Source organism: Fundulus heteroclitus, chromosome 13 (genome assembly GCF_011125445.2).
Source record: "Fundulus heteroclitus isolate FHET01 chromosome 13, MU-UCD_Fhet_4.1, whole genome shotgun sequence".
In the NCBI taxonomy this organism is placed as follows: domain Eukaryota; kingdom Metazoa; phylum Chordata; class Actinopteri; order Cyprinodontiformes; family Fundulidae; genus Fundulus; species Fundulus heteroclitus.
In genome coordinates this window covers 22,494,038-22,554,964 of record NC_046373.1, presented here as the reverse complement: position 1 = coordinate 22,554,964, position 60,927 = coordinate 22,494,038, and the positions used below count along the sequence as shown (strand labels likewise).

Genomic DNA, 60,927 nt, shown 5'->3' with positions numbered 1-60,927 from the left:
GCCAGTGTGGGAGTTAAACCCAGAACCTCCAGGACACAAGCGCAATGATCTAACCACTAGGTCACCACTTAGGTCCTATTAAAGGAGACTTCCAGGAAATTGGTGAGAAAAAAACACTTTACATATCTAGAAGACTCCTTCTTAATCTGAGAGTGCTGTCCTTGTAGTTGGAGCACATTCTTCACATTATTAGAGGAAAACAAAATCAATCTTTGTTTCCAGAGAGTTGTAGCTCTCTAGGGCCGTCCATTCCTTCAGCTCTCATACCAATCACTATATTGAATTATTTAGAAATTGTTCCTATTAAAAAGTGTAATTCTTGGTATCCTCCTAAAAAAGGCAACTGGTTGTTCACCAGGTGGGGCAGCCTTAGACATAACTGCTGTATCTGATTTGTGTTTGGACCGTTAAGCGTCAACAACATTTGCATCATTTAATCCTTCCAAAAGTTAGACACCATCCCTAAATCTGTAAATTTCATGAAACTGGTTTCCTTATACAGGTACTTTTTTTTAACCAGTTGGTTTATAAACTGAATTTTCTTTGGGATGTAATCAGAGGTGGGAAGTAACTGGTTACATTTACTCAGTTACATTAACTTTAGTAGTTATTTTTAGCTAAATATACTTTTAGGAGTAGTTTTACTACACTGTACTTTTTACTTTTACTCAAGTCATAGTAGGGATAGGGTTAGGGTAATGTTGTTCCATAATCTAAGACTCACAAGATTAATAAAAGAACTACACAGAATGAAAGAAATAATTTATTCTGTATCAAATGTTAAGACTTCCGTCTCTAATTTTCCATTCAAATACCCCCCCCCCCCCCCCAACACCTTTAGAGCTACAAAACCTTTCTCTTGTAAGACCTGTGGAAAAAATATTTAATCAGAAAGGTAATTTAAAAATTCACATGAAAATTCACACAGACAAGGAGCTTTTCACATGTAAGACTTGTGGAAAAAGTTACAGTCAAAAAAGTAGCTTGGTTCATCACATGAAAACTCAAAACAGCAAGAAGCCTTTCTTGTGCTATACATGTGGAAAATGTTTCAGTCACAAAGGTGTTTTAAGAGTTCACATGACAGCTCACACAGGTGAGAAACCTTTCTGTTGTATTAGCTGTGGTAAAAGATTCACCTCTAAAAGTAATTTAACCAGAACCCACTCAAGTAAGATAAAGTAATATGAACCTGGTTAAATTCTCCAGCATAAGTGTGCTGGGAAACTATTCGTTAAATCTATCCATTTTGAGGGAATACCAACTTTACCAACTTATCGCTGCAATATTAGAGGGGCTGGTACCTATCTCTCCGTTGGTCTTTAGATAAAAATGTGCAGGACATTATTAAAAGCTCCAGTTCAAACACGTTTTGACATAATGCAAAGGGCCCCCTAAAATACCTTGAAAAACATAATATTCTTCTGTCAACTTTAACTTCCCATTTCTTCTTCAAGTGAGAAATGTCTTCACAGCCTCCTAATCAGTGTTAGATGGGTGTAATGAAGAGGTCTAATCTCACTAATATATTATGTCCACCACAGATGGGTTGAAGCTGTTCCACTTATAACCAGGTCAGCAGCAGAAGTTGGAAGGCATCTGTGCTCATTAATCTGCAGACATGGATGTCCAAAGTGTAAACTCCAGGCAGAGAATTTGTAAATAGGCTAAGTGGGTGGAAAATGTATTACTTTTTTACCTTTTTAACACACAGCTGATTTCAATCATTGTTATTGACTACCCAGTGGTAAACCAGAAAATGTATCAGCTGCTTGGATAGAAGTGTCATTGCTGCCCGTCATCCCCAGACAAACGGTTTGAATAAAAAGTCCAATGCCAACATCAAACTAAGTTTTGTTGTTTGATTCTTTTATTAATATATTTTCTATTTCTCTTTCTCAACCATTCAATGTATCGTTTTTTTCTGTTTGTAATGCCCTAAATAAATTAGTCAATGATGAACAGAACAACAGGGATTTGTTTTTTGAAACCACTCTTTTTCCCCTGAGGTCAAAACTACAGATCACAGCAAAATGCTCCCCATTCCTTCTGATCTATGGCAGAGAAGCAGCAGAGTGGTTAATTCATACTCTGGGTGACTTTAGGTGTAAAACACCAGCTACATGGTTTATCAGTGTGCTCAACTTTTACTATACTGTACAAGAAACCAAATGGTAATCAATTTCCTGTGCTATTTCAACCTTTCTGGGTCATTCAGTCCCTTTTTAAAGACATTCAACGTTGCTCTATTCAGCTTTTAATTTTAGCTCACCAACATAATCCTTCTTTAGGAAAACATCATCTGGATTTTTTTTACTGAGAAAACTAAAACTATCAAGATTACTCTAAAAGAAAACAGAAGAGCCAAGAGGTCCCAGAAGAAGTACGGGAATGTTGTGTACGCCACCAAAGGGGAAGTTCTTCTAAACCTGAAGAAACAAGGAAGAGAATGAGGGAAAGATGGCAAAAACAATGGGAAGAAGAGAGAAAATGCTGATGCTTTTTAAAGTGGAGAACAGGTGAAATGAGGGTTGTTCAAAGGAACAGAAGGTATATGTTGCATTCAATTTGCCTCAAAAATCAAACATAGGAGCTGGGAATGGGGTAAACCCGAGAAAACAGCGTTCCAGTTAAAAAAGTCTGATTCCAAAATAAAAACATAAAAACAAAGGGTTAAAATTCCAATATGGCGATGGCCAGAAAAGCTGTTTTTTTTTCTAGCACCTCTTTAAAAGGTTCTTTAAAGTTGTACTTTCCACATCAAAATACCACTTTTAATTTGCTTGGTTCAGAGTTGCAGCTGCAACATGTAACATTCATTTTAGACGCACTGTTACTGCGGTGTTTTGTAAAATAAATAGCTTTTATCACAGCTTACTGCTGTTGATGCAGGCAGCAGCCATGTTGGATCTGACTGTTCATTTGAAGCCATTACTCTATAGTTTGTTTAGAGTTATTTATTGTATTTTATTTATTGTATATGGGCAGAAACTGCTGGAGCTGCTAACCACCAATTTGTTTTATTGTCTCTTATTAGGCATGTTTTACTTTTTGATACAAAGTAACAATTCAGTTGCCAATTGTATAAAAGTCTTTGAATGTTAAATGTGTGTGTATTCTTTTCCTTTACCACAATATATGTATTTGTTGTTATTTATGTTAAATAAAAGACTAGTTGTGTAAATTATTGATGTAAATTTAAGTTATTTATGTGCTGCTACATGAGCACAGTCAGCTCTTCCTCTTTTTCTGTTGCTGTCTGTTACTGTGGGGCAGAAGTTACTGGAGCTGCTAAAAACGAACAAACAGGGGTTACACATATAGTAGTTGTTGCTACTATTGTAAACATGTATAATATAAACTCTTTAAACTTGCAAGATTGATTTTAGAATGTAAATTTTATGTAGATTATGTGATATATATTTTTAATAATTAAATTTATAACAACTATGACATTGATGATGTCTCATTTTAGTAGGGCTGTGCATAAAAATCGATACAAAGATTAACATAGATTATATATAAAAACGATTTAATATCGATATTCTGGCTTTCATTATTGATATACCTCCCAACCCCTAGGGGGCGTTATTACAGCGCGCCATTACTGTTCACAGCGAGGAAGTACAAGCGCCTTCGTCCCTAAAAATCAGACGTTTGGGCACATTTTTGGTTTCTGTAATACGTTAAATGCATTGAACCAAATGCACTTTATTTTCCTTTTAATAAATCAGTGTTCAATAAATTGAACATAAATATAATATTTGGCTGGTATTGTTGATTGAATGACTTTGAGAATTAATTTGAAATGAATAAATATCGATATTGGAGTCAAATCAAATGAAGCTAAGCTATATTGAGAATCGTATTGTATCGTGAGCTATGTATCGAAAATCTTATTGACTCGGGTCATCCTGGATGATACCCAGCCATACATTTCAGTGTGAATTAATGCTGTTTTTATTTCCAGCCCTTAGATCTTTATATTCTTCCCTTGCTTTTAGTCTTTTTTATTTTATTATGTGGTTTTATATGGCTGGGTTTCTCAGACAAGGGGCTGGAGATGGAAATTAGCCCTAACTACAATCTTTCATATTTTCTTTAAGTACATGAATATGCATTATTCCTTTTATAAATAAAAATAATTAAAATCCTTCTCATTTTCATACATGTTTTACTTCATGATTATATGGAGTGATGTGATATGTGATTATATTTCTCTTATGTTTTTGTTCACATAGTTAAAACAAGTGTCTTTGTACTTGTATTTTGCAGGAAAAAAAGGTTCCAGACCTCAGTCAGGGTTTGCAAGGTTAGTTCTTTGCAGAGCTTGCCCTAAAGTAGGAGAAGAAATTCACACAACATGATGCTGCCACCGTTGTGCGGACAGCTGGGATGCTTCCAGCAAATGTAAGGATGGTAATCATTATTTGTCTGCATTTCTGGTTCTCTAGTTTCTTTTTTCTCCTTACAAAGTTTTGAGAAGTTCTTCATCTCTTCAAATCATAATTGCAGTTAAATAATTTCTTTCTCTAGTTTGCCCTTGATCCACAACAAGATAATCCTGTTATAGTCGACTGATCCTGTATTTGTTGTCTCTTTCTTTTTCTCAGTTCGGGCCCATTCCATCTAGATTAGTAGACAACGGAGCAAACGAGAGCGAGCAGGAAAAAGCGACATTAATTTCTGTTGGGAACATCAGCACTGAAGTCAATACTGGAGTAAACATTCTAGAAGAGTTAGCTACGGTAGAACTGAGAAGAAACTGAGACAAATGGAAGAAGAGAACACTGCTTTGATCTAATCCTTGTGCTTCTTGGTTGTTGTTGTTACCTGTCCTGGTACAAATTTTTACTTCAGTCAGTGTTCAGCCTGACATCAGTGCCGATGTTTATCACAGGGCTATGCTTATGCTTGACGTTTGAGTTGATTGAAGGGACACAGAGTTACACTCAGTGTTGCCAGATTTCAATGTTTCCAGCCCAAACACAACGTAAAACCCACCCAACTAAAAAGAAGAATCTCAACCTCTCTTGGATTCATGTTAAAATCGTAAAACTATTAAATATAATACTGAAAATGCCATCAGAGCACAACTGCACAGAAGAAAAGGGAGAAAACGTTGCACATACAGGCTCTCCACCAAATGTGCAATCAGGCAACCAAATAACACAAGATCACTTTAACAATCACGTTGTCATAGAACACCAAAACTGTTTTTTTTTATCAGTAGCCTCCTAACATAAGTGGAAAATGTAACTTAATATGAAATTAATTTCTCTTACAGATTATAGAGACCAATCTTAAAATGTCAATTTCCCACACAGCCATGAAACATTTTTAAGTTGATCAGTAGAACTCAATCCCATTTGTTTATAACGTTGATCAATACAATTTCATAGCGACACTTGATTAACCAGAGACTATTTATTGATGATGCAAGTTTGACAGATTCTACTAATTTCAAAAATACATTAACTTGTAAAATGAGTTCAAGGAAATGGAGTTTTATTCAAATCAGGAAATGTTTAGTTTTCTGCCTAACAATGACAACAATTTGAAATATTCTGGTATTCATTCATTCTAAAAACTTGACAAATGTGCAAACCCACCCATACGCAATTTTTTTTTTCATCTCAGTGTGTTCAAAAGAAGCCCAATTGGTTTTAAACCCATCCAATCTGGCGACACTGACTACAGTATCGGCTTCTTTCAGTTTTTTTAGATTTTTTTTTTTTCTCAGCACTGTCACAGAGCCACTGTTCAGCTTCAAGCATATAACATGTTTTTAAAAGTGTGCCCCCCTAAAAAAATGGAACACCCCCCTTAATTTGTTTCTGCAGCCGGGTCTGGACCTACATCCAGGTTTAATGACAGGGTGGTTTGTACCTTCTGAAGCATGACCATGTTTTCCTCCATTTTGTATTTCTGCTAACATAATTTCTTACTATGTTTTAAAATTAGTGATAGGAAAAGACTACAATGAATAATGTATCACTTTGCCCCCCAAAAAATAACAATCTTTAATCTGTTTTTAAACATACTTGTCATTGAGCCTGCATTTCTGTATTAAATATTTGTATTAGACTGATGCAATATTCTAATCATAAATGTTGTGTTTTTATCATCTGTAAGTGGAAAGCTATAAAACAGAAATAAAGACTTAAAACAGCAGTCTGTGTGTAATTAGTATATAATGTGTTTCACTTAGGGAATTGGGTGACTGAAATAAATTGACTTTTTAATAATATTCAAATTTTTTGAGTATGAAAAAAAAAGAAGACGGGATTCGATTCAGTGGGGATAAAAAAAAAATCAAAGTTAGTTTCTTCAGTAGAACCACAATGAAACAACAGGAAATCAAAACTCAACACAGATAGACACGTTATTCGTCCAGTTCAAGGAAATTATAAGGTCACAAAGAAAAAATAAAATATTGCAAATCTGTTGACAAGATGGTTAACTTAAATGAGATAGAACTTAAATTATTAAACAGCAACTGAAGGACCGGTGGCAAAAGCAATCAGAGGATGAGAGGAAAGGAAGATAGTTTTATAAAATTTAATTCAAAATTGGAGATATGAGGAGTGCATAAAATACAAAGAAAGAGGAAGCTATTACTTCAAGACTTAGATTAGGACATACTAGATTAATCTATATTGAACTATGTAGATGTGACTTGTAGACAAAAGGAATAAGCGGAAGATATTGTGGTGCACTAGTGGCAGAATGAGGAAGAGACCATTGAATCTCAGCAAGGTTAAAGTTCAGTTCAGTAGATATCTTGTAAAATGATTCATGAGTGTTGGTGGAAATCCCGAGGGGGGGGGGGGGGGGGGGGGTTGTCCGGTCCTTCCCAATCATAGAAAAGTATCCTCTCAAATAAAACATTATTGGAATCTGTATATTTACACAAAATGAAAATCAAAAGTACAATGAAAGAGATCACTATTCATCTTGTAAAAAAAATATAAGGATTTATTTTTAGCTCCCCCCAGTCCAATGTACAGCGCTGCTGAACGACAACAGTGGGAAACCAGGCCAAGAGGAGCTACCTGGGTCTGTACATGCAACTGACCTCCAGTAAGTATCTACTTAAAACAAAAGACATGTCACACATTTCATTTACTTCCAATCCTCAATAGAATAAAACATTGTATTGGGGAGTCGGACTGCATGTTGTTCACCGTTAGAGCTGCCATCTGAACTGTGGGAGGGGTGAGCAATGTCGGTAACATGGAGAGGAGAAGCAAAAGCAGATAGTAAAAGAAACAGTGCAACACATAAAAGGCAAAGAAAAGAGGAAAAAAAATAAGTCAAAACAGATTTGGACTTTGGCTGAATAACTTGATCAGATATTTGCCTGTTCTGATTCAGATGTTAATAATTAACCACTGTTGGCCTGCGGTTTCTCTTGGGCTTTTTGTTAGACACAGACATACTTTACTGTCAATTAACTGCACATCCGCTGTGTACATTTGAGTGAAATTTCCTTGCAAGGCTCTGAGAAGAAAAAGTACGGTAAAAAAAGAGCACAAAAGAGATACATTATTTGTCATTTGGCAGGACCTTTTGAGACCTCTCTTGTTTACTGCCCCCCTTTAAAAACGAAAGGTAATTTTCGACCTTACCAGATATTTTGATACCAAGTAACAACAGACTTAATTAAAAGAATATGGATCCACTATATTTGTATAACTACATTGTTTAAAAAAACAAAAATCGCCATTCCAACTCACCCTCCTCACCACGTGGTGGCGGTAAGGCCCCCCAATAGCTGTTTGCCTACAACCAATAAACCGAAGAAGAAGAAGAAGCAGCAGGAAGACGAGGCGAAGAAGAAAAGCTTTAGCTTTTCCGTTAGAAGGTAGTTGTTTTTGGTATTTTTATTTTATATTTTGGTATTTAAACTGAATGTGTGAATGTTTCCAGTGAAAACATCTTCGGTCCAGCCCCAGAGAGAGATTAGCACCGAGCAGGAAACTCCTGCTGAAGAAACATTCACTGATTTCAACGAAATCCTCGTCAAGGAAGAGATGGATTTCAGCCGGATACCTCTGATAATCTTACACCGAATAGGTATGAAACACCAGCGGTACTGACGTTTTACTGATGAAACTAGATAAGAAAAGTTGGGTCGGCATCTGATTTAAAGAGCTGTTTCACCAAACGTTATGTTTATTAACTTTTAAAAAAAAAAATTACAGATCTCTATTAGAACAAGAAACTACGGAAGCCCATTTCTGCCACACTGATGAAAAAACAACTTGTATCTCATAATTATGACTTAGCTATCTCATTATTATAATTATGACTTAGCTAAAATAACAAAGTAGCTATCTGATCTCATAATAATGTGTATAACATTATTATGAGGTACTAACCGAGTTAGTATCTCATAATTATGAGGTAGTATGTCATATTATGAGTTAGTATATCATAATAACACTCCATGACGTTTTCATGAGGAGGGTAATACAAGTTTGACTTGATAGACAGAACTGGATGTTATTTTCCAGGATCGTTAACTTTCTGATACACCAGCCAAAATATTAAATTATTTTACGCACATATACCTGACTTAAAGCACATTTTTATAATATTATATTATGTTGGATGCAAACAGAGAGGAAGTAACAAACAACCTGACTGTACTGTTAGTCACCCTCTCAACTAGCCTGTCGATCACTTTCTGTGCGGTAATGAGGGCCTTGTTATCACCTGCTCTTGTAAGTGATATTCCCTCATAGCTGTCTGCACTTGTGGCTTTTGTCATGGGCCCCTGTCTGATGAGTAACAGCAACATACTTTCTTCCTCTCCTGCCGATGTAACCTTTTTAAAGGGAAAATTCTAAAAGTACATAAAAATAAACATGCCTGGTTTTATGCTTCTCAAGTAAAGCTCGTGTTGAGGTCAAGGCACAGTGGGCTTCTGCAATAGTGTTGACCTCTGACCTCTGCAGACAGGTAGACAGACAGCTCAGATGTGTGAGAGTGTCATGCAGGAAGCCACAAAAGTGGACGATAACAGCTTCCCTAACAGTAGAGTAGTATTTCCTGGCTTTGGTCTGCTGAACAGATCAAAGCAAGACCCTGTCTACTTTTAAGACTAGGCTTAAAACTTTCCATTTTGACAAAGCTCTTAGTTAGAGTGGCTTATGTTACCCTGAGCTACCTCTATAGTTATTCTGCTATAGACTTTGGCTACTGGAGGACATCAGGGTCTATTTCTCTTACTCTTAGTTCTTCTACTGTTCTCCAAATTGCATTTTGTTGTTATTTCAACTTTTACCTTTTTTTCCTCTGTAATTTTTTTCATAGTAGGTACACCTGGTCTGGTGTTCTGTTAGCTGTGAAATCATCCTGGGAAGACAGATCACCCGTTATTACCATCTAATGTAGAAAAGTTTCCTGGATCAATGTGTGCTTCTGTGCTTTTGTGTCTCTGCTCTGTCTTCTCTAAACTCCAGTCGGTCGAGACAGATGAGCGTTCACACTGAATCTGGTTCTGCTGGAGGTTTTTCCTCCCTGTTAAAGGGGAGTTTTCCTCTCCACTGTCGCTTCATGCATGCTCAGTATGAGGGATTGCTGCAAAATCATCAACAATGCATACGACTCTCCCTGTGGCTCTACGCTCTTTCAATCTGCTGGGTTTCCTTAGAGAGGAATTTTTTTGACCAATCTGTATAATTTGAATGAATTTGACTTTGTAAAGTGCCTTGAGATGACATGAATTGGCGCTATATAAATTAAATAGAATTGAATTGGACACCTCGGCTATTTTGAACATCAGAAGATTGAATCTAAAATACAATGAAAAGAAATACATAAACACCTGTCAATAATTATGATACATGTTATGAGTTGTAACATATTTATTGGACATCAAATATCAATGATTACTGAGTACTACTTAACAATTTCGAACCACTACCTGCTCAAGGTGTAGGACGAGCCCCTGGTAACCTTGGCCCAGGGCACACAACAGGTGTCCTACCCATCGGGTCCAACCAGTCCTCATGGGCACCAATGAGCCCGGAAGCTTTTATTCAGATTTGCCCTGTTAAGTGGACTTGTGAGATTAAAAAACTGTAGAGCCCACTAAGCAGGTCCTCTACTTTCTGGAACATCACATTTGACTGCATTACATTAGAAAAGCTCAGTTCAAAGCAGTGTGCGATGCATTAGATGCCAAAGAAATAGGTCTTGTCAACCTTTCAGCTTGCTGACGACATCTTTTTTCGATCCAGTCATCACTGAAGCTCCATCAGTGCATAGAGCGATCAACTTGCTGCTCTAGTCATCACTCATTTCATCCATGATGGCACATATGGGTTTGCTTATGTGTGATGCATATGCCTTCTCCACCGACTTGATGCCTACAAACGTTGATTTATTTTTGCCCTGGTGAATGAATCTGACATCAACTAACTCCTCCTCCTTTACAGAAATGTCTGTGGAGCCATCTGTGGTAATGGAGAGAAATGTTGTGTTTTTAAGAATCTCTTTGTTTTTTTTCCCCCTCCACTTCTGCTATATAGTTCATAAACACTTTGGCCTGCTTTTCATTCCTGTACGTTGATCCCACAGCAATGCCTTTTTGTTCAACCAAACTGCAGAAAAAAAACAAACGTCTAACTAATTAAAAATATATAAAATCATTTTATCCAATTCAACTGGTAGCTTGGCATTTCTATTGAAAATTATACTTTGTATTGTATAGTTACCATATTAACCTGAATAAGATGAGTCTGATTAAGAACATCTTGCTTTTCACATTATTTTTTATAAAACAAAACACCCTATATTCAGGTCAGACTGGTAATATGCCACCTCTCTGAATGTTATTAAATATAATATTTGAAAAGTCAAGTTTTATGTATGGTGTGAAACAGTATTTTCCTTTTGGCACTTGTTTGCTCTGACATGTCCATTAGCGTAGTCACTGAGGGTGTTGTGGTAGAGGCTCAGATTGAACATGGGCCACTGACACAGACTATGTGGCATTTACTCTGTTCTTGTTAACGTATGGTCTCCAGCTTCATTGTTTTATTACTCAACACAAACAAGTTATTTCTGTTCTTAACTTTAGCATACTGGCGACACATGGAACAGCTCATTAGCATAGCCTCGTAATTATAGTGCAGCCAGTTTCTTACGATGACGCCATCTCCAAACCGCCACTTTCCACTAAACTTTCTGGTCGGGGCTGTAGGTCCGGCTTGTTTATCCTCCAGATCATGGTGCTTTCTTTTGGACTGACTCCTGCTAAATATGTCCACATAATCACGCTACGTAATTAGCCTGAGCTAAACATTAGTTAACCCATCTACGGCAACTCTAAGAGCCTCGTATCAGAACATCACGGATAAATTAATTTTCCGTTCATAAATAGAAACAGGGACGCAGCATCAAGATAAGAACCAATCAATCTGTCGATTTATTTATAATGTTGTTTGTACTTAAGACTCTGGAGGCTAAGAAGAGCATTGCTATTACTATTATCACAGTATTAATACGTTTACTCACGTCAATCAACTCTGCAGTCACATCTGAGCCTAGGCTACTTTTTCTTCCGCTTCAGTGAACACCAGCGTTCATACTGTATTCCCACAGCCATTCCAGTCTTTCCCCTCTCGGAATCATGTATTTATTTTTTTTTCCCATTTTTACCCCCGGGATCTTGACCCTTTCTTCATTGTTTCCACAGTTTGCTGGGAGATGCTAATAACAGTTAGCTACTTCCTGGTTTAACCCCTGCTGCACATGTGCAGTGTTGTACCTTCGTTTTTATTATAAACACGAAGGGCTTTATTTACTAACAAATTGAGCCAAAACAAAGCTGAAAACTGCAAAATAATAACTAATACAGCAGCAGGGTGTGATAATCTCATAAAAACTTTGTATGCAACCAGAGTGAGTTACCAACATATAAATAAAACAAGTCAAATAACGTGGCTATGCACCTTTAATCCTGTCCGGTGTCGTGTCTCAGTCAGAACATCTCTTACAAATGGTGTGTAGTATTTATAGGTTATTTTCCCCTATTTCCAGACAAAATGGCAGTATTTTGGTTATTAAATACATGCTTCAAACTTCAGTTTCATACTCTTTTGACTACATTTAATGCATACATGTCTTCACATCAATTACAAGAATACTGTGCAAAAACCGATGTTGTAAGTAGCATATAACCGCTTTAAATATCACCCAGACAGGTTTTCACTTTTAATTAAATTTTTGTATTGGAGATTAAAATATGAGCACATATAAACTGTACACTGTTGTGGAAGACTCATATGATATCCTCTATTTATTGTAAAACAAAACAACCCAACGTAAACATTGCTCATATCACGTCACTCACTTTAGTTTTGTCTTTTTGTCCAGATCTCCGACAATATCGTGTGTGTAAAGAGGAGGGGGTTCACACCGAGCTCAGCAACCAGGAGGGGAACTCCACTTTAGATCAAGAGGAACCAGAACCTCTGCACATAAAACAGGAGGAAGAGGAACCAGAACCTCTGCAGATAAAACTGGAGCAAGAGGAACCAGAACCTCTGCAGATAAAACTGGAGCATGAGGAACCAGAATTTCTGCACATAAAACAGGAGCCAGAAGAACTAGAACATCAACATTTAGAAGAGGGAATGAATCAATTTTGCAATCATCAGGAAGAAGAGCATCTTGTACTGAAACAGGAGACAGATGACATTTTGGTGGATTCCTCTAATGTGCAAAAAAGCTACAATGAAACCGAACCGAACAGAAGCCACCTCATCTCTCAGTCCTCCCCAGAAGTTGAGAACTGGGATGAGGGGAGGAATTTTGAAGACCCAAGCAAAAACCGGGAGGAAGAGCAGAAACAAAGTGAGATATACCAGAAAAGCAAACAACAGAAAGGCACCACTAACAGTTCGAAACAAAATTCACTGAAGAAAATTCACCCAGACCACAGTTTATATTCTTGTAATATTTGTGATAAAAGCTTTTCTCAAAACTGTCACTTGACTAGACACATGAGAACGCACACGGGTGAAAAGACTTTCACGTGTACAATCTGTGGGAAAAGTTACCCTAACAGAGGTGGTTTAAGTTATCACATGAGAACTCACACTGGTAGAAAACCTTTCACGTGTATCATTTGTGGAAAAGGTTTCTGTCAAAAATCCTATTTAAATATTCACATGAGCACCCACTCAGGCAGGAAGCCTTTCTCGTGTGCAACATGTGAAAAAAGTTTTTATGAAAAAAGTACCTTGGCGCGTCACGTTAAAATTCATACAGGTATATTCTCATGTGTTGCATGTGGAAAAAGTTTCACTAACAAAACTGCTTTAACCGTTCATATAAGAACTCACACTGGCGAGAGGCCTTTCTCATGCGTGACCTGTGGAAAAGGCTTCAGTCAAAAAGGCCACTTAGATTATCACATGAAGTGTCACACAGATGAGAAACCTTTCACGTGTGTGACCTGTGGAAAAAGTTTCGGTCATAAAAGCCATTTAAAAATTCACATGCGAACTCACACAGACGTCAAAGCTTTCTCATGTAGAACCTGTGGAAAGAGTTACGGTGATAGAAGTAGTTTAACTTATCACATTAGAACGCACACGGGTGAAGGACTTTTCGCCTGTGTGACCTGTGACAAACGTTTCGGAAGAAGATCACAGCTAACGCGTCACATGAGAACCCACACCGGTGAGAAGCCTTTCTCATGTGTGACCTGTGGAAAAAGTTTCCCGCTAAAACATAGTTTAACGTATCACATGAAAACGCATACAGGTGAGAAGCCCTTCTCATGTATGACCTGCGGTAAAAGTTTCAGTGAAAAAATTAGTTTAACTCACCACATGATAACTCACACTGGGGAAAAGCCTTTCTCGTGTGTGACCTGTGGAAAAGGCTATGTTCTGAAATCTCATTTAATATATCACATGAGGACGCACACGGGTGAGAAACCTTTCCCTTGCACCACCTGCGAAAAAAGGTTCACCCATAAAAGCAGTTTAGCTGTTCACATGAGGAGTCACAGAGGTGAGAAGCCTTTGTCGTGCATGACATGTGGGAAGAGGTTCACTATAAAAAGTAGTTTAAATGTTCACATGAGAATTCACACAGGTGAGAAGCCTTTCTCGTGCATGTTTTGTGAAGAAACCTTTAGGGTGAAATCTTATTTAATATCTCACATGAGAATTCACACAGGTGAGGTGATATAATGTTAGCATCAATATGCTCTGTAACCTGTTCAGAAGGTAAAGTAGTTGCAACTGGATGCCATCTTTAAATGTCGCAGCTTGTTTGAAAAACATTTAAAATAAGAGTTACTGCTTATGTACTTAATAAATTTATGTTATTCTGGCAGTTAAAATTCCCATTTAAAAGAGATCATTTTAAATAGAGGTTTTCATAAGTTTTATTTAAATGTTTTTAGTAGATGTTTCTTTTTTTCCAAGTGAGATCAGTAGTGTCCTAAATAAACTATGTTAAATGTTTGCTGATTTATACTACAGTGTCTTTTATAACTTTCCTTTTCTGTGCATTTACCATTAGTTTAACTTATGCTTTTCAATTAATTAATGATTTTGGTCATTGGCAGAGGTGGGTAGAGTAGCCAACAATTGTATTCAAGTAAGAGCAGCACTCCTTCAACGTAATTTACTCAGGTACAGGTAAAACGTTGTCATCCAAGAAATTACTCAAGATCAAAAATTATCCAATAGGAAGGCTACTCAAGTACTGAGTATAACTAATAATAACTGATGATTTAATGTTTTAAAAGAATGTAATCAGAGAGACAAAAATTTAAGGTTAGATGCAAATTCTGTAATTGTAAAGACACAAGATGCACTAAAGACAAAAACTATTTTCTAAATATCTTTTTTCAACATTGAACTTGAAAGCAACACGTACAGCTGGTAATGTATATACAGCATGTTAGAACAGTGCAAAGTACTTCCAATGACAATAGCTGTTGTTTACTGTATGTTCATTTGACCTAAATATTGCTCAGTGAGCTCAGCAAAAAGAAACTAACATTAAATAACAACGCTTGTGTACAAATATGAAGTCTCACTTTGACATAAAGTCTAGGTTTTGATCTCTCAGGTGCATTTTTGGTTTAAAACAAGTCAGTTCTTTATTCATGAAGTTACTCACAGTTGGTAGGGCAGCCAGAAACTTTACTCAATTAAGAGTAGCGATACTTGAGTAATAATATGACTCAAGCAAAAGTAAAAAGTACAGTGCAGTAATACTACTAAAAGTACATTTAGCTCAAAATTTTACTCCAAGTAAATGTAACTGAGTAAACATAACTAGTTACTATCCACCTCTGGTCATTGGATAGATGATAGAGGTGAATTTATGGACTGGCTACAAAAAATGGCTGTTGGGATTAATGAAGTTTTCTCAGTTTGAATCTAAATCTAATTTATTAATACTTTCTCTCTTAGTTTCTGATTCAGGAAGGAAATACTGTTGTTTATATGATGGCTACAACACAGACAAGGTTTACCAAACTATTTATGATACCTCATATGTATTTGTATGATATATTGTTTAACATTTTTAACTTTATTCTTGTTAAAACTACTCTAAATTGCAAAGTTTGTTTTACCTATGAATATTATATCAGTTACACAGACATTTTTTAAGAAGATTTAGTTTTACAGTATTTGAAAATGTAATTGAAATGTTGGTTATAAAAATTACTAAGAATAAAACTTTGTATTTATAATTGTTCTACATTAAAGTCCTTTTGCCATAATTTCCTTTTTCTTCACTTTGCCTCCAGATTGTGAACGACTTAAAAGGTTGTATGCAAACACCCCCTGTCTGACTCTTTGGTATCACCTGGTATCACCTGATTATTTCTCTCTGCCAGAAGGGTTTGCTCTGAAATAGTTTTTTTTGTTCCAATTCTCACTAAATAAAGATTCTTGATTCTAAATATTCTCTATGTTCTCAGTTTTCAACTGTATTGACTGTTATTCTGTAATGACAAACTGTTATGCCAATCGGAGGTAACTAAAATGTTTGTTCCTTCATTGTGTAACTTTGCCAAAATCATGTCGCACTCTATCATTTTTTTGTGGACCCCTTCCTGATCTGACTAGTGATAACATGTTTAGCCACATGCAGTCATTCCCCCACTACCCTCGTATCAAATTTGGTCTCTCCCAGTTGTGGCCTACAGAATATTCTTAAAATCGGCGTTCCTACTGAAAAGAAGGACTGCCCTTTGGTGGCCCATATCTGGTTTGCCTTGGACACGCTGGCAGACCTGTGCTGGTCCAGAACAGTTTCAGCACTGGTACCAGGTGTCAGCCTGATACTGGAATATAGCCATTTGATAACCAAAAAAAAAGAAAGAAACCTAAAGCTGTAATCTATATTAAAAATCCAACAACTGAGATGCACTTATAGAAACATTTAATTTGAATTGAATAATAGTATAACATAGCAACAAAAAATTGTTGCTATTGACAGTACTCAAGAATCTCAAACAGCTGATATCAGAAATGCCACAATAGTGCAAATACTTTGATTTAAAAATAAAGTATAACAGCAAAAATATAAATTGCAGCTAGCATATACAAGGACCTTAACCAGTATGGCCTGCATTTAAAAGGCCATAATGATAAAGTTATACGTGGCTTAATTGTGAATAGAAGAAATATAACAGAGAAAATTGCTGCTGTTGACAGATTTTCAGAACAACAGACAGTAGGTTGAAATGTAGTGAAATGTAGTGAAAACACTGCAGTACCTGCAGCGTAAATCCAGAGATTAAAGCACCAAGTCAAAGTGACCATGTGATGGAGTCTCAAAACTAACTTGCTAATCACAACTTCTTTGATCTGCAAGTCCTAGAAGCATTTCTTCTCTCACATGTAGATCTTCTTGGCCAGAGATGTAAAAGGTGCCGCCATACCTCTCTTCACACAGTCCTTAACTTCACTAGCCTCGTGAGACCATCCTGATCTCGCGAGCTTTCAAGGTTTCACTCGCAGATCAGTCTGGATACTCTCCGTTAAAGAAAATTTGGAGCCGTTCACCAAACGAACGTCCAATCAGCGTTGGCTTTGAGGCGGGTTGAGGTGTGACGCAACGAGAAGCGCGACAGTTCAGTCTAAAGAACATGGCGGCTTCAGCCGATGAAACTAGCGTTAGCGTGGCTATCGAGCAAGTTTTATCGGAATTACAGAGTATTTCTTTGCTGAGCTAACGAGCCTTTACCTGCAGCAGCAAGAGTAGCTTGGCTTGTGGTTGTGTTTTCGTCGTCGCTCTGTTACGAGCGACGACGAATCTGATTGGTTCATTTGGCCCGTCTATCACCAACATAGGCCAATCAGCTAACCAGTATTTTCGCCCCTTCCCAAAGTTACTTCAACGGAAGGTTTCCAGATGGATATGCGGAGCAAATCTATCTGGCGGAGTCAGGTAATAACTTCACTCCCACCTTTAAGAACAAGTGTGTTTTACTGTGAATGGATATTTCTTTGTTAGTTGATAAGCAGCATAACATGCCCTAAAACCTTTCAAATATAGCTGAAATCAGCAGAAAATCTAAACTGGTCTGATAGCCTGACCAGAGATACAGAAGGATAAAAATCTGGACCATTGCATAGGCCTCATAAATAAAACTGGTCAATGAAAATTCCTGCCCAAATAAAAGTAATTAAAATGTAAACACATAATCAATTACACTAAATCTTGTGAACCTACTTACTAAAAAAGAAACAAAAGGAACAAAAACCGTAAGTACAAACATTTGACTTTTTCTAATAAAAAGATAGTTAAATATAAACCTGAACTAAACTGCCTAAACAAGGCTAAGAGCCCCTTTACAACTGTCAATGCACATAATAAAATCGTATTGCCATTCTGACTCTCTTTCTTTACCATTTGGTGGCGGTATTTCTCCAAATAGCTGTTTGCCTACAGCCAATAAACCGAAGAAGAAGGACGACGAACAGGAGAAGAAGAAGCAGAGGAAGCTTTAGCTTTCTTTTAGAAGGTAGTTTGTGAACGATGATGGTATTTATGGTAAAAATGTGAATGTTTGAAATGAAATATCTTCACTTCAGCCCCAGAGAAACGAGCAGGAAACTCCTGCTGAAGAAACGTTCACGGAGTTCAAATAAATCCTCATCAAACTGGAGGAAAACATGGATGATCAGCGCAGACAGCTGGATTTCAGCCGGATTCCCCTGATAATCTTACACCGAATAGGTATGAAACACCTGCGGTACTCACGATTTACTCATAAAACAGGTGAAGGGAAGTTATTTGGGTCGATATTGTACTCAGCATCCGATTTAAACAGCTTCTTTCACCAAACTTCATTTTTCGTAACTTTTATTTATTTTTTATTACAGATCTTTATCAACAACAAATTTAGGAATAAAAAAAACATACGTTTCTAAAATAATTACGGTGTATTAATTATCTACAGCATGTAGGAGATTTATATGTGACAAGAATAAATAAAATACGAAATGAAAAATTGTGTAATAATATTTTGCACACACAAATAAGTCAGAAATAGTATTTAAAGATGCCACCATATTAGCTATTACGGAGGAAAAATAAGTCTGTGTTGATGGATGCGGTGAGGAGGTCATGAATGGATTGCCATAAATCATACACAGTCTCACAAAAATAAAATAGATGTGCTGTTGTTACTGTTATTTTACATAAATAACAGTTATTTGGATAAATTTAAAATCCTAATGACAATTTAAGCTTAATGAACTCATTTAAATAATGCTCAACACTACAGGTTTGTTTCTCTAAAAATCATATTGCCAACAACAGAACAGAGTATTAGAGTCAGCCCTAGACAATTTGTTGCCCTGGGGAAGATTTTCCATTGCGCCTCCTGTACACTTTTTAAAATCTCAATGCCAATTTACGTACACTCATTTAAAAAACTGACGTCCACATAAAATGGATGAGAACAATTTGATGAGTTTGAAGCATAATGTCAGAAGCCTACACTATATCTGCCAACATTGGCTAATGGGCAAAGAAGGACACTTCTATGTACTAGGGAGCACCTATGATGCAAAATTTTGATGCATTTTATGAAATTCATAGGATTAATAAAGCAGCAAAAGTGTTTATAGATTCATTTAAAGGTAGAATTGCTGACTTACAACCAAGTCTGGTGTCCTGCAGCTTTTATGTCGTCGTTTCAACACAAAGTAAATAATCAGGTTGTTGGCAGGACTCTGGAGAACTCGGCTACATACTGAGGATGTGATTTAGCCATTTGAATCACTTGTGTTGGACCACGGACACATCTAAAACTTCCAGGACACCAGAACTTGAAGACTGGAGTAGAACACCCCTGGTCTTGAGTACATCATTCTGTACTTGTACCACAAAATATCCTCTGCATCATATTCCCTTTTGTTGTAACAAAGCAGGATACCCAGACACACTTATCAGGTAGGTCACACTAAATGAGCCATTTTTATAAGCCTGAGTAATCAGTCACTATTCAGCTGCTTAAATCAACTATACATTCTTTATAGTACAATGTACTTGCTGAATACAACAAACCTGTCTATGTGCTCGCCAAAATGAACAGAAGATGCATGTGAAACCTATGGAAATAGTTATATTACTAAATAAACTACAACTTCTTTCTAATATCAAAGTAGTGCAGTCCTTCTATACCCCACAGTGTACACATGTACAAACCTGTCAGAGCGGATATCGCATTTCTTGCTTTTGTTTTTTTACAGATCTCCGACAATATTGTGTGTGTAAAGAGGAGGGTGTTCACACCGAGCTCAGCAAACAGGAAGGAAACACCACTTTACATCAAGAGGAACCAGAACATCTGCAGATAAAAGAGGAGCAAGAAGAACCAGAACATCTGCAGATAAAAGAGGAGCAAGAAGAACCAGAACCTCTGCAGATAAAACAGGAGCAAGAAGAACCAGAACATCTGCAGATAAAAGAGGAGCAAGAAGAACCAGAACCTCTGCAGATAAAACAGGAGCAAGAAGATCATCAACTGTTTAAAGAGGAACAGAAGCACCTCTGCATCTGTAAGGATGAAGAGCAGCTTGTGCCAAAACAGGAGGCTGACAACATTTTGGTGGATTCGTCTAATGTGCAAAAGATCTACAATGAAACGGAGCCAAACAGGAACCACCTCATCTCTCAGTCCTTCCCTGAAGTTGACAAACCAGATCAGGAGGTAAATGATTCTGAAGACCCAGGAAAAAAGAGGGAGGAAGAGCAGAAGAACCAAAGTGAGATATACCATAAAACCAAACAGCAGAACGGCACTGTTAACGGTTCAAAATCAAAATCACTGAAGAAAATTCATCCAGAGCACAATATGTATTCTTGTAAAATTTGTCATAAGATATTTTCTCATAACTGTCACTTGACTAGACACATGAGAACGCACACAGGTGAGAAACCTTTCTCATGTACAACCTGTGGAAAGACTTACAGTGAAAAAAGTAGCTTAACTTATCACATTAGAACTCACACAGGTAAGGGACTTTTCGCCTGTATGGCGTGTGAGAAAAGTTTCAGGAAAAGATCACATTTAACACGTCACATGAGAACTCACACAGGCGAGAAGCCTTTCTCGTGTGTGAACTGTGGAAAAAGCTTCAGAAAAAGATCACATTTAACACATCATATGGGACTTCACCCAGGTGAGAAGGCTTTCTCATGTATGATCTGTGGTAAAGGTTACAGTATAAAAAGTAGTTTAAATTATCACATGAGAACCCACACAGGTGAAAAGCCTTTCTTATGTGTGACCTGTGGAAAGAGATACAGTGAAAAACGTAGTTTAACTTATCACATGAGAACGCACACTGGGGAGAAACCATTCTCATGTACCACTTGTGCAAAAAAGTTTGCCAGTAATGGCAATTTAACTGTTCATATGAGGAGTCACACAGGTGAGAAGCCTTTGTCATGTGTGACATGTGGGAAGAGGTTCACTAAAAAAAGTAGTTTAACTGATCACATGAGAATTCACACAGGTGAAAAGCCTTTCCCCTGCGTGTTTTGTGAAAAAACCTTCAGGAAAAAGTCTAATTTGATACCTCACATGAGAATTCACACAGGTGAAGTCAGTGATTTCAATCTTGGTCTTCAGGACTCAATGTCCTGCTAGTTTTGGTGTTTTCCTGCCTCCAAATACCTGACTTGGTATTGGTATTGAAGAGGCCTTCGCGGCCCTTGATGGCTGCTGAGGGGGTAATACAATCATATGATTTAGCTTTGCTGGTGCAGTCTAAGGCCTTGTCTACCCAGAGATGAACACGGTAAATTTTCATAAACAATAAAGAAAAACTGTGCATCCACAGAAGAGGATGCAGTGGAACTGAAAAGGCTGTAGTAGGTATGTTGGGCCTATTGGAGGTGCTGTGACACTGCAAAAAAAGCACCAAGCATGTGGCAAGCAGACAACTGGCGAAGTAAACGCAGCACCGTGGCGGAGGATCAGACATAGGGACCATGCTGTGTGTGGAGCAGGTTTGTTGGAAAGGAAGAGTCCGAGGATGCTAACAGCCACAACATAAACTGCAAGACGGTAAGGCGCCATCTTTGTGGTTATTTGTGAGTGGGGCACATGTAGGTTATAGAGGGAGGCAAAGTGACGATTGTTTTAAAAAAAAAGATGCAGCTCGCATGTACACAAGGAAAAATTAACCTGCTGTTTTTTTATTTATCCACTCTGGGGCCCTGTTTCAAAAATGATTTGTGACGGTCTCCCAAAATGCCACATCTAGCAGGACGATAAGCCAAAGCTACAAAATACCTTTGCTGATACACCTAATCTCGTCTCCGTGGGGACGGAGCCTAAAACTTGTAGAACGGGGTTCTGAGGACCATGATTGGAAACCACTGGGTTGGATGGTGTATTATTTGTTAACATCGAGTTCCTACTGAAATACTCAAAAATGTATGTTTTTCTGGCAGTTTAAGCTTCCAAGTTAAAGCTAGGGTCGACGATTTTTCCGGAAGTTTCCCCAATTCCCTTTTTGAATAACTTTGCATGGGTAAGACCGTCTTACCTTGCTCTTCAGGGAGATCTCCCAATCCACTCTGGTCTTATTACTTTCTACTGAGGCCTTCCTCTTCTTCTCATAAAATGAACACGGTTTGCTTCTTGCTACTCTCAACCATGTTCAAAGTATACGGTGTTAGCAGTGGCGCTACAATGAACAACTAACACCCGAAATTAACCGCTAAGACAACCAGATACATAAACACTAGAAGTGCGCATGCACAGCCAGCAAGCGGAAACTAGCAAGGACCGTGCACACACACACTGGCGTTACATGAGCACGTCAGAATGATTGGCATGTGGGACAACCAACAGAAACGGTGATACCCTGGAACTTGAGGGAAAGAGGGGGTTGAGAACAGGAACAAATCCTTGCCCTTCAGTGTGAAGAGCAGTGATTGGTTAGAATTTTTACAGGCCTGCAGCCCCTGAGGAGATCACATTTTTAACCTCCTTTTTCTGAATTCATAATATATTGACTACTTTCAGGGTGGAAGAACGATTTTACTCAGTTGTAACAAAAAGTATTTTTGAACAGGATTACCAACTATAGCTTCAAATTGGGTTATTATAAAGTGAGCTTCATTAATAGGTGTTTTAATCAGAAGGGTTTTCAGGTGAGATAATGATAATGTGGTAAAGAAATAATAGGTAAAATGCTTTAAAATTTAGACAGCAGTGTTGTTTAGAACTTTTAGAGTATTTTAATGTGCATTTATAATTTGTTTATTCTTTTGTTAAAAAAATAAATTATTTTGGTTAGTGGATACATGTTAAAGTTGTTGGGCTACAAAGGAATTTCCCATTGAGATTAACAAAGTTTTCTAAATTTGAATCTAAATATCTCATTATTTAACATTACTTTCTCGCTTAGTTTCTGATCAGGAAGGAAATACTGCTGAATATATGATGGCAACAACACAGACTCGAGGCATACATAATTATTTATGATACCTGAGATGATTTGCATGATACAGTATTCTGTTTTAAAAAAAACTGACTTAATTCTTGTTAAAACTACTTTAAATTGTATAATAGTATTTTATGTATGCATGTTTTTATCCATTAAACAGACATTTTGTTTAAAATGGTTTAGTTTCTACGAAATCAGAAAATTCATTGATGTAGATTAAATGTTTATTACAAATGTGAATAGGAAAAACCTTGTATTTATAATTCTACCTTAAGGTCTGTTTGTCATAACAACTTTTTTCTTCAGTTTACCAGTGGATTGTGAGCAACTTAAAAGATTGTATAAAAATATCCCCTGTCTAAGTATTTCCTGTTGGCTTTATAAATTCTGAATTTTTCCCTGCCAGATGTGTTTTCCTTGAAATATTTTGTTATTTTAATTGTCACTAAATTTCCTCTTTATGGCTTAGTTGGGCTCAATCTATTAATATATTTGGTTTTGTCTTATTTTCAAATTTCAGTTGTATTGACTGTTATTTACGCCGGCAGTAATGACAGACTGACAGACAGTAACTCAGAGGTTACTAAAATTTGTGTTTCAAATTTTTAAGGTAGACAGAAAAAAAAGAGTCTGCCTATGCATAACAAATAGTGTTATCTAAACTGGCTCCCCTGCAATCAATTTCTCCTGGATGTTATGTAAACAGGACATCCTGTGACTTCTAACATCTGTGATCTTGAGTGCACTGAACTGAACTGCCTGATAACATCCATCACTATCAATGAATGATTGATAGTGATGATTGAATATCTTGTTACTGAAAAGTGCTATATAAATAAACTTACCTAACTCCTAAGTTATGGAACGTTCTGCCGTTCCGTATTACATGTGCCCCTTTATTGTCCATTTTTAAAACTCGCCTTAAGACACATTTTTATTCCTCAGCTTTTAACACATGTTGAGACTTTTGCTCTTATTCCTTTTTATATTTCTATTGGAATCTTGTTTTTTTTTTTCAACTTTAAATGCTTATTGATTATTGCCTGTACAACACTTTGTCGCAGCTGCTGTTGTTTTAAAGTGTTTTGTAAATAAAGTAGTAGTAGTAGTAGTAGTAGTAGTAGTAGTAGTAGTCATTTAAATATACATTAACTTTCATGAGATGCTTTGCATTGACCCTGCAAAGCATCTCATGAAATCTGGTCGTGTAGAGGGCAGAGCATGAGGCAAAACCTGGTTTGCATACATCCAGGTCTAACTGGGATTATATAAAGGCAAATTACATGCTGGTATGTGTGCACATAAATTTTATAAATCATAATGTTTTTGGCGTACGCCACTTTTTATTTATTTTTTTGGCGATCATACACTTTTAGTATGGATTCTATGCAATGTTTTATAAATCAGACCACATAAATTTTCACTGCTGTTTTTTTTTTTTTTTCTCGTTAGAAGACAATACATTCTAACTTTGATGAAATTATCTATGCACTCTTTGAACACATATTTATTTTTTCTAGATTGTTTTGTGGATTAATTTTTCCCTTCGTATGGTCTGAATATTTTGGGGGTTATCGGTCCCATTTTGGATTTTTCCCTAAGTCAGTGGTGGTAACGGCTTTGACAGAAATTAAACTAGTATGGTACTAAATTCAAATTACTATGTTTCCGTGGCATCAGCATGTGTAGGAATGAAATTAAAATTACAGATAAAGTTGCAAAAGTAATACACCATGTAAAAGTATTATTACAGACAGACTGAAGGAAAAGAGGCAAAACGGTGGAAAGAAGAGAGGAAGGTTTTATAGAATTCAATGTAAAATTGGAGAAATGGGGAATGCAGAAGGAAGCAGAAAACATTCAGATAGCCTATGTTAAGGTTTAGATTTCGACATACTGGAATAAATGATACACTGTTCATTCTGCGACATATTTTAGGTCCATGTTGTTATTGTGGATAAGTAAAGTCAGTAAATCATGTTTTGAACTGTTGCCATTAGTGTGATGAAGAAAGAATGCACTTAACAAGCAATCTCAACAAGGTGAGAGTCAAATTTGACTTAGTGGACATCTTACAAAATAATTAAATGATTGCCATGATCATCAGTATATATTACAATGACTAATAGCGACATTCAAGATATTTTTTGTTTGTTGTTTCTTCCTTTTTTTTTTTTGTAAAGTATAGTTTGAAACATGTTGGCATTGTGAACTACACTCTTCACTGTGGTGGCAGTAATGAGCACCAGATAGCTGTTTGCCTACCACCATAAGACTCAAGAAGAAGAAAACGACCACGAAGAAGAAGCCTCACACAGCTTTCATGCATCAGTCTTCTCTTACCAAAGTTAATTTGATCTACATCGCACAATAGGTCTTGCAATAGTCTTATATGATAGCTAAAATAGCACATTATAAAAAGGGCGTTGCTGGTTTGAAGACGAGTTTTGGTATTTCAGGTAAAGGGTGAATGTTTGCAACCCCAGCGAGAGATGAGCACCGAGCAGGAAACTCCTGCTGAAGAAACCACTGAGTTCAAAGAAATCTTCGTCAAACCGGAGGAAGCGATGGATGATCAGCGCAGACTGCTGGATTTCAGCCGGATACCTCTGATAATCTTACACCGAATAGGTATGAAACACCAGCGGTACTGACGATTTATTAATTAAAGTAAACTTAATTGGGTCGATGCTTAGCTCTGTGTCCGACATAATAAGCTGTTTCTCCAAAGATTTTTTTTTTTTAAATTAGCGATAGGGCTAAGAACAGCTAGGTAAAATAAAAACAAAATTACAGCAAATTTTTTTTAAACCAACAGCCATTGATGCCTTCCAAAATTAAAAATATTCGTATTTATTCGAATATTATTCAAATATGTGTAAAAGATCATGGTGGGATTGCCATAAATTATACAGTGACGTACAAGAACAAAACACATGCTCTGTTGTGTCATTTAAAGTTTTTATGTGTACTTATTTGAATTTAGTCCATCCATCCACCATAGTCCCTCCAGCGTGTCCTGGGTCTCCCTCTGAGTCCCCTTCCAGTGGGATGTTCCCAGATCACCTCACCAGGGAGGCATCCTAACCAGATGCCCGAGCCAGGGGAGCAGATAGCTTTTTTTGTGCTGGGGGGAGACCTATATGTCAGCAAATGATTTCCACACAATTAAGTGATTTTTTTAATTTTAATTTTGGCTTTAACCAGTGCTCAAATGGTTACTTTTGTAAAAGCCTTTGGGAAATAGTTCACACTAAAAAAGACATTGTAGAATTATCTGGAATCATGGATAAACTAGAAAAGCTCCAGGAAAGCACAGACCTTCACCAGGGCTCAGACAGCCGGTTTGTGACCCAGTCAGCAAATCCTGTGGGAACTCCGAGTGGTCACACCATGCCCAGGTAATAATAAGAAATCTGTCAAAAAATATCACACTGGATCCAGATGGTGCTCAATATCAACAATAAATAATCATTCACCAACCAAAACGTTATGCCTTATTCTAAATGCGTTTTATTTAAACATTTGTGTATGAACTCAGAAATAGAAACAACACAGTAACAATAAAAATAAGTATGGCAACTATAAATTAAACTTACTTTTTTTTAATGACATGTATAGTAGTTTTAGGAATTCCCTATAGTGCAGTCTAACAAATTTACTTCTTAGAAGCTGCCTAAATGAAGAACCAGAAAACATCTCTCCTCCGATCAGTATCTTGAACATATTGCTGGGCAATTTCTTGTCTGTCAAGCTTCTCTTGGTGAATATGGCATACAGCAGTTCCATGAAGTCTTTTTGAGTCATGGCTGATTGCAATTTGCAACCACGTTTTTACTATGCATAGTCCATTAAAATGGATTCAGCAGATGATATAGGCACCACCAGCTACAGTTTCACTAGTCTCTACCTCATCACACATACTGCAGACCTCAGGGGACATTTGTTTCAAAGCATGCATTAATCAGCTGTTGATTCTGCTGTTGGACACAGTCTCCCCTCCGCTCTGGAGCAGCAGAACGCTGCCTGTCAGTCTGTATGTGAAATCCCCGTTAAGGTTTGAGCCTCAATGCATTGAAGCAACCAGTGAGAAAGTAAAGCCCTGATTCAACAACATGCTTCCAGTGAGGTTAAACGTCTTAGGGGGTCTATGGAGGGGGGGGGGGGGGGGGGGGGGGGTCGTGAAGCTGGCTGCCCGTTGCGGATTGGCAGAACACGCTAAAAGATTTTTGACTGACAGTGGCCAGACGGAGGGGAGGTTTTCCTCATGAGACCCAGACAAGAAAGGAAAAAGCGAGAATTCAGTCAGAACATTCGTCTTGTGCATAACTCTTGTCATGGTCCCTGGAGTTTATTTTCTTTGTACACACAACATTGTAAATAAATGACAAAATCCCAGCGTTATTGCACCGCTTGCATCTTGTCAAACTTTTGTTTGTTTGTTTGTTTCTTTACCATTGTAGGGAAGCAACTTGCGAGCTAGCCTGTTGTTGTTAGCCTAGCCACGGTGGCAGCAGACAGTGTTGCTGCTCACATCGTGGACACGCTTTTTGGGAAGGCATTTCTTAAGAGGAAAAACTTAGAATTAAAGTGCAGGGTAGACCAACACTAACTGTTAGCTTAGTTCAAAAGAAGGGTAAGGGAAACGGGTCATTTCAGCTCTCAATAAGGTTAACTGGCTCACAGGGATTGCTGTTACAAATAAAATGTATTGTTGACCTTGCCTTTTGATGAAACCATCTCAGGGATGTGTTGTTTGGTCAAAGATGGGGTTTTCAGATCTAAATAATTTTGAAAGAGGATACAAAAACATGAGCAGAGCGAAGCACATAATTGGTGTCAAAGCCGCACACAACTGCTGCAGTGTGGGAGTTTTTTTGGGTTTAAGCCTAACGACGGCGGGCACCTGCTTAATCTATCTAATCTTAATTGAGCCAACTGGTAGATTCAGAGAACATACTTGTTATTATGCCATTATTATATTTGTTGATAAAATGTCTCCAAATGACAATATTATGGTTTATCGTTTGGTTGGACAATATATAAAAACAACATATTGATAAAATAGAAATCATATTGTATCGATATTGATAATTATCAACAAATTCAAAACATATATTTTAAGGACAGCTCTGGTCATTTTATACTGTTGCTTAGCGACCTATTTTTAGATACAGTACTCACAAACACTGAGTTCAAACTCAACCTTTTATACAAACCAACTTTTTACCAATACTACAAGTTTTAAAAAAAGAAAAAAAGAATGCATGTTCTCTGAACCCTTTGAAGTGGGCGGAGCTTGGTGACGGAGCGTTCCTGGGTCTGCGTTTGTGACTGGTTGGGAGGATGTAATGATTGTAATATTAACCTACATGGCTAAATTGCATAAGGAAGGAAAACTTATTCTATTTAACTTTTTATTGACCCTTTTTTCTATCATCGATATACGTCTATCTATCAACATATATATCGTTATTAAATTATCGTCCAGCCCAAGTTTATCATGATGTTTTTTTAGAAAAAATTATCGTCCAGCAAAATTTGTTATTGTCACAGGCCTAACTTTGATTCCAGCTTCCATCTGACACACTCTTTATCTTCATTAAGGGATCATTCTTTTACTCAAATGTATAAGCTTTGGTTTTGTCTTTTTTTTTTTTCTTAGATCCCCGAAAGTATTGGGATTTTAAAGACGAGGCGGTTCACACTGAGCTCAGCAAGCAGGAGCAGAACTCCACTTTTGATGAAGAGGATCCCGAACCTCAGCAGATAAAACAGGAACCAAAGGAACCAGAACCTCGGCAGATAAAACAGGAGCAAAGAGAACCAGAATCTCAGCAGATAAAGCAAGAGCAAACAGAACCAGGACCTTTGCAGATAAAACAGGAGAAAGAGGAAAGAGATTATGAACAGTTTAAAGAGGAAGAAAAGCAACTCTGCATCATTCAGGTTGAAAAGCAACTTGTGCCGAAACAGGAGACTGGCGACATTTTAATGACTCCTCCTAATGTGCAGAGACCCCAAGATGATATGGAACAAAACTGGAACCAACTCATCTATCAGGGCTCCCCTGAAGTTGAGAGTCGGGGTCAGGAAGGAACAAATAACCCAGGAAAAGGGAGAGTAGAGCAGAAACAAAATAAGATATGTGAGAAAATCAAACAGCAGAAAGGTACTGCTGACATTTCAAATCATATAGCGAACAACAAAACTCACCATGACCAGTATTTTTATTCTTGTAAAACTGGTTATAGAAACTTTTCTCAAAAATGGCACTTGTATACACCCATGAAAACACATAAGGCTAAGAAGCCTTTCTCATGTATGAGCTGTGAAAAAACATTCCCCAATAGAAGCAGTTTAATAATTCACATAAAAAGTCACACAGGTGAGAAACCTTTCACATGTACAATCTGTGGAAAGAGTTACAGGGATAAAGGTAGTTTAACTTATCACATGAGAACTCACACAGGTGAGAAGCCTTTCACATGTGTGAACTGTGGAAAAAGTTTTCGTCATAAACATGTTTTTAAAATCCACATGAGAGCTCACACTGGCGAGAAGCCTTTCACATGTACAGCCTGTGGGAAGAGTTATAGTGCTAAATGTGTACTAACTTATCACATGCGAACTCACACAGGTGAGAAGCCATTCACATGTACGACTTGTCAGAAAAGCTTTAGTCAAAAAAGCCTTTTAACAGTTCATATTAGAACCCACACAGGCGAAAAGCCTTTCACATGTATGACTTGTCAGAAAAGCTTTAGTCAAAAAGGAAATTTCATCATTCACATGAGAACTCACACAGGTGAGAAGCCTTTCACTTGTACTATTTGTGGAAAGAGTCACATTGATAAAAGTGGTTTAACTCATCACATGAGAACTCACACAGGCGAGAAACCGTTCACTTGTACAACCTGTGGAAAGAGTTACATTGGAAGAAGGGGTTTAGCTTATCACATGAGAACTCACACAGGTGAGAAACCATTCACATGTACGGTCTGCGGAAAGAGTTACTGTGAAAGAAAGGGTTTAACTTATCACATGAGAGGTCACACTGGCGAGAACCCTTTCACATGTACTGCTTGTGGAAAAAGTTACAGGGATAAAAGTGGTCTAACTCATCACATGAGAACCCACACAGGTGAGAAACCTTTCACATGTACGACTTGTCAGAAAAGTTTTAGTCAAAAACGCTTTTTAACAGTTCACATTAGAACCCACACAGGCGAGAAGCCCTTCACATGTACGACTTGTCAAAAAAGTTTTTGCCAAAAAGGAAATTTAACTCTTCACATGAGAACTCACACAGGTGAGAAGCCTTTCACATGTACAACCTGTGGAAAGAGTTACAGTGAAAGGTGTTTAACTCATCACATGAGAACTCACACAGGCGAGAAGCCTTTCACATGTACGACTTGTCAAAGAAGTTTTAGTCAAAAAGGGAATTTAACTCGTCACATGAGAGCTCACACAGGTGAGAAGCCTTTCACATGTGCAATTTGTGGAAAGAGTTACAGTGATAAAAGTGGCTTAACTCATCACATGAGAACTCACACAGGAGAAAAGCCTTTGTCATGTTAGACCTGTGAAAAATGTTTTTCAAAAAAAAGCTAATTTGACAAGATGCAGGAAATACACCGGGGACGTAGGCGCCGTGGCTTACAGGCGTATTTTTAAAAGCATAAATTTGCAGCAGATGCTGCAAAGTAAGCTCTACAGCTTTGTGTTCCTGCTCTGAAAAGAACTATCGCCACATGGAAGGAGCATGTAGAAAGCGCGCCTTGGCCTTCTTTCTCCTAGTTGAAGTGTTGTGAGAGGAAAGACAAAGTGTTTAGCATAAATTAGTGTATCTCATCAATCGGCAGCGTTAACAAGGTGACTTCTACCACCTTGTGCCCGAACTGAGACTTGACTTTCAGAAGTGAACTTTGACACAGGATTCTGTTTTCCTATTTATTCCTTGCCAAACAGGAGCATATACGCGCTAGACTCAAACAACTGTATTTATTTTGTATGCACAGAGTGCAAACAGAACGAAATTTCGTTGCATACAGCTTGTAAATTGCAGTAAAATTAAATCTTACTGCAACTGTCTGAAATTAGAACCTTAATCTAATTTAGGCGCTGCGTAGCGTAATTACGCACGTATTGTATTTCTAGTGTACGTTAATTGACTGATTAACATGAAAAGCTAACCTAAGCATAGGACGCTCGTATGCTGCTTTGCTGCACTTACGTGCCACAACGTGTCTGATGTATTTCTTCATTTGCAGTGATAGAGGAAGTTTAAATTATCGCACAATAAGTCACACATGAGTGGCCTTTTATTTGTTAAACCTGTAATGTTATTAGAAGCAGTTCAACGTTCCCATGAGAATTTACACAGCTAAAAAAGCCATTCTTCTGGATGTTTTGTATACTAAACTCAGGCAAGAATTTTAATATAATTGTTTTGATTAAAATAGTTTTAATGATTTTTCAAGTGAGGTATTTCTTTCTGAAAGAACTAGATGGATTAAAATGCTTTAAGTTTTAGAGTAGAGGTTGGCAATCACCACATTGATGAGCTGTATCTGAAAAAGAATCCTTTTAAAGTCACTTTTCTGATACTGGATTTTTAAGTCTAGTCTGTTTGATCCAAGTTCCTTGATCTGCTTGGTTTTCCTGTAGCAAAAGCCTTGTGAAATTATTAGTTTGTAGATAAAATGAACGAATGTTCGGTCATTGAACACTTCCTCTCCTCTCGCACAACCGAACAAATGCAAGGAAGAAACTTTGCTAAATCTGCTTAGATGTACAGATGTATTGCCACAGATCTCTGTGCCTTTTTCTCTGCTTTTATGCACAAGCCTAGAAAGTGACAAGCGGTCCGTGCAGCAAGCAAGGAGATGGCATTACGCTAGCAGACTTCTAGATGGTAATTTAGGCTGCTGATATCATCATGTTGTACAGAAAATAAATTGTCACGTTTTATACATATTCTTTGTAAATTTGTTCACTTTTTATTGCTGGTTATCCAAAATTTTTGCTTTTATTTATCCTCACTAAAATTATGTTACTAGAGCTGCGCCATTAAGATAAATGATTATAAAGTTTATCTTAACTACATAATTATGATTGTTAAAGAAGTTTATGTGCTTATTTCCTCCACTGTTTAGATGGTGGATCAGCCAATCAGCTCTCTCTGTTTCCGCCATATTCCTGTTTAAGACACTCTTAGGCTCGCTTAAAGTCCTCCTTACTACTCCTAACATTTTGTCACTTTAGGAGCTCCCTTAAGGTCTACAACACTTTGTGAAAATGTTGGTTCACTGCTGTTCTTTCTGATTAGAAGAAAATGAATTCTAATTTTGATCAAATCACCTACACACTATTTGAACACATTTTTCAAATTTTTTCAGTTTATTTTCTAGATTGTTTTGTGGATGAATTTTTCCCTTCATATGGTCTGAATATTTTGGGGGTTATTGGTCCCATTTTGGATTTTTTAAACTACTATTGTACTTAATTCAAATGATTGTTTCTACGGCTACAGCATGTATAGGAATAAAAAAAGAAGGCATCAAAAGTAATACACTGCGTAAAAGTATTATTAAAGAAATACTAATCGAAAGGAGGCAAAATAATGGGAAGAAGAGAGGAAAAGTAGATGGTTTTATAGAATTCAATGGAAAATCTGAGAAATGGGGAATGGAGAATGAAGCAGAAAACATGCAGATAGCCTATGTTAAGGTTTGGATTTCGACATACTGGATAAAATGATACACTATTCATGCTACAGCATATTTTAGGTCCATGTTGTTATTGTGGACAAGTAAAGTCAGTAAATCATGTTTTGAACTGCTGCCATCAGTGTGACGAAGAAAGAATGCACTTAAACAATCTCAACAAGGTGAGAGTCAAATTTGACTTAGTGGACATCTTACAAAATAATTAAATTATTGTCATGATCATCAGTATATATTAATGACTAATAGCGACATTCAAGATATTTTTTGTTTGTTGTTTCTTCCTTTTTTTGTAAAGCACATTTTGAATAATGTTTGCATTGTGAACTACACTCTTCACTGTGGTGGCAGTAATGAGCACCAGATAGCTGTTGGCCTACCACCATAAGACTCAAGAAGAAGAAAACGACCACGAAGAAGAAGCCTCATACACCGTTCATGCATCAGTCTTCTCTTACCAAAGTTAATTTGATCCACGTAGCATAATAAGTCGTGCAATAGTTTTATAATACAGCTAAAATCGCACCGTATAAAAAGAGCGTTGCTGGTTTGAAGACGAGTTTTGGTATTTTAGGTAAAGGGTGAATGTTTGCAGTGAAAATGTCTTCGGTTCAACCCCAGAGAGAGATGAGCACCGAGCAGGAAACTCCTGCTGAAGAAACCACCGAGTTCAAAGAAATCTTCGTCAAGCCGGAGGAAGCAATGGATGATCAGCGCAGACTGCTGGATTTCAGCCGGATACCTCTGATAATCTTACACCGAATAGGTATGAAACACCAGCGGTACTGACGATTTATTAATAAAAGTAAACTTATTTGGGTCGATGCTGAACTCGGTGTCCGTCATAATAAGCTGTTTCAGCAACGATCTTTTTCTTATGGTTTCTTCTTTATGAAGAGACTTCATTAGAACAAAAATCAGCTCAGTAAAAAACAAAATTACCATTATACAGTCATTCATACGTCCCAAAATTGACTGTAGCGCATTTATTCAAATATTATTCAAATCTGTGTTGATGGATGTGGTGAGAAGATCATGGAGGGATTGCTATAAATTATACAGGGTCTCACAGCAATAAAACAGAGTATGCTGTGTTTTGTCTGGTTTATTACATGAATAATAGAGTGGAACAGGCTGGGAAAATTAAAAAAATCCAATACCAATTGCTCACATTGAAACTAACCTTGTTTAACTATTGTGGAGGATAGGCTTCTGGCCTTTTCGCTGTTCGGCACCAGTGTTTATTTCTTAGCCTACCTGCTCCTTTATGGAAAATAAATCAGTTAAGGGCACTTTGCTGCATCAGTAGCCAGTGCTTGATTCTTCTTCAGCCTCTCCCTTTCTTTCCCCCTTTTTTTTTTTTACTTTCTCACTGTATTTTACATGGTCTATTAGGTGCAGCTTGCTGTGTATCTCTGCACTGCATTTGACACTGGGAGGTATATTGATATTGAAAGCCAGAATATCGATACTAAATACATTTTAAAACATCGATAATAATCTTTGTATTGATTTTTATGCACAACCCTAGTTATTTGCATGCATTAATCTATGCCTAATAAACCCGTTTAAAGGATTTGTCTTGAACAAACGAAATGCATTCTTGATTTGGTTGAGATCTGGCGATTGACTCGGCCATCTCAGAATATTTCAATTCTTCGCTTTAAAAAAAACTCTTGGGTTCCTATTTCAGCATGTTTTGGATCATTGTCCATCTTCTCTGTTTTTTCACATCATCAATAAACACAAGTGACCCAGCGCCATTGGAAGCCATGCAGGCCCATGCCATCACACGGCCTCCACCATGTTTTACAGAAGATGTGGTGTGCTTTGGATCCTGGGGTGTTCTATTTCTTCTCCAAACCTTCTTCTTCCCATCATTCTGGTACAGGTAGATCTTAGTCTCATCTGTCCAAAGAATGCTGTTCCAGAACTGGGCCAGCTTCTCAATTCTGGCCTTTCTGTTTTTGAGGCTGATTAATGATTTGCACCTTGTGGTGAATCATTTTCATTCACTTTCATGAAGTCTTCTTTTTATGGTAGCCTTAAATGCTGATACTCCTACTTCCCGGAGAGTGTTCTTCACTTGAGTGGATGTTGTGAAGGGTTTTTACTTCACCTTGGAAAGGATTCTGCAGTCATTCACCACTGTTGTCCTCTGCGGACGTCCAGGCCTCTTGGAGCTCACAAGTTCACTAGTGACCTCTTTTTTTCTCTAAATGTACCAAACTGTTGATTTGACCACTGCTAACATTTCTGCTATCTCTCTGATGGATTCTATTTTTTCAGCCTCAGGTTGTTCTGTTTCACCACCATTGAGAGCTCCTTTGACCGCATACCCCCAGTCTCTCTATCGATCGTGCAGCGCCTTATAAACAACGCAGCACATGGTGCTGTGACTCTGAACCAGGGACAAGATGCCCACACCGCTGCTGGGAAAATTGGTGGTAGACACGATTCCTTGACCATGCTAACGCACAGAGCTTTAATACATTCCATTGTAATTCAGACAGGTATAGTTCATTTTAAAGATGCAGTTTTAGCGCGTATTCAGATAGGAACAGGAAAACCGGCAACCAGGGGTGAGGGGACCTGAGGTGTGTTGCCATGGGCGTGGTTACCTACTGAATGTAACCGCTGTGAAGCAATCAGGAAATAACTTTTAATTTCTCTGGGTAATAACATCTTTATGGAGCGCTCTGTGCCGCTCTACCAAAGTGTTCTCTCTCTCTCTCACTCTCTCACTCACTCACTCTCTCTCTCTCTCTCTCTCTCTCTCTCTCTCTCTCTCTCTCTCTCTCTCTCTCTCTCTCTCCCACGCTTGTCATCAGACACAAATCAAATGAAACTTCTTGGTGTTTAGATTTTGCGGCGTAAACTGAGTCTGACTCAGATTTAGATGTTGGTACATGAAATAAATAACGAGAACATGCACACAGGTAGGTTATCAGAGTTTAGTCAGTGACTCCACCTGGATGGTCTCTGATTTTGAGACGTTTTAGGTTGTGGAGGTTTGACCGATCTGAGTGGCTCTATATTTCTCCATCTCCAGGCGGAACCACAGATGCACATGAAAATCCTCAGGATTTTGTTGTGGATGTTGTGTGTAACTTGGTTGCAATTTAATTCAAATTATGTTCTAATTTTATTTCCATAACCTTTTTATGATGGTTGTGCTTTTTTGAAAGATTGGGGTTGCGTCAACCAGGTTGGGATACAGAAGGGGGTGTGCGGCTAAAAAAGTTTGGGAACTGCTGATGTAGACTAGATGTTGTGCTATGGGCATAATATTCAAGTCTTACTTGATTAGCAAAAAAATGAAGATCTCATCACACTGCAGTCCTTTTGGTTGAATCAAAACAAAAAAGGGGTCTGAAACGCACAACACATACTACGGTTTATGATAAATGAGCTTTCTTCTTATCTTCATCTTGCTATGATGTGGTCTTAATATTCTTGGCATCCTTTGCTCGGTAGCTTTATAATAATAACAAGGAGAGATGCTGGCCAGTATCCTCGTTTTTTTTAACAAAACTTTGTTGAACACTTCTAGAAACAATTTTATTCACAGTTACTTCTGTAAACAGTGCGCTGCTATGTGACATCGCCTTTTGTTTTTTATCTGTGCACGCGGGTCGCTTTCCAGGCTTGAACCATTCAGACAGATGTATGATGCTGGTCACATTTAATAGTAGTATGAACGACCCACTGAAAATATCAGATTTCAGCAAAAAAATCGGAATTGAAGATCAAGACCTGCAGTGTGAATTATAGCCGTTGATTCGAGCTTCCTCCTGCCACACTGTTTATCTTGATCAACAGATTAAAGTGAACAGTGCATTATTCTACTCACATGTATAAGCTTTTGTTTTGTATTTCTTTTACAGATTCCCAAAAATATTGTGTGTGTAAAGATGAGGGGGTTCACACTGAGCTCAGCAACCAGGAGAGGAATTCCACCTTAGATGAAGAGGATTCCGAACCTTGGCATATAAAACGAGAGCAAAAGGAATCAGAAGCTCTGCAAATAAAACAGGAGCAAAAGGATCCTGACCCTCTGCAGATAAAACAGGAGCAAACAGAACCAGGACTTCTGCAGATAAAACTAGAGAAAGAGGAAAAAGAACATCAACAGTTTAAAGAGGATGAGAGGCAACTCTACGTTAGTCAGGTTGAAAAGCAACTTGTGCTGAAACAAGAGACTGGCTACATTTTAATGACTCCTTCTAATGTGCAGAGACTCAACAATGAAACAGAACCAAATAGCAACCAACTCCTCTCTCAATCATCCCCTGAAGTTGAGAGCCCAGGTCAGGAAGGAAAAAGTATCGAGGACCTAGGAAAAAGGAGAGTAGAACAGAAGCAAAGTGAAATATATGAGAAAATCAAACAGCAGAAAGGTACTGCTGACATTTCAAAACATAAAGCAAACATGAAAACTCACACTGACCAAAATATATATTCTTGTAAAAGTGATTATAAAAACTTTTCTGAAAAAAGTAATGGGAGTACACATGTGAGAACACACAAGACTAAGAAGCCTTTCTCATGTAAGAGTTGTGGAAAAAAGTTCCTCTATAGAAGCAGTTTAACTGTTCACATGAAAAGTCACACAGGCATGAAGCCTTTCACTTGTGTGGACTGTGGAAAGAGTTACAGTGGTAGAAGTGGTTTAACTTATCACATGAGAACGCACACAGGTGAGAAGCCTTTCACTTGTGTGAACTGTGGAAAGAGTTACAGTGACAGAAGTGGTTTAACAATTCACATGAGAGCTCACACAGGTGAGAAACCTTTCACTTGTGTGAACTGTGGAAAGAGTTACAGTGATAGAAAAGGTTTAACTTCTCACATGAGAACTCACACAGGCGAAAAACCTTTCACATGTGCGAACTGTGGAAAAGGTTTTAGACAAAAACTCTCGTTGACAATTCACATGAGAGTTCACACAGGTGAGAAGCCTTTCACATGTGTGAACTGTGGAAAAGGTTTTAGACAAAAAATCTCTTTGACAATTCACATGAGAGCTCACACAGGTGAGAAACCTTTCACCTGTGTGAGTTGTGGAAAAAGTTTTATTCTAAAAAGCCTTTTAAAAATTCACATGAGAGCTCACACAGGCGAGAAGCCTTATACTTGTACAACCTGTGGAAAAAGTTATGGTGATAGAAGTGGTTTAATTTCTCATATGAGAACTCACACAGGCGAGAAGCCCTTTACATGTATGACTTGTCAAAAAAGTTTTAGTAGAAAAAGCAATTTAACAATTCACATGAGAGCTCACACAGGTGAGAAGCCTTTCTTCTGTGTAACCTGTGGAAAAAGTTTTAGTCTAAACAGCCTTTTAAAAATTCACATGAGAACTCACACAGATGAGAAGCCTTTCACTTGTACAACCTGTGGAAAGAGTTACAGTGGTAGAAGTGGTTTAACTTATCACATGAGAACTCACACAGGTGAGAAGCCCTTCACATGTATGACTTGTGAAAAAGGTTTTACTAGAAAAGGCAAGTTAACAATTCACATGAGAGCTCACACAGGTGAGAAGCCTTTCTCATGTACAACCTGCGGAAAGAGTTACAGTGATGGGAATAGTTTAACTTATCATATGAGAACTCACACAGGTGAGAAGCCTTTCACATGTACAACCTGTGGAAAGAGTTACAGTGATGGAAGTGGTTTAACTCGTCACATGAGAGCTCACACAGGCGAGAAGCCTTTCTCATGTGTAAACTGTGGAAAAAGTTTTAGTCTTAAAAGCCTTTTAAAAGTTCACATGAGAACTCACACTGGTGAGAAGCCTTTCACATGTACAACCTGCGGAAAGAGTTACAGTGGTAGAAGTGGTTTAACTTATCACATGCGAGGTCACACAGGCGAGAAGCCTTTCACGTGTATGACTTGTCAAAAAAGTTTTTGTAAAAAAAGCAGTTTAACACTTCACATGAGAACTCACACAGGTGAGAAGCCTTTCATATGTACAACTTGTGGAAAAAGTTACAGTTATAGAAGTGATTTAACTCGTCACATGAGAGCTCACACAGATGAGCAGCCTTTCATGTACAACCTGTAAAAAATATGTTAATTAAAATAAGTATTTTCACTGTTCACATGAGAATTTACACAGGTAAGAAGGCCATTCTGGATGTTTGTGGAAAATAAATCTGTAAAAATTCTGATATAATTGTTCAAAAATGTTTTTTGATAAATGTTTATTTTCAAGTGAGATATTTGTGTCTGTATGAACAAATGGCTTAAAAGGCTTTCAAATTTATGCCTCATCCACACAGAAATAAACAGTAAATCTTCGGAAACAATTAAGATTTTTTTTTTCTTAATGCTGAATGAGCTCTAGTAGGCATGCTGGGCCCATTGGTTGCACTGTGACACTGCCAAAAAACATCAGGCATTCGCTGAGCAGACAACTTACATAAAGTAAACAGTACAGTGGAGGCATGCTTTTTATAGCAGGCTCACTAGAAAGGAAGACGTCAAGGACGATACTAACAGCCATAACGAAGATTGCAATATTGGATGGATTTGTGAGAGTGAGGCACATGCGGGTTACAGAGGGTGGTGACGCTGTGACATCATTGTTTATAAAACGATGAGGCTTGCGTGTACACATAGAGAAATTAAACCAACGTTTTTAAATGTAACCACTATGGGAACCGGTCCACTAGGACAGAAGGGAAGAACAAGGAACAGACACACGTCAAAGACGCTCTCGAAACCTGTGGATACCCTAAGTGGCCTTTGTCAAATCAGCAAAGAAATCCAATAGACACATTGCAGAACAGAACAAGGAGAAGAAGCAGTGCTGAAACATTGACTTTCTACAGAGCCAGCATAGAGAGCATCCTGACATACTGCATCACAGGGTGGTATATGGTTGCTCAGCAGCAGACAGGAGAGCGCTGCAGAGGGTCATCAATGCAGCCCAAAAGATCACTGGCTGCTCTCTGCGCAGCCTGGAGGACATTGCCAGCTCTCGCTACCTCAGCAGAGCTGGCAATATCATCAAGGACTCATCTCACCCCAGTAACCACCTGTTTGACCTGTTATGGCTGGGCTGATGGTACAGGTCACCAGTTTTCCAAATATGGTTGTAGCCAATCAGAGTGAGCCCCATATTATTACCACACCCAACCCTTTTACCGAGGAGGAACATTTGGCCTGACAAAACAACCCCTTTCAAAAGGCTGACATTATTTTTTCTTTTCATGAAACTGGAGAATTTACATATGTAGCAATATCAACTGCATGCAATAGTTTGTAGAGTGACGTCTTAGCACCTTTAAATAGCATGAAACAAAGTGATTTCACTATGAAATCACGCATTTATTTATGTCTTTGTTAAAGAACATAAAACAACGTATTTCAGCATTTTTTTATGTGCAGCAGAGTCCTGTATTATAATAACATCTCTGCTGTTTTTAACAAACCAAACTGTGTGAAAATTGGGTACAAATATGGGGAGTTATGATTTCCTTTATTTGGGCAAACAGAGAGAATAGATTTTAGAATTTTGGTGTGAAACCTGAACAAAACCATCCTTATATGCATGATATAGTCACTGTATTCTTTGCTGGTCTCCAAAAGAGTCAGAGTCTTCTAAGGTAAATTAGATGTTTTTAAAGAGGCAACAGGATTGTGTTAAACTCACAGATGAACTCTTTGAGGATCAATCTGTGTAATTTGCAGTAGACAAACTAATATGTAACGAAGGCGGAACTGAAAAAAAAAAGAATCTCAGGAAGAATGGAGTAAAGAGCAAAAACAGGAGGCATTTTCCTATATTAAAAAATGAGATGAGGAAAAGGAGAAAGAGAGAAGACATTTTTCCCCAAATTTTTTGTTTTGGTGGCCCGTCTTGTGATTTAATAATAAAGTTTCCGTTCCCTGCTCCAACCAATCTTTTTGAACGTTGAACAAGAAACCTACATTATATGAGACATCATAGAGAAAGACATATTCTTCAATGTAGGTATTGCGAGCAAAAAGTACAGCTCTGTTTAGTTTAATTAATTTGTTTAAATTCTAAAAAAAAAAAAAAAATACATATTTAATTGGGGCATCTTAGTTGTGGTTCTTTATTATTACTTTATTAAATCAGAGCTTTTTGGTCGAACATATAGTTTCCGTTCCGATTCACACTCCAGTTCGGAAGGTGGCGGTAATGCGTATTTAAAGTTGTTTGTCAACCACCAGCAAACTCAAAGACGACGAAGAAGAAGAAAAAAGGAGAAGAAGAAGAAGAAGAAGAAGGCTCGTCGTAAGCAGCTTTTGTACAATGTGCCCACATCCGACGTTACATTGTTCCAATGATCCACGTCGTGGTGTAAACAGGCCATTAAAGGGTAGTTTGAGGACGGTTTTGATGTTTTAGGTAAATGTTTGAATGTTTGCAGAGAAAATGTCTTCGATTCCACCCCAGAGAAAGATTAGCAACGAGCAGGAAACTCCTGCTGAGGATCCATTCACTGATTTCAAAGAGATCCTGATCAACCCGGTGGAAGAGATGGATGATAAGATGGATTTCAGCCGGATTCCCCCGATAATTTTACACCGAATAGGTATGAAACACCAGCGGTAATCACGTTTTACTGATAACATTGAAGGAAAGTTGTTTGGGTCAATGCTTCCCTCGGCATCCGATTTAAAGGGATGTTTCCCCAAACCAGTTTCTTCTTGTTTTCCACTGCACAGTGCACACTTTATAAAAGAATGTTATTTAAACAAAGAACAACTCATTAAAATAATAATATTATTCAATCATACCTGCCAAGAAAATTATCTTGCAATTATTGAAGTATTTATAGCCCCAGTGTATGATATATACTTGGGTAATATGACAAGACAGAAACATAGGCTAAAATGCGAATGGAAAATTCAATTCAATTCAATTCAATTTTATTTATATAACGCCAAATCATGAAACATGTCATCTCAAGACACTTTACAAAGTCAAGTTCAATCATATTACACAGATTGGGTCAGATTATACAGATTGGTCAAAAATTTCCTATATAAGGAAACCAGTTGATTGCATCAAAGTCCCAACAAGCAGCATTCACTCCTGGGGAAGCGAAAGAAAAAAACTAAAGTATCAGTGAATGAAAGAAATGATCAAGGAAGAAATAAAACTTGCATGAATATAGAAGAGGGCTAAACTAACTAACCAAACAATGGTCTCGTTCTGGGATAAAGGATAAGTACATTTATTTGTACCTATCCCAGATACGTATATTTATTATGTCCACCTGGCTCTAGATCAGAGACATGTTTCATGGGTTTTATTTTGATAATTGTTGTGAAACAATAGTTTGTTTTTTGTAAGAATAGCTAGTATTACGTGATAAAGGCAAGTATTAATAAAATTTATCGTTTTGATCAAAATTAGTAAGTCACTTATCAGAAAATAACATCTCTCAGTCTCTGTCACTTATTGTTTCATGAGTACCTGCCTGTTGAGGTGTGGTATTATAGAACAATAGTCGAAGGAGTGAATTTGAGCATTGGTGTTCTCAGACACCAAGTACTACATCAGTATCAGTTTAAAGGGAACATTGTGGAGGAGTAAGAAAGATGACACAGGAGCTAGGTTCGATCACCTCGTTTACTCGACTCCAACTGATGTGTGTAACGGTATGCATTGTGATAATCAATACCAACAAAACACAGGTTTTTTTAAACAAAATATCCCATCATCTGGTTATAAGTGGAGTCCCTAGTGGTCCGCCACATATCTGCTCCCCACCCACCCCTCCCCGAACACCCAGTAAGGTCAATAACTAGTCCAGGACCCTGGGTTTCAGCAAACATCCAGAACAGCTGAACATGGACGCTGTATAACAAGGCCGGAACATCCTGTTCCGAGAATGAGGTTCAAGGCGACAAGGAGGGGCTGAAGAAGGGTTGAGCTCTGATAGGTGAGGGTCTCTGGAGGGAGGGCAGCGTTCCATTAATACTGTAGATGAAGGAGTCTGGGGCGTTACCACCTGATCATCCGCCAGGACATGAGTGGGTTTGAGCCTGTCAATACAGACCATCTCTTTACGTCCTCACCCCCCACTCCAGAAATCTAAAAGTAAATGTTTGGGACCAGATTCAAAGACTCTGAAAGGGCCATCATACAGCTGTAATTGCCATAATTGTGTTCTGTGCGCATCGTGTTGATCAAAAACAAATTTGAAGGTCTCTAAGCTCTTTGAGACAAATGAATGAGGCAAACAATGGTGTACAGGGCCAGGAGCACGAAAAGAGTCCCCTCGAGGTAACAAACAAACAAACACAAAAAAAACTTGCACAGGTGGACTGAACTGTGGTGAGGTAAAAATCCCCCAGGGACACGCACAGGCTGACCAAAAACCAGCTCAGCTGGGGAAGCGCCAAGGTCCTATTTAGCCACTGAATGTTAACCAAGCATGACCCATGGAAGGTGATCTTCTTTCTACCCAATAATAAGACACAGCCGCTGATGTGCAGGCACGAAGCTGCCCTCGCGGCAGCAGGTGGCACAGTACAACGGGTTGAGTGCATCTGATATTATGCAACATACAAATGCCCCCTCCATTAAAAATGCAAGAAACAAACTGGAGCGAGTTAAAGTAGCAAAAATGCTGAAAAGAAAGGCGTGGATTAGAGAAAATGTCTCCAGGATGCAGCAAAATTAACCTGTTAAGTTTTCACCACAGTTTTTTTTTTTTTTTTTTGCATGATTCCAGTCAGCCATGCCAAGCCAAGCCAGTCCCTACATGGTATGATCCCAGAGTTGGCAGATATTATGTTTATGTTTTGGATCATGTGTTTAGGGGACACAAGACATTAAATGTTACAGTATAGTTGATCAATGTAGTTAATATTTGATTTGATATGATGCTTGTTTAGTAAACTTTTATGAAATGTTGGGTTTTTTTGGTAGTTTTGCACATGTAGTTTTGCACATGTCTGGTTCTCGCCCGGGGAGTAATTTAATGCAGAACCGCCACTGATTCAGGGGCCAACCTAGTGGCCAAAATTAGACTACCTCGAAGGCTGAACACAGGAAAATAATCTTTTGTACAAGTAAGTGGCTTTACACTACATTCGCCAAGTCATTCGCCAACACAATTACACCTTGACAGTGGTGAGCTATGTTAGTAGCCACAGCTGCCCTGGGACAGAAACACAGAAGTAAGGCTGCCATACATCAGCACCAATGGGCCCTCTGACCACCGCCAGCAGGAAATGCGGATGAAGTGTCTTGCCCAAGGACACAACGACTGAGACAGTCGGGCCTGACTGAAATAGATCCAGCAACCCACTAGTTACAGGACGAACACCCTAACTCTTGTGTCACCGTCACCCACTGTTGACTAAAACCAATTATTCTGGATTATGTCAATGGTGTGGAACCTTGGATTTGTCTCAAAAACTGATTGTTCCCAAAGGTTATAAATCATTTTAGACATGTTTTTTTTTTTACATCCTGGGGTGACTATGGCTCAGTGGGAAGAGTTGTCATTTTGCAATCGTACAGTTGTGGGTTGAATTCTAGCTTCCTCCTGCCACATCTCCATCAAGGGATTAAAGTGAATGGTGCATTCTTTTACTCATATTTATAACCTTTTGTTTTGTCTTTGTGTTTCAGATCCCCGACAATATCGTGTGTGTAAAGAGGAGGGGGCTCACATTAACCTCAGCAACCAGAAGGGGAACTCCACTTTAGATCAAGAGGAACCAGAACCTCTGCAGATAAAACAGGATCTAAAAGAACAAGAACTTCTGGAGATAAAAAAGGAGCTAGAAGAACCAGAACCTCTGGAGATAAAACAGGGAGCAGAAGAACTTGAACATGAACTGCTTAAAGAGGAAGAGAAGCAACTTTGCATCAGTCAGGATGAAGAGCAGCTTTTGCTAAAACAAGAGACTGATGACATTTTGGCAAAACCTTCTAATGTGCAAAGGATCTACAATGAAACAGAACCAAATAGAACCAAACTCATCTCTCAGACCTACCATGTTAAGAACCAGGATCAGGAAGGAATCAATAATGAGGACCCTGGAAAAAGGAGAGAAGAGGAAATGAAGCAAAATGAGAGATACCAGGAAACCAAACAGCAGGAAGGCACTGCTGACATTTTTAAACAAAAAGTGTACAATCAAACTTGCCCAAACCAAAATATATATTCTTGTAATGTTTGTGATAAAGTCTTTTCTCAAAGCAGTCACTTGAGTGCACATATGAGAACTCACACGGGTGAAAAGGCTTTCTCATGTATGATTTGTGAAAAAGGTTTTAGTCATAAAGCTGTGCTAACAATTCACATGCGAAGTCTCACATGCGAGAAGCCTTTCTCATGTGCGACCTGTAAAAAAAGTTTCAGAAAAAAATCTGATTTAACAATTCACACCAGAACTCACACAGGGGAGAAGCCATTCCCATGTGGAAGCTGTGACAAAAGTTTTAGAAAAAGATCTGATTTAACCAGTCACATGAGAACTCACACTGGTGAGAGGCCTTTCCCGTGCCCGACCTGTGGAAAACGTTTCAGTTATAAATATGTTTTAACAATTCACATGGGAACTCACACTGGCAAGAAACCTTTCTCATGTGCGACTTGTAAAAAAGGTTTCAGAAAAAAATCTGATTTAACAAATCACATCAGAACTCACACAGGTGAGAAGCCTTTCTCATGTGGGAGCTGTGGCAAAAGTTTCAGAAAAAGATCTGATTTACCAATTCACATGAGAACTCACACTGGTGAGAGGCCTTTCCCGTGTACGACCTGTGGAAAACGTTTCAGTCATAAATATGTTTTAACGATTCATATCAGAACTCACACAGGCGAGAAGCCTTTCTCATGTGAGAGCTGTGAAAAATGTTTTGAAAAAAGATATAATTTAACACGTCACATGAGAACGCACACGGGTGACAATCCTTTCTCATGTACGACCTGTGGAAAGAGTTATAGTGAGAGAAGTGGTTTAACCAATCACATGAGAGCTCACACAGGTGAGAAGCCTTTCTCGTGTGGGAGCTGTGGAAAAAGTTTCAGAGAACTATCTAATTTAAAGAGGCACGTGAGAACCCACACGGGCGAGAAGCCTTTCTCATGTGGGAGCTGTGAAAAAAGTTTCAGAGAAAGATCCAATTTAAAAAGTCACATGAGAACTCACACAGGTGAGAAACCTTTCTCGTGTGCGACCTGTGGAAAACGTTTCAGTCATAAAAACGTTTTAACAGTTCACATCAGAACCCACACAGGCGAGAAGCCTTTCTCATGTGTGAGCTGTGAAAAAAGTTTCAGAAAAAGATCTGATTTAACAAGTCATATGAGGATACACACAGGTGAGAATCCTTACTCCTGTACGACCTGCGGAAAGAGTTATAGTGAGAGAAGTGGATTAACTTATCACATGAAAACTCACACAGGTGAGAAGCCTTTCTCATGTGTGACCTGTGAAAAAGGTTTCAGAAAAAGATGTGATTTAATAAGTCACATGAGGACTCACACAGGCGAGAAGCCTTTCTCGTGTGTGACCTGTGGAAAGAGTTACAGTGTTAGAAGTGGTTTAACTTATCACATGAGAACTCACACAGGTGAGAAGCCTTTCTCATGTACAAACTTCGGAAAGAGTGAAAGTTAAATAGGTAGTTTAACTTGTCACATGAGAGGACACACAGACGAGACGCCTTCCTGGCATAGACATGGACAGACTATTGTCATTTTGCTGAGGGGAAAAAATCCTGTACATACGGCTCCTTACCTCTTTCCCCTGAATAATGTCATTTCCATTCTAGATTGTAGTTGCTCTTTTGCTTACTGAAGTCAAAGTCCTTGTTTGTAACCACAAACTTGGCGTATAAAGTTGATTCTGATTCAACTGCACATTCACATTGTAAATTTGAGCAAAATTTAGCTGCAAAGCTCCGAGTGAAAACAGAAGACAAGAGAAACATCACAAATATAAGTATTTGTCATTTGTCAGGAATGTAGCGGCAAACCAAATACAGACATTTTATATGTACAGAAAAGTTATGTGTAAGACAATATGAATAGTGCAAGTATTTATAGGAGCAGGACATATTGCAACATATTGCCTGGGTCTGGGGGGCCCCGGGGTGGGCTGTCCGGTCGGTCTGGTGCTCGGGTCTGTGGCCCCCACTGTGCTGGGGCTTTGGAGACGACAGGTCGGGAGTGGAGTCGGGGGGGGGGGGGGATCCGGACCTCCAGTGGCTGCATGTGATATTCTTGGGGGTCTGTACTAGCAGACATGGGTTACTGGCCTGCTAGCTGTCCTGCTCCTGGGTGAGTCTGGGATGGACTCTGGGTTCCTGGGGTGTACCACTCATGGGTGGTATGGCCTTGGGGGCTTGGGTCCTGGCGGGTATGCCACTTAAATTCTGGGCCGGAGCCTGCCCCACCTGGGGCCCTGTGATGCATTGGCGGGCCTTGGGGCCTCTTAAGCTGGTGGGGAGTTTGTTTTTTATCATCTCACTGCAGGTGCTCTCCCCTTCAGAATGTTCACTGTGCTGGGGGGCGGGGGATGGTCTAGCATTACCATGTGGGGTTTAACTCTAGGAGGAGAAGCAGGCCATCTAGCTGGGGCTTTGCGTTGGGTCTCAGGGGTAAATTCGGGCTGGGGCTGGCACTTCTGATCTCTTTGGGAATGGGGTGTGGTTTGGCTTGGGATGCGGCTTTCATGGCAGGGGTGTGCTGTTTGTGAGTGGAGGGCATAACCAGCTTGTCTTGGCAACTCTGGATTCTTGGGATCTAGTAATCTGGCTTGTTGGAATTTTGCTGGCACTATTTCTGGATACATGGGTTTGGAAGTTGTCGGGGTAAGGGGTTAGAGTATGGACCTGGTTTGCCCAGGTTAGAGCAACACTTGGCCCTGGTGTCTTGAGTGGTCGCTCCTGAGTTGAGCGATCACCTCCTCTGTCTGTTTGGTTCCTGACAACCTCTATTGGGTATTTGTCCTAGGAGAAACCTTACATATACAAGTGCACTCACAAACATCCACAGGTGTTTACGGATACGCTTCCATATAGGAAAACCCTATCTAGCTGTGACTGCCACTAAATAGGTCTTGTATTAAATAATACTGTGTATTTTTCATGACGTTATCATGTGATGGTTGTTTGTACCTGTAATACTTCTTCTGTTTGTTTTGTTGTTCTTTCTATCTCTCTTTCTGCAGGCGTGGACGCAGACTCTAAGGATATTATACTGTACTCTTTTTTTTCCCTGTATGCTCTATTTTGTTACCTTCACTCTCTTTTAACATTTACCTTCCCCTTTTTCAACTCCTTTCTTTCTCTTTTACCTTTCCGTTTGACATAATATGACTTAGCACCTGTCACGACTATGGAGTCTTTATGAATGTCTGAGTGCAGTCACTGAGTGTCACTCTGTAAACTGACACTTTTAAATAAAGCTGACATTGTTTGAAATGTCTTTGTTGTGACAACTTGACATCAACTAAAAAAATGATAACATGTCATAAATATTTCACAACAGATCTAATTTTTAAACTTTACAAAGTTGAAAGTCTTGACTTTGGTTGACATAAGACTATTATAATTGTTGTGCCATTGCGCACTATTTTAAGTTATTTAATGTTTAATAAATAACTCTCGGTCTGTTAGGTATTGTCCGGTGAATGTTAGCCTGATATTAGCTGATATTAGGACAATAATTGAATGGGTGATTCAAGCACTGGCATTCTTTTAACAGCAAACTCTGCATATATATGGAATAAATGAGTGACAACTTCTCTTCACGTTCAAGAATTTATTAATGGAAATAAATGAGCATCCAAAGGACAAAATGTTGTTTACCTGAATTAAACACATATTTCATTCAACAAATCCTATCTATTAGTCTACTGAAACTTAACTAAACAACTAAGCAAAATTAAGATAAAAGAAAAGCTAAGGAACTATACACACACAAAAGAAACAAAGGGATGAATGAAATAGTTGAAAACCATCCTCAGAATGATTCAGTGAATCCTGGTTCACTGCAGATCTAAGTTAGAGAACTAAATGTCACCTTAAAGAATATGGAGGTTAAATTAGCTTAACCGATTTAGAACAACATTTGGTATGGGTTTCAACCCATTCAGAATGCAAATCCTGAGTTAAACAAAACATTTTATGAAAAAATAATATTTTAAAGAATGAGTTGCTCGGTAAAATCAATAACCCTTATAGGAGATAGGCACCAGCACCCCTCGCGACCCCAATAGAGATAAGCATGTTGGAAAATGGATGGATGGATGGATTTATCCAGGAAATAATTAGACTTGAATTGTTAACTTGGAAAGCTAGACGCTGTAGTGGACAACAGGAAATTACGTGTGTCAGAGCACACCCTGGTTGTGTTTACATTAGTTTGAGTTTACCTTAAAAGTTACACAAAACACCATTAAATCAACATTAATGTTCCCTACTAATGCTGTATGTACTAATGCTTGTAGCACTATTGAACAATGGCAGAGCTAAACGAGACAAACATTATACCTAAAAAAAAACATAGTTCTGTTTAATTAAGGTATTAGCAGTAGGGGATTTGTGAGGCTTATAGTGCTATGCTAGCAGACATTCAGCGCTAATTTAAAAAGACTTCTAAGCTCTATTTGTCCGGTCTATTGAGCACACCAGACAACACAAACATTAATATCCCATTAGTGTATAAAACCCTTATGGAAATAAAGTTTGTTATAATGGTAAAGACACACTCAAACCACATCAGCAAAGCTTTGTTTCAAGTATGCTAACGGGCGGCTTAGCCTGTAAGTTTGGTATTTTATGGTCAAAGCAAAAAAAAAAAAAAAAAACCCCAGCAAAACACATTTAAAAACAAACCATTTGACTTTCCCTGCCAAACTCTGCCAAAACAGTGCCCCTGTATCAGTTCGGTTTACTTTGGGCATCCAGATGGAAGCAGTTGGTGCAGAGTGAAGCTGGTTCTTCTGAGCAGCGAGCATGCAGCTAGCTAGAAGGGGGAAACAGCCATCGTTTGGGAAACCAGGCTGTACATGGCTCCATGGGGGTATGTTCGGGCTGTGGACCTCCACACAGCCTTCCTGGTGGGGTCTCTTCTGCAGGTTGCAGTGGGCGACTTCAGATCGGTTTTCCTCCTAGCTTGGCTGCAGTAGACCGCTCTGCGGCATCTCGACTCAGCAACAGCTGAGAAAGGTTACAAGTAGACCATTGCCACGGCTGGTCATCGGTTCCGATGTTGAACTGGACTGCGCCCAGTCTCCCGCTTTGACAGTCCACAAGCAAAGAGAAAGATAATTGGTAAAATGGTAAATGGCCTGTACTTGTGTAGCGCTTTAACTAGTCTTGACGACCTCCAAAGCGCTTCATACTACAGTTAGTCATTCACCCATTCACACCCTGACGGTGGTGAGCTATGTTAGTAGTGACAGCTGCCCTGGGGCAGACTGACAGAGGCGAGGCTGCCATGCAACGGCGCCACCGGGCCCTCTGACCACCGCCCCGAGGGAGCTTGGTACGTAGCAGTGTTGGCACCCCCTGCTGTGATGGGCAGTCCCCTGGGGGCCTGTAAATGTCTCACATTTCAGTGGCTTTAAATTTACAGACTGATTTTATTCCACACTGGGATTGGACAACATAATTGTAGCTGTCATCAAGAGCTTCTCATGCATATTTCCGTCCATGATTTAGTTTCAGCTTGTCTAGGTCATTTAGGAGCAGCAATAATTGTGCCAATATTTTGCCTTACCGCAAATAAAGTAGAGCACGGACTAGTTATAAGGATGTCATTGTTATTGCACTGTCAAATGCTTTAACAAAAGTGTTATTAATAACTTGATTGAACTAACAATTTACACTTGTCATAAAGATGTCCATCCATCCATTATCTAACACTCCTATCCCATGTGGGGTCGCGAGAGGTGCTGGTGCCTATCTCCAGCTGTCAATGGGTGAGAGGTGGGGTACCCTCTATCGCAGTCATAGAGATGTCATTAAAGGTTATTACACGAAGAAATGTGTGTAAATACCCTAACAAAAACCAAATGAAGAGATGCACTTTCTTGTATTTGTTTTGCACAATACCTGCATTTGTCATGGCTTTAGCATCATGACAGCATTATTTGTTCCTCCTCAAACAGAGGGTTCATCTACGGGCATATTTTCATCTTTGGGACAAAAAAATGATTGCTTGTTCTTTATCAAACAGAGAAATCAACTTCCAGTTCAGCGTATTGAAAAAAATAGATAAAAATAAAAAACTAAAACAGAAATCTTTGTTCTTCAACTTGGGGAAAAAAAAGTTGTTTCAACAGTCGTAATTCTAAGTGTACTTGTATATTATTGGTGGGAGTTTTCCACTTCTTTTATGTTGTGATCGTTTCAGCCATCTCCTTCGATATAGGCTTCCTGCAGCGCTGTGCAAACTGGGAGAGCTTCTCGATATCTCTGTTTCCCGGGAGCAGCTACTTGAACGTATCCAGAAATGTGAACACTAGCTGAACAATTACAGCTGTTGTACTGCAGTCAACCTTAATCTTGGTAAAGGCCTTTCTTCATGGACCCAAACTTGGTGGATCTCTTCAGGGCATTCTCATAGCGGGTGATGATTCAATCCACAATGGTCGCTTAAAAAAAACAAACAAAAACTAATAAAACTATGTCAGCATCAATTTATAGCCAAAAGTTACTTTTCACGCCGTATAGGTAGTTCTAGCAGATAGGAAAGGTTGGTACTTACCCTGCTGGTTTACTTTGCATCAACGTTCCAGGCTGGTTATATATATTTTTTAGCTCCAACATTTTGAGCAATCTTGTTTGGCAATCATGCTGGTGACAAGTCCGGCTATGTTCTGAATGGATAACGGTGGGGTGAGGTGGGTTACTATGGTAGTAACTTTTACTTATTACCATTGACACCAACCTTAGCCAGCACCATTGTGCTAAAAGTTGCTCTGTGTATCATCAGCTTTAGACAGTAAAGTAATGGGCGACTTTAGTGTAGGCTGTGATTCAGTGTGTTTCTTGGTCTTTTATTTCCTTCTTCTCTTTCTCTGAGGATGATGAGTACCTAAAGTCTGCGGAAGAAAAGGAGGAGGTGGGGCGCGTTTGACCGGTCTTCAAAATATGGTTGTAGCTAGTAAGAGTGAAGTAAATATGGTAGAGCTGCATATCATTACTGCCCTTTTACTGAGGAGGGACATTTGGCCTGACAAAACAAGCTGGCATGATTTTTTTTAATTAAATTCTTTGGAGAATTTACATATGCAGCAATATCAACATGAAATGATTTATACAGGTGATGTCATGTCATCTTTATTACTTACTTTAATTGAGCAAATAAATTCAACAATTATTAAACATGAAGGAACATAATAGGGCTGCAGAGTTCTTGAACTTCCAGTCAAAGACATTTTAATAACATAAGAAAAAATGTTTGAACAACTTTTTTGTGTTTGAGAGAATAGTTTCCATACATTCCAGATAATCTTGCTGTTCATTGCGATAATGAAAGTTCATAATTAAAAGTACATAAACATGCATCAAAGTCTTTAAATATATTTGAATTGGATACAATTAAAGCATATACCATATTTAAGATAAAAGATTACATGAGAAATGAATTGGCAATAAATTCTATGCCCCAGTGGTACCTTAAAAATGGATACCAAAGTTTCTAGAAGACTAACAGAGGATTGTTTTTATATAAGAATTTATCAAGCAACAGTATTTCCAAGGTCTTCAAACTGATTCTCAGTTATTGTAACTTCAAAACAATTGACATCAACTACTTTAATCAAGTAGTTTGGCTTGCAAGACAAACTTTACACACATGTGCACCACATTTTCATATTGTAGTACACACAAGTCAAGACTGAATTAGTGGTGTACTACACGCTCCAGCTTCTAAATTAGGAGTCTCAACTGCAACATAAATTAATATATTAAAGAATCAACACGATTACTTATTGTTCAAGGTTTCAACTGTTTGATTAAATCAACACTGTTATTCAAACGCTATGCAAGGATGCTATACTGATGTTTTCCCACAGGATTCTGAATTATGCATTTTCAAGTGTCTATTGAAGTTACTTTTAAAGTGGAAGGATTTTTTACAGGTTTGACATGAAAAAAGGCCTTCTCCTGTGTGAATTCTCGTGTGAAAATTCAAACTGCTTTTTAAACTGAAAGCCTTTTTACAGGTTTTACATTTAAAAGGCTTTTCACCCGTGTGAGCTCTCATGTGGGAAATTAAATGAGATTTCACGTGAAAACTTCTCCCACATGTTATACACGAGAAAGGCCTCTCATCTGTGTGAGTTCTCATGTGGTTAATCAAAAGCATTTTTATAGTAAAACCCTTTCCACAGGTCTTACACAAGAAAGGCTTCTCACCTGTGTGAGTTCTAATGTGATCAGTTAAATGACCTTTTTGAGTGTAACGTTTTCCACAGATCTTACACAGATAAGGCTTCTCACCTGTGTGAGTTTTCATGTGCACTATAACTTTTTTTCTTTGAATGAAACCTTTTCCACAAATCTTACATAGGAAAGGCCTCTCACCTGTGTGAATTCTGATGTGATCAGTCAAATTTTGCTTTTGACTGAAGCTTCTTCCGCAGGTCACACATAGAAAAGGTTTGTGACCAGTGTGAATTTTTATGTGTAAATTCAAACTGCTTTTCGAACTGAACATTTTCTTGCAAATCGGACATGGAAAAGGCTTCTCACCTGTGTGAGTTCTAAAGTGAGGAGTTAAATGATGTTTTCGAGCAAAACATTTTCCACAAATTTTACACGAGAAAGGCTTTTCACCTGTGTGAGTCAACATGTGGTCATCCAAAACTCTTTTCATAGTGAATTTCTTGCCACAGGTCATACAAGAAAGAAGTTTCTCACCTGTGTGAATTCTCATGTGTAAAGTCAAAATATGTTTTCGACTGTAACTTTTTCCACAGGTAGGACATGAAAAAAGCTTCTCACCTGTATGAACTCTCGTATGAACAGCCAACGTTCTTTTGTAACTGAAACTTTTTCCACAGGTCACACACGAGAAAGGCTTCTCACTGGTGTGACTTTTCATGTGTAGTTTAACTCTACATCGTGTAATGAAACCTTTACCACAAATCTCACACGGGTATGGCTTCTCACCAGTGTGAAGCTTGATGTGATAATTTAGCTGGCCTTTTTGACTAAACCTTTTTCCACAGGTCATACACGAGAAAGGCTTCTCTCCTGTGTGCGTTCTCATGTGTTGTTTTAAAGAACATATTTGAACGAAGCCTTTTTTACAAAGCTCACATGAAAATGGCCTCTCACCTGTGTGAGTTCTCATATGTACAGTCAAGTGACAATTTTGAGAAAATCTCGCATTGCATATGTTACAAGTAAACCGCTTGTTATCATGTGGCCTGGTTTTCTGACTTCCGTTTTTTCCCCGCTCTTTATCTGCCATTGAACTTGGGAATTTGTGATGGTTTCTTTCCTGATCCTGCTTCCCGGTTTCACGAGGGTCCTGTAAAATGAATTTGTAACCATTTAGTTTTGGCTCAGTGCAGTCATTTTCCTCATTAGTAGGAATAACCATAAAGCTTTCAGTTTCTTTCTTCACAGTGGTCTGCTCTTCATATTGACTGATGCAGAGTTCATTATTTTCCTTTTTTATCTGTATATGCTGAAGTTCATCCTGCTCTTCTTTGATCTGTAGATGCTGTAGTTCGTCCTGCTCTTTTATCTGTGAAAGGTCAGGTTCCCACTGATCCAAAATCGAGTCCCTCTTCTGGTTCCTCAGCTGCTGGTCAGCAAGAATCACCTCCTCTTTATCGACACAATTTTGAGGGAAATCTAGATATGCAAACAAAAAGAAAATCTTATTAACCAAACAAAAAACTTATTTTAATTATTGAATACAATTAAATATGATTTAAAAAGTACCTAACACTCACATTTCTGTATCAACACATGAAGTCAAATCAAAAAAGACTATAAAAATATTTTGGAAATATAAAATTTTCATTTGTGAATCAACAGATGTCTCTAATTAACCCATCTGAGAACTAATGTGTATACAAACAGACATGTGTGTACATACTTGTGTTTTCTTTTCTTATCGCCCGCTCAACTCTTCCAATGGTCATGTTGCGCAATTCCACACATCGCCACTAGACTTAATATAGGCAAGCCTTGCTCAATTCAGCTCTAGGGAGACGTCTTAAAATTGGCCAACATCTGACTTTCTTAATGGAAGTTGTAGTTACTTCCTTTATGGTACCGATGTGTTGAACAGTGATCTACGATGATGCAAACAAAATCTGGTGCAGATCTCATGATGTATAAGGAGATTTTTAAGTATCCGAGAAGGTGCACCTGCTTCAAATTTCAAAGGAGTCCAGTTGAACCGGTTGAGTTGGCAGAGATAATTCATTAGCTCATGCATGTGTGATTGAAGGCCAACTGTAAGGAAATGGTGAGATATCTTGTCCCTAGCTCCCCTTCCTTGACCTTTCATGGGGTCAACAGTAAGAACACTATCGTAAGTTGGAAAAGTTTGAACAGCCGTTGACTCATATACACGTCATTATGCGACAGAAACGCACATGGATAACGCGAGTCAAATCCGGGTCTACAGACTTCTGAAAAAGAACTACAGAATGCACAAATCAGACAAATGTAGTGAGCCCATCAGTACAACAAGCCATACATAATACAGACCTAAGATAACTAAGGTTATGAACAACTGTTGTCAGTAATAAAGCAATGTCTGCAGATCATATAACAAAAGAAAACCACTTCACAGAAGGCAGCATGACTTAGCTTATTAGATTTAATAGCTCACCCCATGTCTTCTCTACTTGACTAAGCAGTAACAATAACTCAGTATTAACCTATAACTTAGACAATATAAAGTGTGAAAATATTATGCATGTTGCCTCTACGTGTTATGTTACCTGTGTGCATCCTGATCCGGTGTCTGTTTAAAAAAGAAATTCTCCATGGTAACACATGGTAACAACAAAGATTCTTGTCAGTATTTAACACTAAATAAATAAGTAGGTAAAAAATCTGAGAAATTATCTAAAAACTGGGCTTAAGGGCCAGGTGGACGATGCAAACAAGAAACAGAAGTTTTTAGTGCTTTGTATTTGGATTAGGAAAACTAAGGGTTAACTGTTCAAAAGAATTGTAGCAGGCCTAGGACTAATCGATAAATCTGAAAGATGGTTGCTACTCCTCCTCCTCGCCCTGTGCTTCTGGGAATGTGAAAATATAAATGACTAGGAGTCGACTCATTTATACTAACGGACTATGGGCACCAACTCCAGTCATATTGTGGGCTTGTAAATCAGAACATAAACATTTTTCCACACTGTAAACATTGTCTGAGAGTTTTATTTTTGTGCATCCGTAAATAGGAATTTATGCATGTTTGTATTTGTAGAAAATAGTTACATATATAATTTTTTTTTTGATAAGGTCGGTTTACAGATACAAAGCAAAACTCTACATGTAAATGCTGGGTTTCGGCTCTTCTTTCTCTCAGCTGATTGGTCAATGTCATGTCAGTCAGAAATGTAAAACAGATGCTTTTGGCTATATCAGAACAGTCAATTTAGAGGAGAGGTTGGTTCTGTTATGTGGATTTCTTTTGCTTTTTTTTTGGTAATTACAGACACATTTTTAAATTAAATATAGAATTATATAAATTTATATGATTTATTATTTTTTTAACTTGAACATTTCATTTTATCTTAATATGCCTTGTTATCTATTAATAATTGCACAGTACTTTTCCTTTTCTGATAAGAGTATCTCTTCTGCTGTACAGCTTAACATTTATTTTATTGCCACTTTCACTCCCGAATTTTCCCACTGTGGGACAATATTTCTATTCTACTAAACATAAATATAATGGTTTCTAAAAAGGCAGTGTTTATCATACCTGAATTTCAATTAGTAGTTTACCTTTTTGATAAATTAGTAATTATTTTTATTTGTTGTTTGATTTTGCACTACAAACAAGAAGAGTGTAACTTGGCCCTTAAGGACGCTAGAAAGATTCTGCTTTATTTTAATAGAGTTATGCTTTTAATGTTAAAAAAATAAATAAAAAACCTCACAATATAGAAGTGAAACTGTGTACTTTTTGTTTGTGAGCATTTACACTACAGAGGCAGCTAGCACTACATTGATGCTAGTCAACCAGAAAGGGCTTAGACTTTAACATATTGATGTTAGAATATGTTTTTGCCGGAGTTTATTTATTCATTTATTTTTTTGCTTATTTGCATTTTTTTCATTTATTTCTACTACTCATAAAATAAGTTTGAATAGTTGAGTGACAAATCAGCAGAATGTGCTAATGTTTTAGTCTGATTAATTGTCAGAATAATCAATAGCATAATCGATTACCAAAATAATCATTTGTGACAGCTCTATTTTTAACACAATTTTTTAATTTTTTTTTTTTACAAATAACTCAATCAACTCGTCGCTGCTGACGGATGGCTTAACAGAACTATGACTTTTTAAGTTTAGACTGAAAAGAAATGCTGGATTACTCTTGTTCTCCTTCACTGAGTAATGTACTGTTCAGATATCGTGAAATATTTTCTTACAGAATATTAGGCTATTTCTCCAGATTAATCGTGACTCTTCTAAATGCTTAAATGACAATTTTAGCTTGAATTTCCTGGAGGTTTGCTTTGAAGTATGCTGCTATGAATAAAACCAGACAATAAGCCTTCTATGAATAATGACATAATTTTTAAAGGGGACTACATTGTCTAAAGCAAATCACACTGTGGAAATAAAAGTATCCACAAGAACATCAATTTTAGAGGGAGAGGAAATTAAATAGTTTTCCTCAGCCGTTTAAGCAGTTTCTGATAAAGATCTAATGCAATTACACTTTCCCTCAGGGACAGAGTATTCCATTAGATTAAACTCAAAGGATATTAAACAATGACCAGGCATATTGGCGCTGTGTGTTAATACTGTTATTTGTTTGTAGCCAATTTCAAAGGTCAGCACAAGATCAATAATGTGGATACAGGATTGTGAAGATACAGAAGTGTTGTGACCAAGAGATCAATAACGTTATATTCGAGGAGCATTTTATTACCAGGGCAAATTTTCAGCTATGAACCTTTTGAAAAGTAAAATGAGATGATTTTTTGAAGGGTTTGTTCACAAAAATAGAATATAGAAGCCTATCTAATATTACATTGTATTTTTTGTAGATTTTGCATTTAATTCTAAAGATAGAAAAGACTCTTCCTCTTTCAGTGTCTCGAAAGAGACAGTAACACTTAAAGTATTTAAGAATATTTAACCTATAAAGCTTAAATATTTTTGTAGTTCATGTTTTAAGATACAGATTAAAGCAATCAAAACTGCCTAGAATTGTTTATTGTCCACCAACTTTAAATATGATTGAAGCAAATAGCTGCAATATGTATTTTTGTGGCCACTACTCCTATGGTGCACATCTCACAGGCTTTTAAATGGATTATTACTCATTTGTTCTGCATTAAAATTGTGTATTTAAGGCAGCAACTATTAATACATTTAGTTTTTATCAAATTACCTTTTAACTTCTTTTTGGAGTAATCAATTAATCTAAATGTTATATCCATGTCCAATGTTTTTTATTTTATTTTTTATAAACAAAAGTTTTATTATTTACATCTAACAAAATAAAATGTAAATTAAATGTTCCACTTAAAAACCTGATTTATAGTCAGAAGCTTTCACTCCGAACATTACATTATATAAATAAAGTGTTAAATAGATTTACTAAACACTGTATATTAAAAAAATAAAAAAATAGGACTTAACTGAAGATATAAAAAATAGTTCTGACTTCAGATTGCAACTCTAATGGATAAATATCTTTCTATTGTACCTACTTCTTAAAATTTAGTCTAGTAGACTGTAAATTTACAATGAAAGGTATTTATTACAGTAATTACATATATTTTTTTAATTTTGAATGTTAAAATTTCTTTGGAAGCTTTCTGGGGGTATCCTTTTTAGAGAGCGAACCCGGGGAAAGACCCAGAACTCACTGGTAAATGGACTGAAGTTATAAAGGAGGGACTGGAGGGACTGGAGGGACTGGAGGGACTAAAGACCCCGTCTGGCCTGGGAACACCTTGGGAGCTGAAGGGGAGTTGTGGGGGAGAAGCATGTCAGGGTTTCCCTCCTGGACTCATTGTGATGACCTGATTTTGGATAAGTTAAAGCCATAGGCTGCACAATGTATCATGAGTTGTTTCTATCGCAGTGTCACAATATGTGCAATGTACATATTGTTATCTAATTATTTAAAAGGGAACATATAATGCTGTTCGGTTGCTCCTTTTCATATTGAAATCATTTATATGTGGTGTATATAAAGTGGAACTGCAATGCTTACTGTCAGAATCCTCATCTGCTGTATTTTACGAGAGCAACTCATTTTGGTGCTGTCTCTTTAAATCTAAACGAGGCATTTTACACCCTGCTCCCCCTCTGGGTCACAGGGCGTTCCACTTTACCCTGTTTGGCCATTTTTATAGGAATTTTGGTGACCAACCCAACAAGTATCCACCTACATCTTTGGCATCATTTAGTTTGAAAAAAAAAAAAATAAATAAAAAAAATTAAAAAAAAAAATCACTCAGAGAATTAAAAATGGCGTATTCATGAAGATGGTAAGCTGGACCTCACTAACCTTGTTTAGCAGTCCATCAACAATTACTATAATAATAATAATAATAATAATAATAATAATAATAATAATAATAATAATATAGCCTAATAGTAATATAGTAATATAATGATGTAATAGTTAAAAAAACGTTATAATATACAGAGGAAACTGAACGGCTTAAAAAAAACATGACAATACAGATATCTACGCAGACTAGAATAATCTATACAGTTCTGTACCAAGTACATTATATTGAGCATTTGCAGACTGCCTAAATGTTACAGCTACAGAAAGTACAACTTTCAAAATCAGCAATCTCATATTAATTTAGCATGATACCTGAAATCGAAACGTTTTAAAGATATAGCTCCCAATAACTCCAGGAACTTAAAGAGTGTTCCTCTGTTGAAATTGTTGTCCATTATTGGCCGGTTTACTGTAAAGCCATTCAGAAGCCGACATAATTTTCACGTTTACGTCCAGCTCTGATCACGGAACCACACGTTCCCTAAACATCTCTCACATCCCTGCCATGTTGACACCTTCCCCTAAATTGTCGTCTTAGTTCCGATGTAAGTACCGCTGGTGTTTCATACCTATTCGGTGTAAGACTATCTGCGGTGTCCGGCTGAAATCCATCTCTTCCTCCGGCTGGACGATGAATCCTTTAAGGTCAGAGAATGTTTCTTCGGTTTGGAGTTTCCTGCTCGTTGATAAACTCTCTTAAGTTATCTCAAAAACTCACAAAATGCCGCTCAAAGACCACAATGACTGCTAAGCAATGAAAGTCTGACGGAGCTACCAACCCCTTTTGTTTCCGTCTACTTCCTCATCTGTCAGTCGAGTTTAATGGCGGAGTTTAAAGGTGTTCATCGCGCATTACCGCCCCCAAGTGGTAGGGAGGAAGTAGCACAACCTGAAAAACAAAAATAGCGCTGCTATCTCTTGATCAAAAACAATTACAGCGATGAAAGATCATACGTTCTTCTTATTGTTTTTAATGTTTAAGAATCAACTTTATAACTAGTATTTTCAACCAATTGTTTACTCATAATTACAAAACTCGTTTATCTTTGTAATGTTTCACCATGCTGTGTTCATTCAGAATATCTCAGCTGAAATCTTTACTTGTTTTTCTGTAATTTTTTTCCCATTACTCCTATTATTTGCCAACTTTCCAAGACTTCTTGTACAATCATCTTTCTTTCTGCTGTCCTTTGCTCTCTGCTTTTACTTCACAGCAATTGTATTTCCTTTCATACAGCAAAAAATGCAACAAATTTGTCCACGTTGAATGAGAAATTGTCTCCCTATCAACTCTTAAGAAGACCAGAAAGAAGTGTATTACAATTATCAATTCTACATGTTATAAAAGCATGACTCTAGGTCTATTTCATTTGATACAGTTCTGTTCCTCTCCTCTTCGTTCTGGAAATTAAGCAGTAAAATAGAAAAGAAATACCCTTTATTGTCCCACAGTGGGGAAATTCAGGTGCACTAGCCTAACACAACATGTAGATTCACTCAAAGGTAAAAAAAACA

The 60,927-nt window shown here is 37.9% G+C and overlaps 5 protein-coding genes across 9 annotated transcripts; 4 read left to right on the top strand and 1 right to left on the bottom strand.

Moving 5' to 3' along the window:
* The first annotated feature begins 7,789 nt into the window (after nucleotides 1–7,789).
* Nucleotides 7,790–15,952, top strand: LOC105937745 (gastrula zinc finger protein XlCGF57.1). The gene is made up of 3 exons (XM_021324900.2): nucleotides 7,790–7,867; nucleotides 7,933–8,079; nucleotides 12,391–15,952. The coding sequence occupies exons 2-3, from the start codon at nucleotides 8,037–8,039 to the stop codon at nucleotides 14,217–14,219; spliced, it is 1,872 nt and encodes a 623-aa protein (XP_021180575.2). The 5' UTR covers nucleotides 7,790–7,867; nucleotides 7,933–8,036; the 3' UTR covers nucleotides 14,220–15,952.
* A 1,998-nt stretch (nucleotides 15,953–17,950) lies between these two features.
* LOC105937783 (oocyte zinc finger protein XlCOF6) lies at nucleotides 17,951–39,851 on the top strand. 5 transcript variants are annotated; one of them, XM_036145408.1, is made up of 3 exons: nucleotides 17,951–18,022; nucleotides 18,093–18,237; nucleotides 36,589–39,851. In XM_036145408.1, exons 2-3 carry the CDS (start codon nucleotides 18,174–18,176, stop codon nucleotides 38,772–38,774), a joined length of 2,250 nt encoding a protein of 749 aa, XP_036001301.1. In that variant the 5' UTR covers nucleotides 17,951–18,022; nucleotides 18,093–18,173; the 3' UTR covers nucleotides 38,775–39,851. The 5 variants fall into 5 exon arrangements, with proteins under 5 accessions (XP_036001301.1, XP_036001304.1, XP_036001303.1 ...); XM_036145411.1 differs by lacking the exon at nucleotides 36,589–39,851 and adding exons at nucleotides 19,758–19,853; nucleotides 19,962–22,102 and having other exon boundaries at nucleotides 17,978–18,237; XM_036145410.1 differs by lacking the exon at nucleotides 36,589–39,851 and adding exons at nucleotides 19,758–19,853; nucleotides 19,890–22,102 and having other exon boundaries at nucleotides 17,978–18,237.
* Nucleotides 25,454–31,948, top strand: LOC118565238 (oocyte zinc finger protein XlCOF6-like). The gene is made up of 2 exons (XM_036145419.1): nucleotides 25,454–25,601; nucleotides 28,636–31,948. Exons 1-2 carry the CDS (start codon nucleotides 25,463–25,465, stop codon nucleotides 30,552–30,554), a joined length of 2,058 nt encoding a protein of 685 aa, XP_036001312.1. The 5' UTR covers nucleotides 25,454–25,462; the 3' UTR covers nucleotides 30,555–31,948.
* Nucleotides 39,852–40,943: 1,092 nt separating the features above from the next.
* Nucleotides 40,944–46,894, top strand: LOC110369565 (oocyte zinc finger protein XlCOF6-like). Its single transcript, XM_036145413.1, has 2 exons — nucleotides 40,944–41,277; nucleotides 44,334–46,894. Exons 1-2 carry the CDS (start codon nucleotides 41,103–41,105, stop codon nucleotides 46,331–46,333), a joined length of 2,175 nt encoding a protein of 724 aa, XP_036001306.1. The 5' UTR covers nucleotides 40,944–41,102; the 3' UTR covers nucleotides 46,334–46,894.
* Nucleotides 46,895–52,089: 5,195 nt separating this feature from the next.
* On the bottom strand, nucleotides 52,090–60,213 carry LOC105937765 (gastrula zinc finger protein XlCGF57.1). Its single transcript, XM_012879257.3, has 2 exons — nucleotides 59,982–60,213; nucleotides 52,090–54,536 (listed from the first exon to the last, which is right to left on the bottom strand). The coding sequence occupies exons 1-2, from the start codon at nucleotides 60,022–60,024 to the stop codon at nucleotides 52,723–52,725; spliced, it is 1,857 nt and encodes a 618-aa protein (XP_012734711.3). The 5' UTR covers nucleotides 60,025–60,213; the 3' UTR covers nucleotides 52,090–52,722.
* Nucleotides 60,214–60,927: the final 714 nt, after the last annotated feature.

What these genes read in the sequence shown, in the direction of transcription:
- LOC105937783 (XM_036145407.1), top strand. Translation starts at nt 33,287, where the DNA reads ATGTTTGCAGTGAAAATGTCTTCGGTTCAACCCCAGAGAGAGATGAGC. An exon ending in GATAATCTTACACCGAATAG is followed by an intron (nt 33,468 to 36,588) that starts GTATGAAACACC and finishes TTTCTTTTACAG; the next exon opens with ATTCCCAAAAATATTGTGTG.
- LOC105937745 (XM_021324900.2), top strand. Translation starts at nt 8,037, where the DNA reads ATGGATTTCAGCCGGATACCTCTGATAATCTTACACCGAATAG. An exon ending in GATAATCTTACACCGAATAG is followed by an intron (nt 8,080 to 12,390) that starts GTATGAAACACC and finishes CTTTTTGTCCAG; the next exon opens with ATCTCCGACAATATCGTGTG.
- LOC118565238 (XM_036145419.1), top strand. Translation starts at nt 25,463, where the DNA reads ATGAGCACCGAGCAGGAAACTCCTGCTGAAGAAACCACTGAGTTCAAA. An exon ending in GATAATCTTACACCGAATAG is followed by an intron (nt 25,602 to 28,635) that starts GTATGAAACACC and finishes TTTTTTTCTTAG; the next exon opens with ATCCCCGAAAGTATTGGGAT.
- LOC110369565 (XM_036145413.1), top strand. Translation starts at nt 41,103, where the DNA reads ATGTTTGCAGAGAAAATGTCTTCGATTCCACCCCAGAGAAAGATTAGC. An exon ending in GATAATTTTACACCGAATAG is followed by an intron (nt 41,278 to 44,333) that starts GTATGAAACACC and finishes TTTGTGTTTCAG; the next exon opens with ATCCCCGACAATATCGTGTG.
- LOC105937765 (XM_012879257.3), bottom strand. Translation starts at nt 60,024, where the DNA reads ATGGATTTCAGCCGGACACCGCAGATAGTCTTACACCGAATAG. An exon ending in GATAGTCTTACACCGAATAG is followed by an intron (nt 54,537 to 59,981) that starts GTATGAAACACC and finishes TTGCATATCTAG; the next exon opens with ATTTCCCTCAAAATTGTGTC.